This window comes from Vigna umbellata, chromosome 8, assembly GCF_029865625.1.
Source record: "Vigna umbellata cultivar VRB3 chromosome 8, Vumbellata_1.0, whole genome shotgun sequence".
Lineage (NCBI taxonomy): Eukaryota > Viridiplantae > Streptophyta > Magnoliopsida > Fabales > Fabaceae > Vigna > Vigna umbellata.
The window spans coordinates 11,309,424-11,369,988 of record NC_142172.1 but is presented as its reverse complement, the minus strand read 5'-3'; the positions used below and the strand labels follow the sequence as shown (position 1 = coordinate 11,369,988).

At 32.6% G+C, this 60,565-nt stretch overlaps 3 protein-coding genes and 1 pseudogene across 5 annotated transcripts; 3 read left to right on the top strand and 1 right to left on the bottom strand.

Annotated features, from left to right (window-relative positions):
* The first annotated feature begins 5,861 nt into the window (after window positions 1–5,861).
* Window positions 5,862–18,345, top strand: LOC124849215 (pentatricopeptide (PPR) repeat-containing protein). The gene is made up of 10 exons (XM_047327117.2): window positions 5,862–6,721; window positions 8,650–8,777; window positions 9,587–9,727; window positions 10,759–10,845; window positions 11,533–11,686; window positions 13,472–13,531; window positions 14,642–15,070; window positions 16,583–16,878; window positions 17,094–17,223; window positions 17,552–18,345. The coding sequence occupies exons 1-10, from the start codon at window positions 5,924–5,926 to the stop codon at window positions 18,095–18,097; spliced, it is 2,769 nt and encodes a 922-aa protein (XP_047183073.1). The 5' UTR covers window positions 5,862–5,923; the 3' UTR covers window positions 18,098–18,345.
* A 5,132-nt stretch (window positions 18,346–23,477) lies between these two features.
* Window positions 23,478–28,784, top strand: NSN1 (GTP-binding family protein). The gene is made up of 9 exons (XM_047327112.2): window positions 23,478–23,630; window positions 23,722–23,966; window positions 24,551–24,653; window positions 24,756–24,929; window positions 25,020–25,240; window positions 26,487–26,751; window positions 27,608–27,793; window positions 27,912–28,123; window positions 28,258–28,784. The coding sequence occupies exons 1-9, from the start codon at window positions 23,612–23,614 to the stop codon at window positions 28,621–28,623; spliced, it is 1,791 nt and encodes a 596-aa protein (XP_047183068.2). The 5' UTR covers window positions 23,478–23,611; the 3' UTR covers window positions 28,624–28,784.
* Window positions 28,785–29,059: 275 nt separating this feature from the next.
* LOC124849212 (putative carboxylesterase 17) lies at window positions 29,060–35,611 on the bottom strand. Its single transcript, XM_047327114.2, has 2 exons — window positions 35,396–35,611; window positions 29,060–29,876 (listed from the first exon to the last, which is right to left on the bottom strand). The coding sequence occupies exons 1-2, from the start codon at window positions 35,609–35,611 to the stop codon at window positions 29,175–29,177; spliced, it is 918 nt and encodes a 305-aa protein (XP_047183070.2). The 3' UTR covers window positions 29,060–29,174.
* Window positions 35,612–55,879: 20,268 nt separating this feature from the next.
* Window positions 55,880–56,933, top strand: LOC124849213 (nuclear transcription factor Y subunit B-1 pseudogene; annotated as a pseudogene). Of its 2 annotated transcripts, none has more exons than XR_015781610.1 (2): window positions 55,880–55,986; window positions 56,116–56,933. The product of XR_015781610.1 is annotated as a nuclear transcription factor Y subunit B-1 pseudogene, transcript variant X1 (transcript). The 2 variants fall into 2 exon arrangements; XR_015781611.1 differs by lacking the exon at window positions 55,880–55,986 and adding an exon at window positions 56,005–56,023.
* Window positions 56,934–60,565: the final 3,632 nt, after the last annotated feature.

The window sequence follows — 60,565 nt, the reverse complement described above, 5'->3', positions numbered from 1 at the left end:
GTGAAACTCGGTTATTTTAATATTAAATAATTTAGTTATAAATAGTTTTGTTATAAAAGAATTTTATTATTTTAAAACGCATAATCTCTTTAGAAATCACTTTTCTAGAGTTCTCTACTTTTTTCTAAATGTTCTTGCTCTTGAGTCATATGTTTGACGATCAGGAGGTGCCTATATGATCATGGCATCAACGCTTTCAAATCTAACTGATCAATTTATGTTTTAGAGCAAGTTCGTCTAGAAATTTCTTGCGTTTCAAGCGACTGGCGGAACGTTTCTTTGGGTTGAGCTGTTATTTTGAGGTAAGAGAAGCTAAACTTTGTTTAATTGTGTTTGTAGTGTAAATTTAGTAATTATATAAATTATAGACGTTTAGTAAAAAAATTAGTGTGTTTGGGTAAATTTATCGTATGTTAAATTAGTGTTTTGATGATGTAGTGTTATTGTAATTTGCATGATGATATGATTGATGTTGTATACTATTTTAATTGTGTGTGATGAGTATATTTTATTGTTTGAAACAGAATTCAATAAGTTCTGAGAGTAAGGATCAAGTTGCTTAGATTTTAAGCTTAAAAAGGAGAGATTTTGGGTAGTGAAATTTAGAAATAGGTATGGAAATGTTATGGGAACTGTTTTAGTACCGTCATGAGATAATTTAGAACTTGTTAGGAGGGTTAGATGGTTAACAAAACTGTATGTAATAAAATGGGTAGTATATAGGGGTTGTTTTCAAGTGTTTTTGGTATAAAAAGAGGGTGTTGAGTAGTGAAATGTTAAGGTAAGTGGTATGCACTGTTTTAGAAAGTTAGAAGTATGTTATCACACCTATTAGGACTTGTCTAGGTGCTAAAACCAGTAAAATTTGTGTTGTAATTGTAAATGACTTCATAGGTTGAGTTTTTGGTCCAATTTAGAGGGTTTAAGGGTTGGAAATGGAAAGTAGGATAGCTGGGAGTATTTTGTGATTTTGGAGTGTAGTAGCTAGTGTATTTTGACTTGTTTATGTAGGTTGTAAATTGCTTTGACGGTTTAAAAGTGTAGAAATGATATTGGGTAGATTGTAGGAGTGAAAATGGGTTTTCAAGTGTCAAATTGAGTTACAACAGGGTTCTCTAAGTTTTCTCAAATTCTGGAGGGTCTTAGGGGTCTTTAGAAGTTGAGGGTAGGGTCCCCAAAGTCCAATTCAAAGTGGTTTTTGGTTGTTGTCCTATCGCTGGGTAGCATAGTGGGGAGGCCGCCAAGCGGCAACTGCCTGGTTGGATGTTGTTGGGCGGCACGGTGTGGTGCCACTAGGCGCCACTCTAGAGGTTCAAATAAATAGGTTTTTAAGTACTTTCCAATGACTGGTTTAGTTGTTTGATGTCTTTTGAAGTATGTTTAAATGTTATATATGTTGATATACAAGGTGAAAGTAAAGGAATGTATGTTCATGGTTTCAAAGGTTGTTAAAGTGGTGAATTTAGTTCCAAGGTAGAACTCTCTGGTGTGATTCAAGTGTTGCTAGAATGAATGCAGGGAGCTCAATATTGAGGGTTTTCCTGGCACTCTAATGATCATACATTCTCTAATAGAGAAGTTTGACACATGTGGTGAGAGTAGCAGGAGGTCTTAGTCTTGAGTGCTTCTAGTATGATCCAAGGCGTGGAACATACTAACCTTGTGAGTGTGGTAGGGGGAAACCCATTGGCAATGACTTTGCAAAGAAGTAGAAGCCACCACAAGTGCATAACCCGTCATAGCTCGACATTCATTCTAAGTCCGGACAATCTAGTCAAAATATGATTATGCATAAAGTGTTTAGTTGGTTATCATGTGTATAATATTTAAATATTTATATATATATATATATATATATATATATATATATATATATATATCATTAATTTTTTGTATTTTATCTTACCCTTGTTTTTTTGTTGTCTGTCTTTGTGTATGTTTTATCTTTTGCGATGATCACCTTAATGGTGTGAACTTAGGGAGACATTCTTTACGGTTGCTCCAGTGAGAGGTGAGGGTGAAACAGTTGGAAGGTCAGATGATTCTACATGTGTAGACTTTGTCTTTCGTAAGTTTTGTTTTCTTATGGTAGTTTCAATATCATATATGTTATATTCATTTTAGTAGTATTTTACTATTAAAAATGAGATGTTACATTAATTGTATCAGAGTAGTTCGTCCTTAGGATGACTTATAAGTTGTGGGTTTGTCCTGCCTTTCTTGTAGAAAGTTGAGTCTAAATGGTATGGTTTACCATGTTCTCCAAGTATAGATAGTAGAGTTGTGTATCTAACTGGAAGTATTAAGAACAAAAACCAACTTGATAAAAGTAGTGAGGGTGCACACTAATGACCATATCAAAGATGATTTTCCGTTCATAATTCTAAAGGTTTGGGGAAACAAAGGGTTGTGATTCCACTGTTGTTGGCTATAGTGATTCTTGGCTTATTCTTGCCTTTGTAGTAGTGTATTGTACTATATAATGATAGATAAACGAATGCAGATTCAAGGAAAACTTAACATGCATACTTTCATTAGAATTGGTTAAAGCCTTTGAGAAAAAAATTCTTGCCTCGATGATTAGGAGTTAGAAGACCAGAGCTTTTGAGTTCTGAAGGATGAATTAAGATGTTGGAAGGTAGAAGCATCAGTTTGGTAAGGGAGTTTTCAAGAACATATTCAAGTGATCATATATCATACGTTTCACAAAAAGAATTGAGTTTAAAAGTCAGAATAAAAGGAGTTTTGGGTAAGCATCAGTGTAGCGAGGTTTAAAAAATCAGTTTGGTTCTGTTTGTCAGTAATGTCAGAGGTCAAAAGTGGTGGAAGGTTTGAAGCTTAAGTTAATAAAGGAATAAGAATTCGAAAGTGGACCAAGGGGTTGATGAGTAGCTGTGTAAGGCCAAGTTTCTAAGTTGAAAGGAAATGAAGTCTTTTAGAAGAATGAAGTGTTGTAAGGGTAGAAAGCTAAGTAGATATTTAGAAGAAGATGCTTAGGTCTTATACACAAGTGGGTGCTATAGTGTCAAGTTTGGAGTAAAGTTCAAGATCAGTGGTTTGCATAGAAGAAATGTTTGACCTCGGTTTGAGATGAAAAACGTCAGTTGTTAAAGAAAAGGTAAGGTTAGAGAACTAAGAGGAGAAGAGAAGTAAGGTCTTGAAATAGATGAAAAAGGGTGTCTACAGTATAATCGACTAAAGTGGTTATCGAGTATGAGCGAAGAATTTGGATTGGTTAAACATTCAAGGATATGAAGTTGCAGTCCATGTTAAAGTTAGATTCATTAGGGTGGTTTTCTGGTGGTGTTGATAGATCGACTAAGTTTGATTAAGAGAGAAGTAAATGTTGGATGTTGGACTACAAAAGACAATGTGTTTGTGAGTTCAGATTAGGTCAAAGGGTTGGTGTTGTGGGTAGAGAGCTGTCAAAATGGGTTACAACCGCGGGCCAACCCGGCCCACCATGGGTTCATCTCAGGTTGGATTTGAAAAAAAATGTAATTTTTTTATGCGGGTCAATTTTCAATCCGACTAATTTAAAGCTGGCTCATCTGTGTTGAACCCGTGGTGAGCCGGATTGGCTCACCAACCCACCTAATTTTATTTTATTAATTTATTATCTTATGAAACCCCAAAAAATACCATTCAGCTCATTATACGTGGATTGTATTGTACCTTTTTTTATTATTTTGAATTGTCTTGAGTATAACATCATTTTGAGAGTGAAATTTATTTAGATTTGAGTTATAAAAATTTTGTAATTTCTTTTATTTAAAAAAAATTGTAATTAAGTGAACTAGTGAGCCAATCGGTTTAACCCACCAATCCGTGGTGGGTTGAGTTGGGTTCGAATTTTTCTGCCTCGCTAATAAATGAGTTGGGTTGGATTGACTCACTAAGTGACCAACCTGTGATGGGCCGGGCCAGGTTGGGTTGGGTGACTCGTTTTGACAGCACTAGTTGTGGGCTAAGAGTATTATGAGGTTTATAGGTTTAAAGGCAGGGTTGTGTTACTAAAGATTTTGAGTTGAAGGGGGTGATTCTTGAAGAAGGTTTTAAGTTAAGCTGGTAATGATAAGTACATGAAGATGGCTAACTGATGTGGTGTTTGTGGAGCCGGTCATAGGGTTTAGGTTTGAAGTTTATATAAAGTGGTTTCTTAGCAAGTTTAGAGCATAATCTTATAAGGGATTTGATCGCCTTGTTTAAGTATATTTTTGGTCTTCCAAGGGTGTTCCTCGTTTTGAGAAAAGGAAAAGCAGTGGTGGTGCATCATCAAGTTTGGATTAAGCAATAGATACAAATCAATGTTAAGTGAATCAGGGATGTCTGACAAACACAACTGAAGACGGGATGATGTTGTTCCTTCATCAGTTTTGGGGTGTGAACACAAGGGTGACTTAGTTGTTTTCAAATCGTTCTCTGATGGTTTGTGGTCTTCAAGAGAAGTTTCGTGTTTCAAGAAGGTAGGTCAGTGGTTATACATCTATCATTTTTTTGAAGAAAACTTTTTTCAAATAAATTTAATAAATTCAAATTTTTTAAAGAGGAATAAACCGATTTGTAAAAAAAAGACGCTATAAAGATTCCCCAAAAAGTGAGACTCACAGAAAAAGTTGCGTTTGTTAAAAATTCATAATAATTAAAAAAATTTTTTGAATCTTTATGTAAAAGGTCTATAAACGGAATTAACAATTTTGATAAAATATCCAAATGTATTCCTTCTTGGCTGAAAGAGATTCCTATGGCACCAACGAATAAAGTAAAGAGCACTAAAACAAGCATAGAAAATCGCATAGTATTGTTAGATTCATTAGGATATAAAAAAGCAGTTTTTTTAGTTCCAAAATGAATAATACCAAAAAGTGAAGAAAAAGGGATTGTGAGAATCAAAAGAGGTTAACATGATTATGTGAAGAAGAGAAGATCAAGTCTTTATGGTGTAAGGGTTTTTGGAAAGTGTTTGAATTAGAGCTAATGGTAGCAGTTTCTTATGAATAATTCCAATGAAGGGTATAGAGTACAAGAGGCATGTGATAGTTTGGTGGAAAAAATAGTAGTTTGGGCTCAATGCAATCTTCGGAAGAACTTCAAGTTTGATGAATCTCATAAAAGAAGTAGAGAACATGTTGAAACATCCCAATATAACTCTTGATTTTTCAAATAAAAAATTATACGAATTAACTCTGGTAAAATTTCACAATTAAATTTAAAACTATTAAAATCAATATAATTAAAAATACCAAATACTATCTAACCAAACTTCATTAAAATCAATATAATTAAAAAATTAACAATTTTACCATAGTTGAAAAGACGCACTAAAAATTCTTTGGTTTGATTGTAATTTTATTATATATGTTCTTTTACATATATGATTTTGTAATTTTAATTTTATTAATTTATTTTTTGGTTATTCGTAATTTTGATAATTTAGTTATCCGTAGCCTGATTTAATTTTTTTCAGTTTTTTAAAATTATTACCATCTCCGACTTTGTCCGTTGTTAATAAGGTTTTCAATTTTATAAAAAAAATTAGTAATATAATTCATTTTCCCAAATTTAAATATGGCATCTTGACTGTAACAAGAAAAAAAAAAGGATAATTGAAGTAAACGTTAAACAAAATTATAAAGATTAAAATTGCGAAGAAAAAAATTTAAACATCGATATCATGGATAATTAGAAATTAAAAGACTAAAATTGTTGAAAAGACAGAAACCATTTTTTTAGACATAAATAATAAAATTACAAATAACCAACAAATATTTATAGTTTTAACCCATATATTATATTATTTATATAATTATTTTTACCTTCTAAAAAATATAATAAATATCTTACGTATTACCACTGCAGTGGAGAGTTGCGAGGTTCTATGGTTGAGGTACTCAGTACAACAAACAAACCTTAAACGATAACAATGGAACCCTTCTCTTTCAGCACCTCACACTTATCCGTACCCACCAACACCACCATTTTCTCCCCCAAACACCACCCTCCCACCGCCACCGTCACCACCACCACCATCTCCTTCTCTCTCAAACCTCCCTCAGACTCCAGTAACTCCGCCACCCCTCGCCGCCCCTCCAAATCCCTCAAAACCACTCCAACCTCAAACCCCCTCGCCAACAAGCTATGGCTCACAAGCAAACTCTCCCCACCCCCTCCTCCGCCTCCGCCGCCGCCACCACCGCCGCCCGTGAATGAAGCTGAAACCGTCGCGGAAGATAGCGGCTGCGACGAGGGCTCGACTTCCGATTCCCAAACCGATTTCCGGCAGCCGGGGAAGATCTTCGTGGGGAACCTTCCGGCGTGGGTGAAGAAGCCTCAGGTGGCGGAGTTCTTCCGGCAGTTCGGGGCGATACGTAGCGTCATTTTGATCAAGGGGCACCACGAGACGGCGCGGAACGCGGGCTTCGCGTTCGTCATTTATGACGGCGAGGACGAGGCGGCGGACAAGGCGGCGATGCGAGCTGTGGAGTTTGACGGTGTAGAGTTTCACGGGAGAGTGCTAACGGTGAAGCTGGACGACGGTAAGAGGATGAGGGAGAAGAGTCAAGAGCGGGCGCGGTGGTTGGAAGGGAATGGCGACAAGGGAGAGTATCCATCCACGTGGCATGAGGAGAGGGACGGATCAAGGAAGGGGTTCCAGAAGGTCCTGGAAACCCAGCCCGAGAATTGGCAGGCCGTTGTGACAGCCTTCGAGAAAATTAAGAAGGTTTATCATCTTCTTCTATACACGCACACATAATTTATACTTGTATCTATATAAACTTTCTATATAAATAGTTCCTAAAGGGGTTTGTTTCAAGTTATGCTGCTGCATTATGATAAATTACATTCTCAAGGTTGTTATATATGTCTAAAAATGTGTTTTGATAGGATTTAAGGATGCTAGGAATACATTTTGTATTTTAAAATACTTAAAAATGGAAAATTAAAAATAGATGTCGTAGTGGGGTTAGTTGGTAACTTTTACATTTCCATGGAAATATAACTTTCCTATCCTTTTAGTATAGGAATTCTTAGAATGTTGATTTAGACCTACATAACTATGAAGATAGAGCTGTCTCTTACTTATGTTTTCCTCCACTAGGTTCTAATATCATCTTAGAATGGGAGTTTAGAGTTAATCTTACAAAATTGGCTTAGAAGACGAAGTTGTCCTCTATATTGTGTAACAGGTTCTTTTGACAGGAAAAAAATGTGTGAAGACATGAGAATCCAGTTTTTCTGCAAATAAAAGATATCCAAAAATCGTTTTTTATAATCTTCTAGCTAGCATGGGATAAATATTCTCCCTATCACATTCAGAGGAATATCCATAAATGTAGTCTTCTCCCCCATACTCACCTACAACATCATAAATACTTAACACTTTTACCAGAGATCAATCCTTTCAAATACATATAAGAAAATAATTAGAGAGGACTTTGAGACACATTACAATAAAAATACAAGAAAGTGTATATTTTTCGAACCTCCATGTTCTAATTTGAAGAGGTTCTTTATAATTTTTTTATTTAAAGGATTATGCAAGAGAGAGTAATACTTTTGTGATGAAATGGATGATTTATTCATCGGTTACTTCTCTAGGTTTTTTCAGTAAAGTGGATAAGTAGTTACTTGCAGAAGACACTTATGACTGTACAACTATTTCACTTTGAGGAAACTTTTTCCTTTTTCAATTACATCTTAAAAGTAGAACTTGTTATGATTTATAATTTCTTGGCATTACAAGGATAAGGCATAAGTTAAATTGGTTGATTTTTAAGTTGCTACCTTGACTGACATTTTTACATTACATGAACCTTTATGAAGCAGTGAAAACAGTAAATGAAAGTAGAAAATCATGAAAAGTTGTTTGGTGTTACTTTACATGCCTCTCAAAGTAGGAAATAAAGTAAAAACAGAATGTTTTCTGAAAACAAACTTCTCACAATTGTAATTCGCAAGGTTCATCCATGAATTATGTGTCTTGTGTACATAAATAATAACACAAGTGCCATTGGTAAAAGTGATATTAAAACAAGGTGGCTTGAATATGATGGTTTAGAAATTAAAGAGAAAATTTGATATTAGACTCAAATGAATATGGAATTATAGGTGCAATTTTGAAGACATGGATATTTTGTGGCATCTAGTTTCAATTTCTGAATGGCAAATGCTAAGACATTTTATTTTGTATTTTTCTTGTTGAATAGGTGGGACTCTTGAGGGTAGCTAGAGAGGATAGATAATAGGTATCTTGATTTTCTTCAGTTATGCCAGCCTGTTCTGTTTGATTTTTTGCACACTAATGTATGCAGCAATATGTGTCTAAAGTCTCAGTTAATGATAAACATAAAATCACTGAGACATTATGGTAATGCTACTTTTTTTTTGTTATGGGTTAAAAATTATAGTTTACCTTAATTATTAAGTTTGTCTATTTCTTGTGTGAAATTAAAGAAAAAAAAAATGAATGTTTTAGGTCAAAGCCAATACTTTTAGATTTGTAACATGCTTCCTTTTATTTTTAGAAAAGGTAGTAACATTTTTTTGTGCATACCTATAAAGGTTGGAAGGAAAATTTTAGTGTGCCCCTTCTGTAATTTGAATTATAAGTATTTGTTCTTGGATTCATTTCTGTCATTAATTTTTCAGCCTGCTAGAAAAGAATATGGTTTAATGGTTAAATATTATGCACGACGAGGGGACATGCATCATGCACGGCAAACATTTGAGAGTATGAGAGCAAGGGGAATAGAGCCTTCTTCTCATGTGTATAGTAGGTAAATTCTTTAAATATTTTGCTCTAGATTTGGGTATAATTAAATATCATCATCAGCAAAAATTGTTTTTAGCTTTTAAGCTATAACCACATTATGATTTTGAAGTGTTATCTTTTTAGAGATGAGCATGTGAATGAATTGACTTTTCTTTTCAAAGTTGAATATTATTGAACATTGATTGGGGAAAAAGAATATTTAACTGTTGAATCTCTGATATTTCTAATTTTCATCCTTCAAGCAGTTTTCTTGGTTGAGATTTCGCATCAACTAAAGATATAGCCAAATTATAATATATAAATGAGTGCAAATCTCACTTTACAAATACTTTTGTGAGGATGAGTCAGAGAAAGTCCACTTTTTATGATGTATCAAAGCCTATTTTAATGAAATTTATTGGGTCTATCATGTCACCAAGTATTAGGTTGCTATTGAACTACCCTCAAATATTAAGTTTCATGCTTGAGATGGTGTTTGAAATTCCACATTGTTTCTCTTATAACTTTGTTTCTTTTCTTTCTCTGTATGAAGAGTGCCCTTGTTATCAAAGAAGTAACTTTTCATCAATACAAATTACCTTTACGGTTTCTCTTTTGTTCTCTCGCTCTCTCTCTAGAACTCTAATACTTCTTTAGGGGTTTTATTTGGAATTCTGTATTTATTATGTTTTTCCATTTTTATTTTGTTCTTTGGTTTAAGGAGAGTATATCCCTATTTTTTTCACTCTTTCTTTTCTTCAAAGTTAAATTAACAAGCACAACATTTGCTGTTTCTTCTGACCTTAATTATTAATGCATGTTAAATGTTTGCAGTCTGATTCATGCTTATGCAGTTGGTAGAGACATGGAAGAAGCTTTACATTGTGTTAGAAAGATGAAGGAGGAGGGCATTGAAATGACTATAGTAACATACAGTATAATTGTGGGAGGATTTGCTAGAATGGGCAATGCTGAGTAAGTAAACCAGATAAATTTCTCCCATTATTGTATCTTTTTGTTGAAGTAGTGTTTCTACTTTTTAGTTATTTCTTTCTTTCTCTTGGTCATGTACCCATTATCCTTATAGATTAAGCTATTAGGTGAAGTTATATATGGTGTTTTCTTTTCTCTAAATTGCCCCATTACCTTGGGCTTGCTGTATGGTTAGTATGCATGCCAACTTTAAATGTGCTGAATTTTTAAATTTTATCATAAATTTATGAACAATGTAGCCAGCAAGGATTGAATTGCAGCTCTTATACCATGCCAAAGGGAAAAAAAAATGAAAGGTGCCAAGGATGATTCTTGTGCATCTCGTGTGACTAGTCCAAAACTATCATTTTGGTCAGTTCAGTGCACTGGGATGAATCTTGAAAGGATAGTTTCTATACCATTTTTTTTTCTTTTAGTGGAAAAGCATTGTATTTATTGTGTAATGGAGAAACTGAATCCAAACAATAAAAAATGAACTTTGAAAACTTACAGTCAACTAATTCCTTAATGGAACGTAGCAGCTGATTGCCAATGGACCTTAGAAATACAATTCCTATTTTTGCCAGTTTTTAAGGAAGTCATAGATCTGTATAAACTTTATTGTAAAAGTTGTTTTTATAGGTTAGATGGCATCAGTAACTCCGTCATTTGTTTGGCCCTTCTACTTTTTCCCCATAAAAGCCTGGTAAACTTTAACGTTGCAACGCTTGTTGAGCTCCCTTGGTCTTCTCATCCCCAACCACCAAAGTGTGAAGATTGAAGTGTACTGCTATGGTTGGGTTGTTGTTTTTCTCTGATGTCTAAGTGATTGGATATTTTGGGTTATCTTTGAATTTTCTGGTTTCTGTTTTTTCATACTTAAATAACCTCACTCTCACATTTCCTGGTGCTTGTGTGAAAGTTTTGATTAGTTCTATATGGGGAAAAAATTTGATGGCCTGTTGATGAATGAGTTCAGATCAATGCTTCAGTTTGTATCTCACGGAGATAACTAGTTGATGTTGTTTTGGAAGTGCTGCAGATCATTGGTTTAAGGAGGCAAAAGAGAAGCTGCCATCTTTAAACGCTGTCATTTACGGGAGCATAATTTATGCGCATTGGTAATCATTCATATTTCTTTCAAGGTTTCATTTTTATTTGCATGATATGCGTTGTAGGTATTGGGTAGAACCTTGCTAAATGGAGAATTGTCCTCCAAATTTACTTGTCATTTCCATATTTTTATTGTGAAACCTTTAGCTGGGAAATAAATATTAATAGGTTTAATTAAATTTTTAGTCCTTAAATCTGGGGTGAACACTGTTGTGGTTCCCCAAATAAAGTTGATTTTTATGTCTCAAGTTTGAAAAACAAAATGGTTTTAGTACTAAATAATAAATTTGAGGGACTGAAAGCAGTTCTAAAAAAATCATTTTAGTCCCTCCAATTTAGTGTTTAGGGAATATAACCATATTCGTTTTATGTTTGAGAGACTAAACTGATTTCTTTTAAATGGGAACCAATATCAGATTTATCCTAAATTTTGAAGGACTATAAACATAATGTTAGTATCAATATTTGCCATAACAAAAATTGCTGATCAAGCTGTTAATTAATTCAATGTTAGGTAAAAATTTGAACAAAACCATCAATTATTCACTAGTGTGTTTAATGTTTCTATCTATTATTATTACATTTCTGTTTCTGTAAATTTCCAATTTGTGTTCATTTTCAAATGATTGCCATTTCTATTCAATTTTCTTCCTTCGTTTTTCTCATTGTTTTTGATATTCTGATGCCTTTTACAGTCAAACATGTAATATGGATAGAGCTGAAGCCTTGGTGAGGGAGATGGAAGAACAAGGGATAGATGCTCCTATTGACATATATCATACCATGATGGATGGTTATACGATGATTGGTAATGAAGAAAAATGCTTGATTGTGTTTGGCAGACTAAAGGTATAAGCTCCTTTGTAGTTTATCATTTTCATCACCGTTACTGTAGTCTTTCTAGTTTCTACTTCTGGCATGTTATGTGTTTATTTTTCTGTCATCATTTGTATCTTTAAAAGAAAATGTCTCACACCATAAGAATGTTGAATACTATAGGATGACCTAAGCATAAAACTTCCAGATTGTGTAGGATTCTCTTCAAAAGAGGGTAAATACCGTCTTGTGTTTTTTCTGTATGCTAGCTTTTCTCCTACCCACTGCTCACGTCTACCTTTCAGGGTAACGTTAGTTCTTTAGTGATTTTATAACTTTCGTTCATATCCACAACATGATATTATTCCCACAGCAGCTATCATCTCTGTTTCTCAACACTTACAGTATTGAATCAATGATATTTTTGGACGTGAAATCTCACAAAGAATCTCCCAGCCAGCCATGCTTTTTCCACTCTCCAGCTCTGGGTTTTCACATCAGAGCAAGTCATGGAGAATCTTCACTCACTGTTGGTGGAAACCATTGTCAATTAGCTCTCTCCCCATGTTAGGCTAGGTCAAGCCTAGCCCGGATCAAGATGATTGGGACTTGGTCAAGCTCGAGTCAAGCTTGGTCAGGTCGGGCCGAACTCAAGTGGGATCGATGTCAGGCTGAGTCGTGTCAAACACATATGAGGTTGGGTTTAAGTCAAGAAAGGTCTGGTTGGATTAGGTCCAAGCCATGTGAGGTCGAGTCAAAATGATTTGAGCATGATATAGGTTGGGCCCCAACCTTAAAATTAAGTTGCAAATAATGAATAATAAGGACCAATTTACAAGTAATGTGAAATATTTGGGGATCCATTTGCAATTTGAAATATTTAAAGGACTTATGCAATTACAACAATATGCAGGAGTTAATTGAAGTCTTATTTTAATGTTATAGGGGTCAAACCCACTTTGGCCTTGATCCTAACTTATTGCGGAGGGGGGGGGGGTTGGGTCTTTTTCAACCCACTCATTAAGAGGTCTTATTTTAGGAGTGGGTTGGATTTGATCTATGGGCAATGAGTCAAATTGACAACAACTTCACTGTTGAATATGACTATTCAACCTGTTTTCAAATCTCTTAGAAGGTGTGTTTTTCACAAAACTAGCATGTAAGATATGGTTTTAACTCACTTATATATTATAATTTAGCATATTGGTAATGTATACAATATCTCCAATACACTCCCTCAAGCCAAGAATTAGACATATTGAGCATGAGAGGGGGTATTTCTGGGTAGTCCATTAACATGTTGATACTGAGTGACAAGATATATTAACAAACCTTGTTATGATAAATTTTGATCCCATCTTAGAATATGAGTTATAGGCCTAACTCATTACTAAACCAGCTTGTAAAGTGAGATTTACACTTAATGATATACTATAGTTGATCATGTCTATAGTTGATGTAAGATTTCAAACATAAATTCATTATAGATTTTTTATTTTTTTTTACATTTTCCAGCTTGTTTCTCAATGAATTTATCTGTCACTATTCAGATATTAATAGTTTTTCTTATTATGTCTGTAGTTTTTGAAAGAAAAAGGTGGTAAACAATTTCTAGAGTTATTGCATCAAATATACATGTATCTTTAAGTTTTGTTTACACAAGTGTCTCTAGCTTTTTAAAAATTGTACCCTTTAATTTAGCATGTGTTATATTACTCACATAATCACTGATTTATTTTAGATTTTGTATGTAAAACTGCTATGCATGGTTGCACTCTTCATTAAATGACGTCAAACTATTTCTTTGTTTTGATGAAGGAATGTGGTTTCTCTCCTTCAGTTGTCAGTTATGGCTGTCTTATTAATCTTTACACCAAGGTAAGACATAACATTCTACATTAATTGGATCATTTATATATTCAGTAGTTACTACCTGATTTTGTTGCACACATTTTATTGAAGTTCCTATAGATTTTATTTTTAATAAAATGGTAGTGCTAAAGTATCACAATTTGCCATCCCAACTATGGTGACAACACAATTAACAATAATCCACTGCGCCCCAATCCATAAAATAAAGGATATCAAAACAATAGTGGGGGTATAATAAGGAAGTTAATATCTATCTATGAAAAGAATCTGAATTTAGAAATTGGCAGGCAAGAGTGGGGGTATAACAAAAGAAAGTATATTATCCCACCAAGCATAGCTCTTGGAACCAAGACCAAAATTGGCTAAGCTTATTCGCTGAATAGTTCCCTAAAGATATGAGTGCCCAAAACCTCATGTTTTTGTCTTATCATGTGGATCATACCAATAAAATTCACATTATTTAAGGCACCCTTCATATTAAGATTAGTATAAATTTCAAATATATGGAAATATCAATTATTTAATGATTTTCTAGGGAATAAAAAAATACAAGGAAATAAGTAAACTAGGAATGGGAAGCAGTGAGAGTTTGGATGTTTGACAAGAGCTCTTAGGTTTGAACATCAAGCGTCAATCTACCAATTTGAACAAAAGTTGTTCACTCTCATGAAGAAAAATAATCTCCCCCTGCAATTATTAAATCCATTTATTTATCTGTTAAGTAAGTCTCTTTTATCAATTATTAATCCTCACTTTGATCCTTGCACTCCGTTATAATTAGTTTTCATTGTCATGAATTCTCTTTTGAAAATTATGAATGTTCTGAGAAGTTAAACATTTTTTTCTTTTAATTTTGTCAGAACAGCTTTTAAGACTGTCATACTATATTTGAAATACCATGATCCAATATCAATGTTTTCAATTCTTAATCAAATCCCTTGCAAAGCACATGAAATCAATACTTGATAGACAATTCATTTCCAGCTAATAAACTGTCCATCATGTCCAATCTGTTTATATTTGATACCCAATTTTGGTCAAGTAAGCAAATGTATATGCCATTAGTAGTTCTAGCTTGTTGATGCCAATCTGTTTTATCTTTTTTTTTTTTTTCAGATAGGAAAAGTTTCTAAAGCATTGGAGATAAGCAAAACGATGAAAATGAGTGGCATAGAACATAACATGAAGACATACTCTATGTTGATCAATGGATTCTTGAAGTTAAAAGATTGGGCTAATGCATTCTCCATTTTTGAAGATTTTACTAAGGATGGTTTGAAGCCCGATGTAGTTCTCTACAATAACATTGTGACAGCCTTTTGTGGAATGGGTAATATGGATCGTGCTATTCGAATGGTGAAGCAAATGCAGAAGGAGAGACATAGACCAACTACACGCACATTTTTGCCCATTATACATGGTTTTGCAAGAGCTGGAGAGATGAGGAGAGCCCTGGAGGTATTTGATCTGATGAGGAGGAGTGGTTGCATTCCCACAGTCCACACATATAATGCTCTGATTCTTGGCCTTGTTGAGAAGCGCCAGGTAACCTGTGGTTGATAAACAATTGTTTATTATAATAAACAAATAACATGACTTGGTCTTTACTTTTCCTTATAAAATATGTTTATTTATTCGATTTTCAAAAAATAAATAAAAAGACAAGGAGGTAACTGTGGTATACTAAGTAGTTATAATGATCTTTCTAGAAAGGATTTAGCCTGAATTTGTTCAGTATTAGTTCTTTCTTGAAGTTATGATAGCTGGAAACTTTTTTAATTCAATTGATTGCTATGAATTTAAAATTGGCAGAGCATTTGCGTGCACTGGCTTCCATTGCTTATTACTGTTATAAGATTTCAACAATTCTGCATACTTGAAAGAATTGGGGAAACACTAAAATAAAGGCTAACCATTGACGATAAAAAGTGCTATCTCTTATTCATACTGAAGATAGCAGGTCCAAGAACTTATTCACATGGGCCATTTCTTACACAGATGTTCTTTAACAGTAAGTCACTTCTGGTTTTTCTGCGTATTTTATTATTGCCACTCTTGGCTACAAAACAAAGTTGTCTGAAAGATTATAAGGAAAATTCTTTTATGAGAGGATATGACCTAAGGACGCTGTTTGTTGAGAGAATACATTTCACAAAGTGAAGGGTTTACAAAGAAATGTCACTCTGTCTATTGCCTATTAGATTGTCTATATATCAGGATTTAAATGATTTGGCAACAAAAAAGGCACAACACATTGATTTTTTACGCAAGATCATTGGTTTTTTTACATGGAGAAATTTCTATTTATAAGTATCTTGAAAAAGACAGTTGAAGCTTGCATGTTGATTTTATCCTTTGTCAGTACTTTAGCAGAGGTTGATACCATTTTCGTTGATATCTTCTTTTGTTGCACTCAACTTAATATGCAAGGACTACTTTTCTTTTGAACATCTTTCTGTCTTACTATCAACAAATTAATCACACAAACATAGGAAAGGTTGATTTACTGTTTCAGAATCACTGGGAATTTGCAACCTGCATTTGATCAAGATTGAGCAAATAAAATTTGAATCTTGTGTTGTACACGTGTGAATAGCTTCTATTGATTTTATATTAACATTCTGATAGTCATCGTCTAATTGTTGTACATATGTGTGGTTTCAATGTCTATTGCTTTCATGTTGACTTTCTCTGATGGTCATCATTTAATCATTGTATTGGACATACTCTTCACGATGTTGCTTTAACTGATCAAATCACTTTTAATCATAGGAACATTTTTTTCCTTGGTTGTGTTACTATGAATAGCTTATCAAAATGTATTATTATTTATCATCCAAACCATGGGTTGTCTAGATGAAACTATATTAATCGATGAGGATTATACTCTTCACGAAAGGTTGTCTATTCACTTATCAAAGTGTCTCTGTCTTAACAAGTTCCTGCTTAGTATGATTGGATTACAATAGATATACTGGGATGTTTCTGTTAGGTTTCTTGTTTTTGTGGCCATACATTATGTAACACTTTCTGTAAATAATGTTACATTTCTTGCAGATGGCCAAGGCAGTAGCAATATTGGATGAAATGAATCTGGCTGGCATTAGACCGAATGAACACACATATACAACTCTTATGCAAGGTTATGCTTCACTGGGTGACACTGAAAAGGCCTTTCAGTACTTTACCACGTTGAGGAATGAGGGTTTGGAGATTGATGTCTATACCTATGAGGCATTGTTGAAGGCATGTTGCAAGGCAGGCAGAATGCAGAGTGCCCTTGCAGTCACAAAAGAAATGAGTGCAAAAAAGATTCCAAGGAACACTTTTGTCTACAACATACTAATTGATGGGTATGAATAAATTGCATCTGACGATGAAAATTGAAGTTTTCATTTTGTCTAACATTTATTTATGTGTTTGTATGTGTTTTTGTGTGTGTATTCTTGAATTATCATTTTATGTTGATATACTTTTCGATGTGTACGTGCTTGGAATATTTAATATTTTATCCATTAGCGGCTTCACAACTTGCGCTGTATTTTAGTAACCTTGTTGACTTTTTTAGTTGGGCTCGGAGAGGTGATGTCTGGGAGGCTGCAGACTTGATGCAGCAAATGAAAAAAGAAGGAGTTCGACCAGACATCCATACCTACACGTCTTTTATAAATGCTTGTTGTAAAGCTGGAGATATGCAGGTATGATGAATTTAACTCATTAAGTTTGTGATTACTTAAAAGGGATTAAAAGTAAAGAACAAGTGTTTCATTCCTTGCATCTTCATTGATGTGTTTGGATGAACTTCTTCATAAACAAGTTTGGAAGAAGAAAATAAGAAAAAGAAGTTAAAATTAGCTTTTCCAAAAGTTTGTTTTTAGCTTATGAAATTTTAGCTTTAGAAAAAATTTCGTTTTTATTTTATTTTCTGTTTATTGCCAAGTTTATCCCTAACCACCTTAGGGCATGGTTTTGGATGGTAATTTATTTATATCACCTGTTAGTCAGTTTTTATTTTCTTCCTGCCAGAAAGCAACTGAGATTATCCAAGAAATGGAAGCATCTGATATAAAACCAAACCTTAAAACCTACACCACTCTAATAAATGGTTGGGCACGAGCCTCTATGCCTGAGAAAGCTTTGAGTTGCTTTGAAGAGATGAAACTAGCTGGATTGAAACCAGACAAAGCAGTGTACCATTGTCTTGTGACATCTTTGCTATCAAGGGCAACCTTTGCTCAATCATACGCATACAGTGGCCTGTTGTCTATATGTAGAGAGATGGTAGAGTCTGAGATGACTGTTGACATGGGAACTGCGGTTCATTGGTCAAGATATTTACGCAAGATTGAAAGAACCGGAGGGGAGCTTACAGAAGCCCTACAAAAGACCTTTCCTCCTGATTGGACCTCTCATAATATTCTTGATGTCACTAGTCAAACAGGAACTGCAGATCTTGAGATTGATGATGAAGATGAAGATGAAGATGAAGAAGAAGATGAAGATTATAGTGCCAATGGAATCAATAAAGATGATGACACTGATGATGAAGATTATGATAATGTTATTTCATAGTCATACAGTTGATAGTTTTGAATTATGTATCGTAAAGGGAATCGGGAGAATGCCAAGATTGGTGCTAATCTTTTAGGTATTGAATTCTTTTTTTTTTTCTTTGATAGAAATAGGAAAAATAGTAATTTTGCTGAACCCCTTTCCCAGCATCCAGAAATTACTGTGGATTTTAACTAATTTTGTATTCAATCAAAATCAAAAGATCTTGTAAGATTTATGCTGATTGTAAATAAATGTATAGTTGGTAATTTTATCTGTATAAAGACCTTATTTTTCTTTCATTTAAATTTTATCTGTAAAATTAATTTAAACAACATATAATTTCAGTATGTGACAGGTTTGAAAGTAGGTTTAATTAGTTTATTTTTCTCAATTTGGTAGAAAAACTTGAAGTTGGAAAAAAATATAGAAAAAAAAAGTTAAAAAGTTACCTTATTCTATTTTTAAAAGCTACATATAATGTTGAATACCATTTTTTTAATTAATTAAAAGTTATATGTAAATTATAATTTTAAAACTAATTCATGTAAAATTCTATATTAATTTTTTTAATTACTTGTTCTCGTAACATTTAGGGATGATACTAAAATAATATAATCTCATACTTATAGTAAAATTATAAAAAAAAATAAACTATGATACCACTAGTTCAGAAAACACATTTATTCACCAGGTACTAAAAAAAATATTTTATGGTTATAAAAATATAAAATTGTCAAACTAACAATGAAAAAGAAAATTCTTTGAAAAAGTATTAAGACAATAGGAATTCAACTGTTCAATACACCATCACAGAATGGTAATTCTAATTATAAATCCCAAAAAGATAGATATTCAAAGTGAAAATATGAATTATAATGCAAGGTCAATAAATTTAATTGATAGAAACTAAACGCACAACCGAGTGGTGAATGTAAACTTCCGTCAATTAAATCAAGAATGGTAGAAAAAGGTTTTTACCACTATCATCTCTATTATGCATCTTTTTCCATACTTGTATCATTTACTTTCATATAAAAAAAATATCATTACTGATAAAAATTACAACACCAAAATAGAAGGATAGACTAACATAAATTATAGTTATCATGAGAGTAATTTTTATCACATTATAAGTTTGAAAATATTTTTCAATAAAAGTCATAAACTCAAATAACAATCATATAAATACATGGGTAGACTCCACCATAAGGATCTCAATTTTAATGGTGTCAAACCAATCAGGCCAGTCTGCCAACCTTCCAAGAAAGACATGCTAACTCATTAAAAAATATACGTTTTTATATTATCCTTACTATTTATAATATATAAGTTTATATTATATATTTTTATAAAATTTACATATAATATAATATATAACATATACGTTTATATATTATATATTATCTTTATTATATTGTATATAAATATTATTTTAACTATACATATCATTAAAATATTCTATTATCTCTTATTACAATCTAATAAACCTTTGAAATTATAATTAATAAATATTTTATCTTTTACTTTAGATATTTAACTTTATGTTTATATTTTTCTAATTATTATAATGTTTAGGATGCCACATTCTCCTCACACACAAAAAATTCCGTCTTCGAAAATGTACTTACATGTAAAAAGATATGATTTCTTCTTCATATGTCTTTCTCTAATATCACTTAGGCTTTGTTTACTTGACTGAATTTGGGAGAGAGTGATTGAGGGGATTTGAGAGGATTTGAAGATAATTTTTGTTGTTGTTTACTTAAGTAGATTTGGAGGTAAGTAAAAATGAATTTCGAAATAAAATTTGTGAGAATTAGTGTAGGATTTAATTGATGTGACAGATTAAAAAAATTTACTTCTAAATCTATTCTCACTTACCTCCAAATCCACTCAAATAAATAACAATAAAAATTATCTTCAAATCCTATCAAATCCCCTCAATCACTCTCCCCCAAATCCATTCAAATGAACAAAGCCTTAAAGAGAAATACTAAAAAAAAGTCAGTTAAATAAACACAAACCCTAAAAGACCATGCATAGTAGAAATAGAACAAACCCATTTCCCACAACTCCCTAAACACATATAACTAGACTCCACAATAAAAACATAGTAAAAATATTATCCAGAACCACAAAAAGACACATGACCTAGGGTGATACTTAAGGCTGTTATGAAGTAATTTAAGACTTGTTAGAGGTGTTAGTGGATTAAAATTTGTTATAGAAGAAAAGGGTAGTGATTTGTTGAAGTTTTAAGGTGTTTTTATTGTAAAAATGGGGTTTTGAGTAGTAAGATTTTGAAGTAATGAGTGTAAACAGTTTTGGGCAGTTGGGAGGATGATATGAGACCTATTAGGACTTGTCTAAGTTGTTAAGTGAGAAAAATCTGGTGTAGAACAGTTTGTGTCATCTTGGGGTGAGTTCTTGAGTGATTTTGGTATAAATTGATGTTTTACATGGTGATATTTTGAAATAGAATGACTGTGAGTATTTTGAGGTGTAGGAGTATGCTAACAAGTGTATTTAGACTTGGTCATGCAGTTTGTAAACTGATACGGAGGTTAGAAAGTGTAGAATTGAGTTTAGGTAGCTTATAGGAGAGAAATTAGGTTTTAATGAGTCATTTTAAGTTACAACAATGTTTTCAGAGTTTTCACAAGGTTTGGAAGGTCTAGAGGCCTTTAGAAGTTGGGGGTAAAGTATTCAGAGTGAGAAAATTGAGTCTTGATTTTACTAATAGCGTTGAGCGCTCAAACAGGACCCTAAGCGCTCATTTCTAGTGGCCAAGGTGCTGAGTGCCAGCCCTGGGCACCCGAGTGCCAGCCCTGGGCGCCCGAGCGCGAGCCCTGGGCGCCCGAGCGCCAAGCCTAGGTGCCCGAGTGCCACTGGGTGCAGTTGAGCATCATTGCACCTGTTTCGGGGGGTTTTCAAGGTTTTGGATGTCAGTTTTAGACGTTTTTAGGTCATTTTGGGGGTTTGGGACCCATTTGGAGCTGTCGATAAGGGTTTCAAAGCTGTTTTTCTTACCTAAATATGAGAATCAAGATGCCATGAAAAAATTGTATTATTATGTGACTTTTGATGCCTTGTATGGGTGTTTCTGGTTGTTTAATGTATAATCCGAGGTTTCATGTGATAATATGTAATGTTTGTGTGAAGTATATGTATGTGTGTGTGTATATATATGTATATATATATATATATATATATATATATATATATATATATATATATATATATATATATATATATGATTATGAGACAGATATGTTGATGATGAATATGTGGTTGATTAAGTAAATGATTAATGGACGTAATTTCATGATTCTCGTGGAGAGGATACATGGTGGTGCCTTGTGTTGTTGTTGTATGAATGTATGGAGCTTTGTATTGGTGGTTTATCCTGACACTCTCAATAACCCCAATTCAAGTAGAGATGGATGATTATGTCGTGGAGAGTAGCAGGAGGTCTTAGCCTGATGGACCTTTCTCCAATTGGTAAATGGGCGTTTGAGGACTAACCTTGTGAGTGGTAGGGTGAAACCTATTGGCAATGGCTCTATAAAGCAGTAGATGTCATCACAAGTGCAGGAACCACCATAGTTCGACATTCATACTGTATCCGAATGGTCAAGTCTAAGTCTGTGGCATGTTTAGGATGAATGTTTATTATGTGTGTAATATAATGTATAATGAAATGTTTATTGTGTTATGATGATATGTTATACCACTATATTATCATTGCTTTGTGTTGTTTGGTATGTGTTGTTTTTCTCTTTGCAATAATCATCTTAATAGTGTGTGCTTAAGAACAGTGTGTGCTTAAGAACAGTCTTTTTGATTGTTTGAGTAAGATGTGAGAGAAAGTAGATGGGAGACTAGATGATTCTAGAGGTGTATATATTGAAGGTTTGTTATCTTATAAGATTTTATTATCATATATATAATATTTTATTTTAATAATATTTTACATCTTACATCATATATTAGTCTCAAATCTATACATTTATATATTATACATTATCGATTATATTTATGTTTATATATTATGTATTATATTATATATTATCTATAGTATATTATATATAAATATCATTCTAATAATATTTTAACTATAAATATTGTTAAAATATTTCATTATCTCTTATCAAAGTTTAATAAATTTTTTAAATTATAATTAACAAACTGATTATTTTTTTACCTAAAATATTTTATGCAGTTTATATGTTTTTATAATTGTTATAATTTATAAGATCTTATTATTCTAATTTTTATTATTCTCTTATTCTTTCATAAACCGTATTTTATGAATACAAAAAAGTTCTTCTATATACTAGTGAATTAATATTGATTATATCAGTTACATAGCTTTCATGAGAATATTTTGGATGAATAATGATAACGTAAATAAATATTTTTTATACACAAAATCTGAATTAAAATATTAGTTTTTAAGGAACATAAAATTATAATCATGATTATTTCACGTACATAAATCTTTTAGATATTATTCTTTCTTATTTTTTATTTATTTCTTTTTTAAAAAGATATAAAAATTTATATTTTTATAATTATTTTACTTTTATATTAGATATCAAATAGATATAAAAGTGGATAATTATTGTATATTTACTCTTATAGTTATCCTATCTTATAATTTTTTGTTCATTTTATTTTATTTAAGTTTATGACTGTTAAAAGAGATTTGTTTATTTTATTTTATAAACAATTAAAGACTAATATAGTTCTATAACGATGAGTATAAATAAGTAGAAGGGTTAGAATTGTGTTTTCATTAGTATAAAGAATTCACATATATAATAAATATATAAATTATTCATTAATAGAATTTTAAAATATAATGATATTTACACAACACACACACGCATATATATATATATATATATATATATATATATATATATATATATATATATATATATATATATATATATATATATATATATATATAAATTTATATTTTAATAAAATTCAATTGTGGAAGCTAAATATGTACTACATTATAATAATAATAAAATTATAATTTGTAATCTTACTGCTAATTAGTATTTATCAGAAACACGTGCGAAATTACTTAAGCACAAAATATTAATAGATTTGGCTTAAGTTAGTCTAAGAAAATCGCTTTTAAATTTTTTGTTACATTATATAGTTTTATTACAATATATTTAATTAAGTATATTTTCTTATTAAAAAAATCTAGGCATATTAAAATTCATGGTTTTAGTATATCAAAAGATAAGCATATAAAAGATTATCTCATATCACTATTTGATAAATAATAATAAAATCAAAAGAACAAATTTTATTGAATTTCAAATTTAATATAGTTTTACATTTTAAATTTTAAATAACAATAAACCCGGCCCAAAACCCTAATTATACAATACACTCCTTCACCCTCTTCTCTATTCTCTCCACCGCCCCCTTCAAATCTTTTGGCTTCTTCTCTCGATTTTTCTTCTGACGTGATTATCATTTTTATCCTGTGACGGTAGAAAACACAAAATGGTGAAGAAGAGCAAAAGTAAGAAAACCCTAATCCTGTTCTTTGATTCCAGTAGTGTGCAATGATGTAATTGTTTTTTTATTATTGTGGTGAAACTGTTGCGTTGCAGAGAGTAAGAGTAAGAGGGTTTCGTTGAAGAAGAAGTACAAGGTGATCCGGAAAGTGAAGGAGCACAACAAAAAAAAGGCGAAGGAAGCTAAGAAGCTTCGGCTGAGTGGAAAAAAGAAGGTTGAGAAGGATCCTGGTATTCCCAACGATTGGCCCTTTAAGGAACAGGAACTCAAAGCCCTTGAAGCTCGAAGAGCCAAGGCCATTGAGGAATTGGAGCAAAAGAAAGCTGAACGCAAGGAAAGGGTAATTGCTTTATATTTATTAAACTCCACATTTCGTGCATTTTTTTTTATTATCGATTATGATTTGTGTTAGGATATTTATCCTATTTTATCATCATTATAGTGTATCATTATAGTGTGTTTAGGATTACCCTATTTATCTTGATTATAGTGTGTCTAGGATTAACCTGGATTTGTGTATTAATTTATTCTTATAAATATAAGATTGTGAGAGGATCAATTAAGCCCCCAAAAATTATTTCTTTTGAATTAAGTATTTGTTATGTTACCTCATAAGTTAAATAAATATATAAACCTTGTTTTTGTAGAAAGTGATTCATGGACAGTTGGGTTTTGATTGTTCCTAGTGAGAGAAGTGTAGGAATGATTGGTGGTGTAATGTAATAGGAGAAAGAGAGAGATGATAATGAGGGTGTTTTGATTATTGGTACATTGAAGTGTTTTTTTTTTGTATTATTATATCAGTGCTGATTGATGTCTAATTCAAACTGGGATGGGAAAGAGAAGACTTCTACGAAGAAATTAGTCATTTGTGATTTCTGTTTCTCTTGCAGTTAGGAACTTACTATTCATTACTTGTTTCAGGCTCGTAAAAGGAAATTGGGCTTGCTAGAGGAGGAAGGTGATACTTTGCCAGAGGATTCTAGAAGAAATAGTAATGATTTTGGTACTGCCGTGAGGACCAGAGGTGTGTATTTATTTGTAATTTCCTGACAGTTTGGTTGAACTATCAAATGCTTTCTTGCCTATGTTCTTACAATTGTTATTTTTGGTTTTTTTTATTGCATAGATAGCTCAGATAGAGCCTTTTACAAGGATCTTGTTAAGGTTATTGAAGCCTCTGATGTCTTACTGGAGGTCCTTGATGCCCGGGATCCTCTGGGGACTCGCTGTCCTGAGATAGAAAACATGGTGATGAAATCGGGGCCTGATAAACGTCTCGTGTTGCTTTTAAATAAAATCGGTAGTTTACTGATCACATTTCATTTTGTCTCCTTTCTCCATTTTGGAATATTTATTTTTGCATTGGCTAATCATTTGATCCTTATAATAGATCTTGTGCCTAAAGAAGCTTTAGAAAAGTGGCTCAAGTACCTTAGAGAAGAATTACCTACTGTGGCCTTCAAGTGTAGCACACAACAACAAAGATCAAACTTAGGGTGGATATCTTCTAAGAAAGTCAAAGCCAAATCAAGTGATGTTTTGCAACTAAGTGATTGTCTTGGAGCTGATACTCTACTCAAATTGTTGAAGAATTACTCAAGAAGTCATGAGGTAACAGATTTAATGGTGATGACTGTTTGTAAAATTGCAATTTCATAATGAAAGTTTTGTGTTGAATTAGTTGTATGTGAATCATTTGACAGTTACAATTTTTATTCCCGTGTTGTGCTTCCCTCTATGAAATTATTATCTGATATATGATTGAGAAACCCTCATGTATTTGCTGCTGTCTTTTTTTGTCCGGTGTGTATGGTTGTGTATGTGTTTCCATGCATTCTTGCTAATGTGCATTGGATACACTAGCTCAACATGAAAATTACACAGTAAAGGATGCCTTTACTGGAAAAACAAACTTGAATGTTGACAAATTGGCAAACTTAAATGTTGAACCAAATATAAAATCGGAAGGTTTTGCAAATAAATTTATAGTATAAATATAGGGAGAAGTGAAGAGCCTAAGTGGGTTGGTTTTCATTTTTTATGTCACTTACTTTTGGATTCAATTTGAAGAAATGCTTGCAGGTGGATGTGTATTGTGCACCAGCTCAAAAAGAAAAATAAAGTGGTAGATCACACTTTTTTTTTTCACATATTAGTAGAAATTAAATTATTACTAAAGTCTATGTCTATCGTACTTGCTCCTAAAATGATATCACCTCTAGTTGGGACTTGAGAATTGTTGGCATTGATGTTCACTATATTGCTGATGCCTTTTTCTGAATCATCACTTCTAGTGTAAGATAAGTATCAATCTTTTTAAATAGGGATGTTTTTCATACCATTGTGGTGTTGGTGCTATTTTCTGTTGAAAATGATTTTGTTATCCAAATATATATTCTTTTTAGAATCAGGATAATAGATATGTCGGTTTAGGTCTAATTTAAATGTACACAAAAGAGTGAAGTTTGCACCTAGTTAAAAGCATGCACAACACACATGCATGTATACATGCATACAGACATATATACGTTTTATTTAGTCATGTAGGTGACATTGATCTCTGACATCCATTTGTTTGCTTGTGCATGAATGTGTCGACTTTTCGCCAATCACACTGCAAAACTAAATATAAAGATTTCAAGTTGGAAGAGTATGCTTTAGTGTGCATCTTCACGGGTTATCATTCCTATCTTTTGGGAATTTTGCATTTGACTGATTTTTTATTTTCCCTGGTGTAGTTTCTTTTTCTAGTATATGATGTCTATTGCTTATCCATTAATTGTTTTGTTTTTTATGCTTTTGTCCTTTGATTTTAGATCATTCATTTTTTGGTTGTTTTGCTTCCTTGCCTTGACAGATCAAAAAGTCAATCACTGTGGGTTTGATTGGCTTGCCCAATGTGGGTAAGAGTAGCCTTATTAATAGTTTAAAAAGGTGTCATGTTGTCAATGTTGGCTCTACTCCGGGGTTAACAAGATCAATGCAAGAGGTGCAATTGGACAAAAATGTTAAGTTGCTAGATTGCCCTGGTGTTGTTATGCTGAAGTCTCAAGAAAATGATGCTTCCATTGCCTTAAAAAATTGCAAGAGGATTGAGAAGTTAGAGGATCCAATTAGCCCAGGTATACTAAGTCATTTCCCTCCTTATTATCTGGTTATTCATGTGTTTATTTGCATTTAGTTGAAATGAATGGTAGAAGATTTATAGGAATTTTACATGAAAAAATAGTAAAAGAAAATGAGCTCGTGACATTGAAGAAATACTAATCAATTTTACAACAATTTGTAGATTTTGCTATTTTTTGGTGCATTTGGTTTGACGAGTGACTGCATATATAAGGGTCGCACTTTGTCCTTAAACATGTTATGTTTTTTTTCAACAGAAGTGCTATTGGCCCATTGTACATTTTTATTTAATATCTGGTTTTGTGTAAATTTCTTATCCTCTATTCATCCATTTTCTCTAATAGAATGACTTTCAGTTATAAATTCAATTATTTGAAATATTTTCAAACTTGCGTTTACTTGTGTTAACAATGATAGTGTGAATGAGGGTAGTCATTGGGCGCTGTATATAATATTATGGTTTTGTGTGGTTTGATCTACCAGAGTCAGGATGTCGGTGATAAAATCACCCTTTCATTAAATCTTGTAACCTTATCCTGGTTATAAAACAGACTTCTGTTCGGTTTTAATAATGCAACTGATAGGTGGTGTAGTGGAACGTTCGGTTATTTTATGCACAGGCTGTTGGATTATGTTTCCTATTGTCTTGTTTTAAAACTCTGGTTGTTTTACATTTTATTTAGATATAAATTAATGTTTGATTTAGTAATGAGAATTCTAATTTCCTAAACGCTTAGAAGTTTGCATGATACAATTATGTTATTTATGGAAAATCCTGATTTAAGCTGTACTTGCTCTTGTTAAGTAAATTTGAAAGACTTATTCCTTTTCTTTTTAACTTGGACAACGCAGTGAAGGAAATTCTAAAGCTCTGTATGCCCGAGCAGCTTGTAACTCTGTACAAGATTCCCAGTTTCAATGTAGGTGATGTTGACGACTTTCTGCGGAAGGTAGCTACAGTCAGGGGCAAACTCAAAAAGGGTGGAATAGTTGACGTTGCTGCTGCTGCAAGAATCATTCTTCATGACTGGAACGAGGGTACGGATACATGGAATTTCTTAAATTATGATCAGAGAACTGATTACTTTTCTGAGTTGAAGTTAAAATTGAGGAAGAACTAAACACTGAAATTTCTCTTTCTGTTTGTATATTTCAGGTAAAATTCAGTATTATACCATGCCCCCAAATAGGGATCAAGGTGAACCTTCGGAGACGAAGATAGTTTCTGAATTTGCAAAAGAGTTTAACGTTGATGAAGTCTACAACAATGAATCTTCATTTATTGGGAGTCTTAAATCTGTTGATGACTTCAATGCTGTTGAAGTTCCTTCAAGTCACCCTCTCAATCTTACTGAAATGATGTTGGAGGTTTGTTTGTTGAATTGAAACCGTTTGGACTTAGGAGAAGATGCCTAGGGAGTTGACTATTGTTGATGTGAATTGTATGCGGGAAATTTTAGTGTTTTCACACTTACTAATTAAAGCATTATCTTCTCTTGTAGGATGAGACACAAACCAAGTCAGCTGACCAAGGCGAAGATCCCGGAAATGTGGCTGAGGTGGATGAATCCATGGAAGATGGTGGTGGGAAGAACAAGGATAACAGTGCTGCAAGTAGGCAAAATGAAAAATTATATGCTGCAGACGGTATGCTTAATACAAAACTGAGGCGCGCAGAGAAGAAGAAAAGAAAAAAGGATAAGAAAGCTTCCGCCTCTTCGGATCCCATGGATGGTGATTACGATTTCAAAACTGATTACTTCCAAAAGGAAGCCTCCATGGATTCTGAAGACAGCCAGAGTGAGGATGGTGATGATGAACCAGTCAACTCTGAAGTGCCTATGTCTGCTATCCAAATTGATGAATGATGAACAAGCCAGCATATTCATTATTTAAAGATGATATAAGGTTTTGCTTTTTCTCTGAGGTATCTGCAAGATCTGTATAATTTGAGTTATGAATTTTGATCTTTGTAAGAGTTTATATAAACCATTATTAAATTATATGCAATTTTAAGACAACTTTTGCACTTTGTTGTTAATTATTGCAATACTAGTCTTCACACATTTATTATCCGTCAAATTTCTATAATAATCCCCGAAAAATTTAATAATGATACCACTCTTAAAATACACTAAATTGAGAGTTAATATTGTTTGTTCAATGATTATAAACTACATTAAAAAATAGATATGAAATTCATATTTCATCAAACATCTAGTCATGGATTTTAACTATTATATGAAATGAAAATCCTATTTGAAATCACTTAAAGGTAAAGTGGAGATAAATAAATGTAAGGCTAAAATGCTTACTTCGTCCTCATGTTAAGAGGTGAATTTCTGTTTAGTACCCAGTTTTAAAAATGTATCTATTGAGTCCCAAAGTTGTAAAAAGTGTATAAATGAAGTCCCCTCCGTTAAATTGGCTTAAACAGAGTTAACTCCGTAATGACGTGGCTTCGTTTTTTTTCTCTCTCCTCTGATATTTCTACCCTCTTTTTCTCTTTCTGCTCCGTAATGACGTGGCTTCCAACGAAGTTTCTGATATGGGTTATCATTTCTTGGGTTCGGGAATGTGAAAGCTGGTAATTATGCAGCACTTGGAAGGCATGGCCTACGCCTTTGAAAAGAACTGTTTCAACCCTTTTTCCTGCTTTAGCCAAAGCTTTTGAGAACTCCAAGTTCCTATCTTTCAGTATATCCATTTCTGAAACGCACACCATAATGGAAGAAACCCTCAAATCTCTCAACTTGACCGTGCCATGTGCAAGAGGGTTGCAATATGGGTGGTCACGGGTGGCTCCAAGAGGAAGCGCCAAGCGCCAGTAAGTGTCGGAAACGGATAAAGTGAGCGCCGAATTGGGTGGCTGAAGGAAATGCTTCTCAGAGCTAGTTCTTTCTTCTCCTCCAAAGAAAGGTTGGATCAGTACGACACCCTTGAGAGATAATGGTGTCGTCGTGTTTGATGATGACGATGATGATGATCCCATGCGGGTGGCCACATTATAAGCTATGTTGGCGCCTGCACTATCACCGGCGAGGAAAACGGAAGACATGTCGCAGTGAGTCAGCCACCACTTTTGCGCATCGGAGATGTTCTGTGCTTCTCTTTTGAACCACTATCGCATGGCAGGAAGAGAGAGAAAAAGATGGCAGGAATAACAGAGGAGAGAGAAAAAAAAACGAAGCCACGTCATTACGGAGTTAACTCCGTTTAAGCCAATTTAACGGAGGGGACTTCATTTATACACTTTTTACAACTTTGAGACTCAATAGATACATTTTTAAAACTGGATACTAAACAGAAATTCACCTCTTAACATGGAACGAAGTAAACATTTAAGTCTAAATGTAAATGTGTGATACCTTGTACATGAAATTTAATGATTGTGTTGTGAGTAGGTGGAATGGCTGAAGAGACAGAGACAGATTAACTTAATCAACACTTAACATCTCTTTTATTTATTCTGCTCTCACTCTATTTTTATCTCTTTCCTATTTATTACACTCCTACTTTCACTCAGTGGAATTAACATCAATAATATACATAAAAACATCACTAAGAATTAATCCAACTAATTTTAGAGTAAAGCAACTAATCCTTTGGTAGGATGACTCAGAAATTCGAAACTAGAGAAGATTTGCAGAGAAGGTACAAATAGTGTTTTCAGAGGATAAAAAAACGAGTAAGGGTGATTGTGAAAAAAGAGAGACGAGAGAAATGAACTTTACTACTAGAAGTTATTGTAACCTCTGTTAATAAACTCCATTGAAACACAGAACTTATTATAATCTCTATTAATAAAACCCAGTTAAAACAGTTTTTATCTTGGAAATGATAAATTATAAATGGTATAAATAGTTTTATAATTAACTTCGGTTAAAAATAAAATTATATTAAAAAATTGAAAAAGAAATATGTTTTTTGTTATTCATTTTATATTTTTGTTATCAACTAATTAAACCTATACATTGCAAATTGTTTTGCCGATGTATTAACATTTTCATCAACCGATGAAATAGATGAAATTAACACAAATTAAATTTCTGACAATTCATATAGTATGATTACCATTAATAACTTAAAAGTAATTATAATTACTTTATGGAAATAAACCAGAGTTGTAAATAGGCCAATAAATCATTTTTAATAAATCAATACTAGATGTAAAATAGCGAAACAAATTAAAAATGATTGATGGAATTAGGTTTTAGGATTTTGATCGGGTACAATACCAAAATTATTTTGTCTTAGGCCCAACCTTGTCTAACTTTGCATGACTCAAGCCCAATCTTTTTCAACATTGCATAAGTTGGTTCAACCATCTTGGTCCTAACTTCCCTAAGTTTGATTTACTTAATTTTTTACATACCAAATTGACCTAACTTCATTTTCATAGTAAGTTTTTAAAGAGGGTTACTTCCTACACCACCCACACATTTCTTCCTGCACCACCACACTTTTTTTAAATTCCAAAACTATTCTTTATATTTTAAAATATCCTACACCTCTTTTTTTCTTCAACGGATGTATCCATGTCTCACATCCGTTTAGTTTTTTTTTAAAATTTTTAGTTTTTTTAAGTTTTTAAATTAACATATAAATATTATTTAATTTTTTTAAAAATTATTACTTAATTATTTATAAATTAATTTTATTTTATTTAACAAAATAATTATTATTAATTTAATTTATGTATTATTATTTTAAATAATAATTAAAATACTTTTTAAAAATTTATTAAAACTGATACGGATGTTATCCGTAACATCCGGTGAAATTTTTTTCTTTTTAAAATTTTTAGTTTTTATTTTACTATATTTTAAATTAATATATAAATATTATTTAATTTTTTTAAAATTATTATTTAATTAATTATAAATTAATTTTATTTTATTTAATAAAATAATTATTATTAATTTAATTTATGTATTATTATTTAAATAATAAAATAGTTTTTAAAAATTTATTAAAGTGGATGTGGTAACATTCATGAAGTTTTTTCTTTTTAAATTTTTAGTTTTTAATTTATTATATTTTAAATTAATATATAAATATTATTTAATTAATTTAAAATTATTACTTAATTATTTATGAATTAATTTTATTTTATTTTAACAAAATAATTATTATTAATTTATTTTGTATATTATTATTTAAATAATAAAAAAAAGTTTTGAAAATTTTATTAAAACGGATGTGGCAATCCGTTAACGGATGTCGCCACATTCGTTGAAGATTTTTTTTTCTTTTTAAATAAAAAAATAAATTAAAATATAAAATATATGAACGGACGGATGTCAACATCCGTTGAAGGTGAAACGGATGTTGACATCCGTTTTAGAGAAGGGCAAAATTGGTATGGGGTGGTGTAGGGAGCATTCGGTGGTGGTGGAGGGAGCAACTGTCGTTTTTAAAATGCAACAATTATCTAATCCAAATCCAGTTAGTTGGGTTGGACCTATATAAAAAGTTGTTGATTTCAACTAGATAAATCTATTAAAATAAATTCAAAACAATATGAATTTGATAATTATAAATTAAATTTAAAGATATCGATTTTTTCCCACCTTTATTGAAAGTTTAGTTCTACGAGACAACTCTTCAAAGAGAAGAGTTTCCAAAACCTTATGTTACAACAATTAAGACTATTGTGAGAATAGGAGAGGAAGTGAGGATAATGTTTACTGAACAATTTTAAAGTTGTTGATAGTTGTGTAAAGTTATCACATTTTGGGTACAATTCTTCCTAATTAAGAGAATAGTATAAATGAGTTTTTTCAACATTTTCTCAACATCGCATACCATGTCTTCTAAATGATCATTCATCGATTTATTAACATAATTTGTTCCTTGTGATATTGTAGGCTTGTATAATACTTTTTCATGTTAAGTCTAAACTGTATAACTCATCACTATACTAAAGATGAACACACATTATGCCCAAGTTCTGATGTATTTGATTAAGATAACGAACACAGGGGCAAAATTATGTCCCGTGTTCATTGAGATTTTGTGTTCTTGAACATATTGCAAGAATTTAAAAACTTCATTTTCATACTCTTTACTAATGTGACTTTTATTCATTTAATTTTGATTTATATTATGTTCATGAAAAACTCGATCAATCTCGAATTTTTAAGTTTAACAAGGTGATGTCCTACCCATTCAGGAATAATATTTATCATAATTTTCTAACACTTCTACAATAGAAATCAAACATCATAAATTTGACAAAATTTTAGTAACATTTCACACTGGTCTCTGAAGTACAAAAAATGAAAGTGATCACTCATGACCATAATCAAGTATGCATATGAAGAACAACAAAAAATGGTTTCAACTAAAATATAATCAAATTTAGGTGTAAACCTCAATGTACAAGTTATAAGGAATTATGATAAATATTTTTTACAAACTGTTTGATTGGAAAATTCAAGATTTAATACAAACGATTAAAAATTTAATCATTTGTACCAAATCTCAAACGAGAACTAATAGCTTAATGATTAACTAGAATTATAATAAATCTTAACAAATATAAAATTATTTAAATATACAACATCTAATAATAAGTCTAAATCTAATACTACAAATATTTTAAAAATTTAATTAAAACAAAAAAATGACAAAGAAAACCAATTTAAAAAATTGTCTAAGATAAAAACAATAATGACAAAGAAAAAAAAAATCTAATAATCAATATCACATACAAGGAAAAAGGGACAAAGTGCAACGGGAATTGTCATTCTTAGCGAAATCGAGAATGAAGTTGGATGGATGGTGGAATAGGCTTGTCGCCACCGTTGCAAAGCTTGCCTAGTATGCCATTGCCATCACTCTTTTCTCTTTCAAAATGAAAATGAAGATGAACGGGATGAAAAGGAAAATCAATTGGTTTTTTACACATAAATGAATCTATAAATGAAAGTACAAGAAGTTCAATGGTGGAAAAGGAAGAAAAACTTAACTATAAAGCTCGTTCTCGTCATTGCTAGGGATGAATGTTTGAAGGTGTCATGAAAGAACAATGATTAAAAAATACGCTAGGTTTGATTTAAAATGCAATTTTATGTCGAAGAATGCTTGCATCGATGTCCATTGACGTCTAATATGTAGTGGGTCGATGTCATTCTTTATTTTAATGTTGGGGATAAGGGGACCGATGTCAATTGATGTTAAACTTTGATTGAGTCAACTTAAACTTTGATATCTTATTTACAAAAACATCATCGGTCATGTCTTATGTTGGACTTCTAATGGATTGACCTAAATGAGTAACATTATATGACATTTTTGTGCTAGTGTCTCATCTATAATTCTTTGAATTTTAAGAAAGAACTCTTTCAATTGAATAATTAGGTCATTAATGTCATGCTTCAGAATATATGAAAAAATGTTGTTTCATCTTCAATGACAATTTTTCTTTTATCACTTTTAAAAAATAATCTATTATTTTATTCTTTATCAACATATCTATTTAAAAAAAAAGGTTTAATGTAAGAATCTAGAAAATAGAGTAATAGAGTAGATAGATGTATTAAAATAATGAGACGAGCATTTTACTTTAAAAATAATATTATAAAATAAATAGAACTTTCTAAAGCTCGGTTCATTATCTAAAACACTTCATCTCTCTAAGACACTATTCTCTACTCTTTCTCTGCCTTCTCTCTAGGATTTCTCTCAACTGAATTGTTTGATTGACGACCAAGAGGTGCCCAGACGTTCACGGCGTAGAGGGCTATACAATTGACCGATCAATTTCTTGATTCTAGCTGGTAAGCTGTTTTTCCCCTTTTCTTCGCATGTTTTTGAGTCTTGATCATGCAAACTGTGTTGTTGCATGTGTCTTGTAGCTTTCTTCTTCAATTCTCAGCTCAATTTAGGTTCTAAGAGCTGTTCTCTATCACTGATTGGTGATTTGTAGGTTTCTGTAAAGTTTCCTTGCAGTGCAAGGTACTGTTGAAGTAATCTTGTGAGCTGGGCAGCTTATCTCTGAGGTAAGGGGAGTTAAATATTTTCTTAAATTATTTGTATGACATCTGTATATGCTGAATTCTGCTGTTTGAAGCACAATTTGGATTTTTGGAGTGGATTGAATTGTATGTATGTGAATATCTAAATGTAAAACTGTGAATTGATTTGGATGAGATATACTGCTGTAATTGAGTTGTTAGAGATGTGAAATATGTTATGATAGTTATTAGGTAGGTGGTTAAGTGAATTATGGTGTTTTGGGGCATTTTAGAAGAAATGAGGTAGTGAATTTGAGAATTAGAGGTCAAGGGCTCATTTGGTCTATCGAGGCAATTTAGGTAAGTTATTTGTGACTTGTTTGAGTCATATAAATGGTCAAAAACATGTACAAAGTGGTAGAATTGAATTTGGGTCTTTAAGTTGAGAAATTTGATGTTCTAGACTAGGATTTGGTTCATAATCACTTTAGATTGGTGTTAGTAAGGTTTAGAATCACTTAGACAAGTCTAATTAGGTATATAATACAATCTAGGAGTGTTAGAAGTTGGGAAAAATATTTAGAATGGGTAATGGAGGTTTGAGTTGTATAATTCTGCAGATTTTAGTTATGCAGATTATGTAGACTCGCTATACGAATCTATTCGCATAGCGAGTCACCCTGCTGAGGTGCTCTCTGCCAGGGCATTTGCACAGCGAATAGACGCGCTGTGCCAATGGTTTGAGAGAGTTGCTATCTGTTTGACGATCTGTATGGCGAATTGGGGTGCTATGCGACTGGTTAGGGTCTGGGAATACTACCATTTTATTCGAATAGCGAAAAAGGGCGCACAGCGAGTGAGTTGGGATGATTGGTCTCTGTTTGAGCTTTCGCATAGCGACTTGGGACACTATGCGAGGGGTTGAGGTCTGGTACCTCTGCGAGTTAATTCGCACAGCGAGTTGTGTCGCTATGCGAGAAAATCCTGGTTTCGCTCTGCGAGTGGGGTGCGCTGAGCGAAAGGTGTGTATCTAGTTTGCTCTCCTTGTTCTTTGTCTTGATTTGAATTATGTGGAATGTTGTTTGAAATATGAAGTATGATTAAGTGTGTAACATGTAAATGACTAAGGATGTTGCCAAGTAAAAGTATGTGATTCAAAGTGGTAAAAGGGAAATTCTAAGGTAGAATCTCTTGGTGAGACTTAGTTGTTTTGAATGAATGCAGGAGCTCAGTCTTGGGGGTTATTCTGAAACTCCAATGATCTTTCATTCTCAAATAGAGAGGATTGAACCATGTTGGGAGGAGTAGTAGGAGGTCTTAGTCTTGGGAGCTTCCAGTATGCCTCAAGGCCCGGAATAGACTAACCTCGTGTGTGTGGTAGGCTGAAACCCATTGGCAATGACTTTGCAAAGTAGTAGAGGCCACCACGAGTGCACAAACCGTCATAGCTCGACAATTCATTCTAAGTCCGGACGAGTCAGGTCTAGAGTATAACATGTTAGGATGTGTGATTCAGTTTACTTTACTTGAATTAAAATTGTATGTTGTATGCTATTTTTAATGATATGATTTAGTATATCTAGCTCACCCTTCTGCTTGTGTTTGTATGTTTGTTGTGTGATGTTTTCTTTTGCCATGATCATCCTTTTGGATGTGAGTAAAGATAGATTTGGTGCCCCTGGAGCAGGTCTTAGGGGGTGATGATACGACTGTCTAGTTTAGTTAGGCTGTTTATTTTATTTTGTATAAGTTTTGAAATACTCCATTGTATATAAAGTTTTAAATTTTATAGCCATTTTGGATGACTATAAGATTAACTCTTTATCTGCAAGTCTTTAACTGTTCTATAATATTACAATGATGACTACTATTTTATATAATTTTTACTATATATTTTGGGATGTTACATTTAAGACTAAAGAATAATTTATCAAAATCTAATAAAAAAAATGAGAAAGTAATTATTAAAATAAAAATATATGATAATTAAGCCACAGTTAAAAACTCATTATTAAAAAAACACATAATAGATAACTTTCTTTTTATGTTTATAAAAAAATGACTATAAAAAAACTCATGAGATAAAAAGCATTATGAAATTAATATTTTACGATCAAATAAGGCAAAACAAATACATTTTTTCTTTAAAAGTGAATTAGAATTATGGATGACAATGGGTTGGGTTAGACACAGATAATGCCTACCTGCAACCCGACTCGTAAAACAAAAATCCAACCCGCAGCTCGTCCGCTACCTGCGCGAGTATCCGCTTAAAAATATCCACAGATATTTTAAAACCTGTAGGTACCCGCAAAAATTAAAAGAAATATATTTTATACATTTTTAAAATAAAATTACAAAATATATATAATATAATATAAATTAAATTAAAATTTAATTTTTTAATTAAATTTAACGTAACCTTCAATTGGAAGAACAAAATTGCATGCATAGAACCCCAACATCAGAAACGTAGAGAAAACCCCAAAATTACAAGACCAAGAATCCCAAAAATTCCCAAACCAGAAAAGAAGATAAAAAACTCCAAACTCAACAATATCTGGAAAAACCCCAATCGCCTGAACCCTAACCTTAAATTGTGAGAAACAACAACCTTAAATTCCCAATTTCAAAACTCTCAATTCTAGATAAGAACCCCAATATTTTGCCACCACATGCAGAGGAAAAACAAAGAAAATTCAATACCAAAATAGTGAGCCAAACATGAGAATTGGACCACTGTGTTGCGAAATTGCCGTAAAACATAGAAGCTCCCTCTCTCTACAAGACAAACTAGGAAAAGTGAAGCGAGAAGAAACCTCCCTCCTTGCGCAACAAACTAGCACGAAGGGAAGGAGAAGAACAAGAAGGGTCATGTGCCCTCGCGAGGCATCAAGGAAGATGATAACGTTGCCGAAGTCACACCACCACTGCACTGCCGTCTTTGCCACCACGAGACCACCTCCTTTGTGCGAGCTACAAATATTTTTTCCAAGCGGAGTTGTCCGCGCGAGAATAGAGATAGAGAAGAAGCTTGAAGCTTCTGGGTTTGGTCGCGAGAAATGTAAAAAAGAAGATATTAGGGAAAAAACTCTGAATAGAGTTTTTGAAAGAAACTAATTATTGAACAATTAGGATTTTTAATTAGGATTACGTAATTTTTAATTGAAAAACTTTCTTTCTTTTAAGAATAATAAAAAAAGTAACTTTAAAATATATAAATTATTATTATTATTTTTTGTGGGTAACGGATACCCGAAAGTCGAATAATATAATATTCGTACCAGACTCGTTTAGAAACATGTATTAAAATACATGCTACCGGTTACCCGTAAATAAATAATAAATATCCATAAATAATAACTATCCATCGCGGATTTATTCATAAACATCTTAGGCACGTTTTTTTTGCCATCCCTAATTAGAATATAAAAGATAGAAGAGCATAAATAATAAATTTCTATCGAACTTTATTTTTTCTTTGAAAAAAAACATGTAAAACTAAGAGAGAAATACAGTTGGGAAATAACTCAAAAGATAATAAAAAGAAAAATAAAACATATCTTAATAAATATTTTTATTGTACTTAATTTTATGTTTTATTATTTTTTAAAAATAAATGCTGTACTTATAAAAAAATGTTTTATTATCTAATTTAATTTTCATTATACACTACATAGAATATAAAAAAATTAAAAATGATTCCACATAGAATTTAAAAAAATGTAAAAATTTGAGGGGGACCATCCCCTTCCAACATAATCCACTGATGGTGGAATGGTTAGAGAGACGCAGACATTGTTGAGTGAGAAGTTGTGTGTGTTTGAGTGGAATAAGAAAACGATGAAAATGACAACGCTGTGAGCATTGGTGCTATTTCTCATTTTCCGTTTTAGAGAGCACAACAAGAATGTTCATTCGTTCACGCTCACACGCCATGATTAACCATTCAACCAACAACACTTTTGACGATGCACTTAATAAATGTCTCATTTACTTTCATGTCTTCTCTGTACCACCACTCAATGGCCTCAAAATCATTAAGAATTAAACCAATTAATTAAGCTTAGAGTAAAGTAACTGTGTTTAGGACTTTTTGATATTCCACCCAATCCTCTCGTTGGATCACTCCAAGAGAGAAATGGAGAGAAATAGAAAGCTAGGGCACGTGATTAACTGCGATTGGAAGCTGCGGTTGACTGCAATTCGAAGACAGATGAAGATTTGTACAGAGGCTAGGTCACGCCAGAGAAGATTTGCAGATAAGCGGTTTATGGTAGGATAAACTTAAATTATGGTGTTTTTGTAATTATATTAATTTCGTTTTGAGTGTATTTTTTTTTATTCTTGTTACTAGTTTTAGTTTTATATATTTAGTTCCTGTTATTATTTTTGACTCTACATATTTAGTTTTTTTTTTTACTCTTTTTTATACTTGCTCCATTATTAGGATTATTGTTTTTATTCCTAGTTCTATGACTGCGACATTTATCATTAAAGTATACAAAATTACAAGATACAATTATATAGTATGTGTTGTGTTTACATGACATCAAAACTTTATATTTTTGAGTGTATGAGTGAGAGAAGAAATAAAGAGAAAGTGAAATAGTGTGCTTGAGTGTTTAAGAGAAGGAGAGGGTGAGAGATATGACAAATCTAGTAAATAGTTTGTCCCAGCTACAATTGTCAAAGAAAGTCAATTATGATAATTGGAGTCTATATATGAAGGCTCTTCTTGGATCCTAAGTCGTATAGGATGTAATAGAGAATGAAAAGAAAGAACTAGCGAAAAATAAAGAGTAAGCAGTGGTCCAAATTGATTCATTGAGAAAGATGCGAGTGAAAGAAAAATCGGCCTACCTATTGTACAAAGCAATTGACGAATCAGACTTTAAGAAGATAGCAAAAGCTGCATCTTCAAGAGAAGGTGAGAGATCTTGAAAATTGCGTACAAAAGGAACAACTATGTTAGACAAGTCCAACCTCAAACTTTTAGGGGGAGTTTGAAAATTTGAAGATGAAAGACAAAGAACAAGTGTCTGAGTACATAACTTGGCAGGAATGGAGTATCATTGTCAGCCAGTTGGGTTGTGGAGAAAATTTTGAGATCATTAACAAATGATTTCGAAAGCATAATTTGTGCCTTGAGGAGTTAAAGGACTTGCCAGTGCTCTTAATTCAAGAACTTGTTGGGTCACTTGAGGCGCACGAGAAACGAGGAGGAAGAATAAGGAGTCCCTTGGTCAAACATTGCAAGCACAATTCGACTTGAAGGGACAAACACAACACTCGAGGCCGAGGTCCTAGAGGTAGAGGCTGAGGTGGCTGAGGAAGCGTAGCTCATGATCAAGATGACCATGAAAACAATGAAGAACAAATTGATCAGCAGAATTGGCGTGGCCAAGGACAAGGTAGAGCGTGAGTGTTAAGATAAAATCGTCTATAAGACTTATATATCTAAACACTCTCATATGTTTTGAAGTTAAACAAAACAACATTAAACGAAATAAGAACATGAAGATGTTATCGCTAGAATATAAAGATAGCGAAAACATAAGTGTTAAGATCAAAATCTCTAATAACTTAGTAACATAGGAAAGCCTTAGAAAAACACTTAGGCCTAAATTAGACGCAACACTAAACGATTCCCAAAATCAAAGCGTCAATGAGAGTTGTGCTAAATGCAAAAACTATACTGTACCAAAAAGTAAGCAGTCAAACTCTCAAATAGATAAGGATGTAAAAGTGTTGAGACAATGTTTTTGGTAAAGCCTTTAAGAGTGTCAATTAATATTCCAAAAACTTGTAGAAGACAAACTTGCCAAACGCTCTAGCTGAAGGAAGTGGAATATTAAAGCGTTTACAACATACTCTACGATACCATGAGCTAAACCCTTCACTTCATCCAACGATGAAGTCGTTAATCAACTATTGGTATTTTAGAGACAAACCTAAATGATAAAATGCTACCTGAACGGTAGAAAACGTAAAAAGAACTTTGTTTTTCTAAACAAACATTAAATGACATTAAATGGTCAACATTCAAAAACAAAAAAAGTGATAAGAGAAAAGACATATCTATTGCATGCATATCTACTCTACTTTGTACAGATTACCTACTACAAATATCCACCTACTCTATTCAAAATATATCAAAAGTGGACCTTAGAAACAAAGAAGACATTGATGAAATGTTCTCTCCATCAAAAGTCGTGCTAGAAAAAATAGTACAACTTACTTCAATCAAAGTACTGAAAAAGCAAACTTGCTCTGATAAGTTGATTTTAACCAATAGCTGTTTCACACGACAAGATAAAGAAGACACAAGACTCGGGCAAAAGCTCAGTGTAACGGATATCTTTTGAGAAACCATTAAATAGAAGATGATTCGAAGAAAGAATCAAGAGGATAATTTTTGAAGAGAATAACTTACAAAGAATACGTCCTACAAAGAAAAAAGAAAATATCATTGAGAGAAAAGAACAAAAGAGCACAAGATCAAAGAGAGAATATCTAAGAAGAAAAGGCCCAAGTCAAGAAACACTTTCAAACTTCACTATAATATTACCATACTATTTTTAAGTAGAGAGAAAAGAAAGAAAAACACTTATCGAGTTTGTAGACAATATTGTATAAAATATATATCCTCTCTATGAGAGTAATCCTCTAACAACTTATATGCAATCAGATTGATTGCAGATTTTGAAGAGAATTCAAACACTTTTGTTTAACTCAGGTGAGTTAAGGATTACTAGGTAACATATTAGATTGATACCAAGACTGTCTAGTGGAAACCAGGAGTGAGTGAAACTCAACTAGATGGTGTATCAGGTGGATACCATGAGCATTTAGGGATATCAGGAGTGCTGAAAAATATTGTGCAACCAGGAGTAAGCGAAACTCAACTAGGAAACGTATTAGGTTGATACCAAGATTGTCTAGGGATACCAGGAGTGGTGAGAATACTCAGTTGTAATCTTATTGAAGATTATAGTTGAACCCTCTAAGGTTAGAGGAGACTAGAAGTAGCTTAGTTGGAGTGAACTAGTATAAAAATATTTGTGCACTTATTATTTTATTCTCTCCTAATTCTTCTCTTATAAAAACCTGCAGCTCCATTTTCATTTCAAATAGAAAAGATTCCTATATTAAATAACTATTCATTGAAAAGGAAGTTTCATTAAAACACTACAGTAAACATTCTAAATAGTACTTGAAAAGAATTTATCGTTTGAACTAATCTCAAGGTCGAGCATTTAAACAACTTACGTAAAATCTTTATACTCGACGAAAGTGCTATATCAGATCGATTGCAAAAAAGTTTTCCAATAATGCTATTCAACCCCCCTTTTAGTGTTTTTAAGTACTTCATCGAGAAGGTTGGTTAGGAGTAGAATGCTTTAAATATGGTAAGCACGACCATTATGCAAATGAGTGCAGATGAATAAAATGTTATAACTGTGGTAAGGCTGACCACATTGCAAAGGATTACCGGGCTGAGACAAAGGGGGAGACAAAACTCCTTACTAAAGAAGCGGAGGAAGAGATAGGAATTTTGTTGATGACAAAGAGCTTAGACGCTGAATTAGATACCAGTTGCCGATTTCAACCCGAGTTTCGTGATGATGGGGAAACTAGATCCGGACCTGCGTCTGAGTTCTGTGATGGCAAGGATATCAGGGGTCGAGTACAAGGTGAACTGAACAAGTATGCATACCAACAAAGAGAGCTTGACAACATTGATCAACAAAAAGCAGAGCCTGACAATGACAACGAGTAGAAGGTAGAGCTCGATAAGTGTGTTGAATGATAAGAAGAAATTGACTACATTGTTGAGTAGCAAGGAGAGGTCGACTATATAGCCGAGTAACATGGACATGTGGCATTGTGCATGGAGATCTTAGAGCAGAGCTCGATGGAGAGTTTGGTGAAGAGCTTGACATAAAGCTTAGTGGGAAGTATAGGGAACTCGAAAAAATAGTTGGGTAGCAAGAGGAACTCGGCTAGACAACCGACTATCATGGAATGGTCGACCAAATGACTCAGAACCCAAAGAGGAGAAAAATAAGCTCGAACAATCCATGAAGGTCTCTTGATAGTAGAATGAAGATCTTAGTGGAGAGTTTTCTGGAGAACTTGGAAGAGTATGTAAAGAGCTCGACAATGAGCTTGGTAGAGAGCCAGGAAAGCCCAATAAAGCAAGTAGAAAACTCATGTTAGCTTGGTTTGATGACTACACGGCTCGTTGGAGAATGAAGAAAGCTCGAATGAGTCATTGGAGCAAGTGAAGAGTTCGGATAAATCAGTTAGACATCTGAATAGGCTGGTGATGCCTCTACAATGCTTGAAAGAGTATGTAGGGAGCTTGATAGGGTATGTGACAAGCTTGGCTAGCTTGATGGGATCCCTAAATAGCCTAGAAATTGTTGTAAAGAGCGTGGACATGAGGAGATGAAAATTGGACGAGGATAGCTCGATTAATTATGAGTTAAATGTTCTAGAGGAACTGAAGAGCTCGGAAGTGCTAGGGGACGTGTAGAGCTCGGTGATGGATGAGATAAGCTTGATCAATGATAAAGTTATTTCAGAGGATCCTAAGATTAGTTCAAAAGATGACTGAGGTTATGATGATGAGGGTAGCAAACTTCAAGATAACAATAACGAGGATAAAACACAATAATATATTAGAGATTGATGATTTCATCATGCAACACATTGAGAAAGTGTGGGTGAAGCTCTAGTAGTAGCAAAGAGTGAGGAAATTGGAATTGTTAGTGAAAGTGAAACAAGAGGTTTTGAAGAAGAAACTAAAAAAAAAAGATGAAGAAATTCAACATATAGGGAAACTCAACATATAGGGAGAACCAAATATGGAAGGAGTTAGCACAAAATAGTCTGGAAGAGGAGTTTAGTGAGAGAGTATTAGGCTAAATTCTTAAAAATTCACCCATTGAGTCAAGCACACACCTAACATGACATTGACCTAAACCATCTCAATCTCACCTAGGTTTGGATTAATCCAACGTGACTTGGATTTTGTTCAACCTAACTTGACTTGAGCTCATTTTAACTCAACATTGCATGACTTAGGCCTAACTGATCCAATCTTTCCTTACTTTGACGAAACCTAACATGTGTCTGGCATAACATGACCACCATGGCTCTACCCATCTAGGCTGAACTAGGTCCAATCATCTCAATTCAACCTATCTCAGTTTGACCTTAGGCTAACTTGTTATGCATCGCACACAAGAGCTCAAGGCAATAAATTTTTAGATGCAACTCTACCAACACTAGTACAAAAATGGGCTATGACGTTAGTGTTTTTCGGTCTTTAACGTCCAAAAAAACACCGATGTCATATTAGAAGACGTTAATTGACGTTGGAAATGTCCATTTTCAGACGTTAATTAAAGTTGGAAAATTACCATTTTTTACGTCAAATAGCCTCTGAAAATGCCCATTTTCGACGTCAATTAATGTCAGAAAATGTCCATTTCTGACATCAAATGAGTTAAATGACGTCCAAAAATGCACTTCTAGACGTTCGTCTTCTTTGTTTCTTTAATAAATGAATCATTTTGAGTTTTACGAAACCTAAGAAGTAGAAAACCAATAAATGTATCTCAATTTTGACATTTCATATATTCAGAACTCATTTTCAAATTTGTATGAACTAATATAAACTAAAGTATATATGTTACATATTTTTAAACGACCATAAATTTTGCTCCTATTAGTAGATTTAATAGTATTATATATCGATTTGGGGTAGAAAAGATTTTCGAATTACCTGACCAATTGTTCCTTCTAGATTTTCAAACAAAGGTTATTTTCTATTTTTCGTCAATTTATTTTGTGTTTTTAAACTTTGCAAAAATATTTCACATACTTAGACTTTGAATTTTCATCTAAAATTTTTTGTGGGGGCTTCTCGTGATTTTTTGGTGCTTTGAACAAATGCCACCGGTCATGTTTTTACGTTGACCTTTTCGTATTACGATGTTGAACGTGAGACTTGAAAGATTTTCTTTTTTTGGACTAGTGCAACCGAAGAAAGATAATTCAATATCGGTATATCTCCTTGATCTCAAGAAGTAGCTGATTCTCTTGCTGTCATAGGCTTTTCGATTACACCAAACGAACATATCAAGCATCTCTTGGATGGTGTCCCTTAAGAATATGACCCCTTCGTCATTTCCATCACTTCAAGACTCGATCTTTACACCGTTGACGAAATTGTGGCTTTGTTATTAGCTTAAGAAGAGCATATGGAGAAGCACAAATATACTTAAACCACAACTTTTGATGCAAATCTATCTTCAACCTCTTCCTTCTACAAGCAAGGATACTTTGGACAACAAACAAGGAGTGGTCGCTGATAAGTGTGATATTTACCTAATATTCACACTTATTTCAATCTCTTTTTCATGTGTTTTTGTAATAATTATCATGGAAAGATGTAAAAATTATGTTTAAAAGTTCTTAGATTAGTTTAATTGTCTTTGTGTGTTTATTTTGCAGAAAAATAAGGATTGGATAGGAAGAAATGGTCTCTACCTGCACCATTTACTCAAGCCACCTAAACAAATCCACTTGCTCAAGCCAACAAGAAAATGCACCCAAGCCGCCTAAACAAATGCACTCGCTCAAGCTAATGATGTGATTCACTCAAGCTAGCGAGTATTTTTAACTCACACGAATGATGCAATTCGCTCAAGCAAATTGACTTTTTCTGGGAACTTATTAATAGGCTCGAGAATGAAGATGGAGGGGAGTTTTGAGGAGGGAACACTGCCAAAGCTTAGGGACGAGGTGTGGAGGCACGACTTCACTTCAGGAGCTCATGAAGGCCGCTTGAGGCATGTAGAAACATCCTTTTCTCCTCCTTAGTTTTCGTTCTTCTTACATCATCCATGTTTGTAAGGTTGGGGTTTTCCATGGAAATGGAGAACTGAATCCATCTTGTTAAGAATAGATGTAGCTATTGACTTCTTGTGTATTTATTGAATGATTTGAATATATATATGTTTTTGCCATTAATTGCTAGTTTTCTTGTTTTCGATCTTAATGCTTGCATGTAATGGGGACGTTCATGACTTGATCTATGGTTCATTTGATATGGGGACATATCTTTTGTGACCTAGACTTGAAACAAGAGACCTAATGAGGACATGGATTCTAGGGATGAAACATGATCCATTTTTTGTCTTAGACCCTAGATCTTAATGCGGATTTGCTTGTTGAGTGATCAAGGGATTGGTGCTTAATAAGGAAATCTAGGCTCTTTCACCTAAGGGATTAGGGTTATAGTGTTTTTGTGGGTTGACATTAGTATTTCATGTAGAGGAGATGAAGTTTTGTGTGCATGAGAGTAAAGTGGTGAAACTTATCCTTAGCAAAGTCGATCCATATCATTTTTGACCTTTATACATTCTTAAGTGCCTTCACTTCCAAAATCCACCTTGTATATTTATCTTGTTTTGTAAATCTATGTATTGTTCTTAAGTCTAAATGGGTTGCTAATCGTACAATTCTTCAGTATTACACGAGTCTCTTGGGAAAACGATACTTGGACTTACCATTTATATTACTTGTACGATTTGGTGCACTTGCCGAAGATAACGCTCAATAGTCGCAACTCAAACAGTTACAAAAATTCACGTTCTTAAGGCTAACAATAGGCTAATCGATCTTAGACTTCTTCATCACCTTCTACACATCTTCAATGCCAAATTTGCAAAAAAATTGGTCATGTTGCCACAAAATGCTGGCATCAATATGATTAAGATTCACAAAGTGCTCATGCTAACGCTTTTATGTTTTCCTTTTTTTTCATAGAATGATTTTGAATCCTCGATTCGTAGAAGTCCAACTGCAAATAACGTTTGGTTTCCTGATAGTGGTGCATCACACCACATGGTGAATAATCCTTCTTCTTTCACTAATAAACAACAATACATAGACTCGAACAAGGTGCAACTTGGAAATGATGTAGGTTTAACCATATTGGTTCTGCAAAATATCTCATTTATCATCGAAAAACCTTTTAAGTGTCTCTAAATTTGCCCATGGTAATGATGCATATTTTGAGTTCTATTCTAACCATGTTATTGTCAAATCTCAAGCAAGTAGACAAATATTCCTTTGAGGAAAAGTTAGCAATGACATTTACATTTTTCCTCCTTTTTCTCCGAATCAAGTTCATGTAAATAACATTGTGCTTAATTCGTGTTTTTCTATTTGGCATACAAGATCAAGTCATGGTTATGGTTCTTTAGTCAAACGTGTTCTTCAAAATTGAAATATTACATGTAATACAAAATGTGACCTCTATGAACTATGTATACTTGCTAAGTCTCACCAATTACCTTTTGTTAAATCTGATACTGCGTATACTCACCCACTTTAACTTGTTTTCATTTATGTTTTAAGAAAGAATCTTCAAGTAGTGCGAATTTGAGGATAAATTTTCTTCAAGGAAGGTATGATAAAGGACTATCTTCTGAAACATATATGAGAAAAATTTGAGGATTTGCAATTAAAAGGATCTATGATAAGGTTCAAGATAGAAACATGTCTCCTTGAATATTATAATGTTCTATGAAAGAGAGAATTTAAAGAACATGAAGATCATGAGTGTAATTGAAAAATAATTTAGGAAATTAAATAATTAGTAATTTTATTTTTAATTTTACAAAATGTTATTTGTTGGACGAGGCAATTTGTGTTTGTTGAACGAGCAGACCTCGCTAGGGAAAAGACATATGTAATTTTTGTGTTATTTTTATGTGTTTTAGGCTTATTTTAGGGTTTCTAAGTTTTCTTAAACTTATGTGCCTACATATAGAGGTACCAAGAGCTGATGTAAACACTTTTGAGTCATAATGTTTGCATTTGCTTTTTTGAGAGAGGATTCTCTTGGTTCTTAGATTAGAACTTTGATTCTTATATAAAATTAACATCTTTGTGGAAAATCTTATCAATATGCTAGATTTTAACGTCTCCATATCTGTCTTATTCATTTTCTTCTCTGATTTATTTTTGTTGTGTCTCTTGAAGATTTAAATTAAAAAAAGATTGTATTATTTCTTAGAGAGGATCATATCGTGTTTGGGGTCCTTCCCCAATACCAACAACGATTGGAGCTTAATATTATATTTCTTTTATGAATACCTTTTCTAAATATACATGGTTATATCTGTGACATAACAAATCACAAGTATCTTTTGTTTTCATGCTCTTCAAAAGTGTTTCTGAAATGCAAATTGGATACAAACTCAAAAGCACTTAAATAGACAACAACAAGGAATTTCTATGTCTCAAACAAGTTATTCATTCTTATGCCATTTAACATTGTCTCATTTGTCCACACACATAAACAAAAAGGGTCTATCAAAAGAAAACATCATCACAGTGCAAGCACTTGTCTTACTTTTCTTGTAGGTTCATCTTTATCTATATCTTTTTAAGGTGAATCATTTTGTTTTTGTTGATTCCATAATAAACACACCCTACACCTGTTATTGATCATGATAATTCCTTTTATAAACTATTTCATAAGCAACCTGATTACAAGTTTTTTTTAAAGCTTTTGGGTGTGAATGTTACCGTTTTAACACGACTATATAACTCACATAAATTCTCTTTTTGTTCTAGAATGTGCCTTTTTTTTTTTGGATATCATTCTCAATATAAGGGATATATCCATTTATCTCCTTTAGTGAAGCGTAGGGATGACAAAATATCTACGCCCGCAGATATCTGCATATAAAATCTGCAATGGATAGTTAGTACTCGCGACTATTTACTATCAGTGGGTTGCGGGTAACGAGTATTTTAATTGTTGCTTATAAACGGGTCGGGTACGGATACTATACTACCCGACCCGCAATTACCCGTTACACGCTAAAAAATTAAAATTACATTTTTATCCTTAGATTTAAATTAGTTTTATTCTTTTATATTATTATGAATGTGAAGCAACATTTATAAACTTTTCAGTAATTGAATCCTATAAAAATGCACTCATGTTGATAATTGGAATCGTCTTGCTATGTACAACAATTAAAAGAGACCACATAAAAACTTATCTTGTAAAGCGTAATAATTTTTGATTCTTAAGTTGCAAAGCTCGCTTTTATTAAATTTGGCCTGACACTTCGTCTTCCAACCCATTTTTTCTTTTCCTGATAATTAGAATGATCTTGCTATGTACACCAATTAAAAGAGACCACATAAAAACTTATCTCGTAAAGTGTAATAGTTTTTGATTCTTATATTGCAAAGTTGGCTTTTATTAAATTTGACCTGACACTTCGTTTTCCAACCCCTTTTTTCTTTTCCTTTCAATTATTTATATTTTTTTTGTAATTTAATTTATATTTAATTTAAAAACTTATAAAATAATTTTTTTAAAATATTCACATATTGAAAACAGGTATCTGCGGGTTGAAAAATATCCGCGGATCTTTTTTAAGCGAGTATCCAGCAGGTAGGGGGTCGGGTAGCAGGTATAGTTTTGTCATTGGGTCGGGTTGCAGGTAGGCACTATCCGTACCTGACCGACCCGTTGCTATCCCTAGTTAAGCGTTATATATCATGACATGTCATATTCAATGAAGAGTTATCTCCTTATGCTTTAACAAATAAACCCTTTTCCAAATCATCTCCATCTTTCACTGCTTCCACAACATCTCCTACCGCTTTAATGTTGATTCCTCCTAATTCTTCGTCACAAAATCCTTCGTCTCCTCTATATGCTCCCACACAATCACCGATACCTTCCAAGACCTTATATATGGTATCTGTCTCTCCTCCTATGTTACTAATGAGTGCATATTTATGTCCACATTTATGCTTTAAAATTCAAAATTTTGATGAGATTATTTTGTTTAAATGGTTGACTTAAAGTGAATTTGTGACAATTGGATTTATCGGGTTTGGGAATTAAAGATGCTTAACATGTGCTTTTTAGATGCATAAATTATGTTAGATATTCTAATGTTTATTTGTACAGCTGAAGTTAGAATTTTATTCATTTAAAGTGTAATTAGAGAAAATTTTAGGGGTTTTTCTATAATTTTGGAAAATTAAGAAGGACATAAATGAAATTTCAGAGACAATTCAGTTGATATTTAAAGATAATTAATTTAATGTTTAATCATTTTCGAGGTTCCTATTTATGCAAAGAAAATGACATTTTATGGGTTGATTTAAAAGAAAAACAAAAGTATAACTACTGGCTATAATATACAACGTCCTTTTTTTGTTACGGTGGACGTCATATTAATTAAATCAATATTTAGTATTTATTTATTTTGTATTGGACATCATATGTTTCCTTGTGGACGTTATGTGATTACGACCATCACATCCAACCCCAACTCGAGCGACGTTCTATATTGGTTTAAACGTCGAGTCCATAAAGTAGGTAAAGTTTTGTTTGGTTTATAAGAGAAAAGAAATAAAGAATAAAAAAGGGATTCACTTGATGGCATATAAAACGTCGCATATTTGTCATGGTTGACGTCAAATATGGGTAGGAGTAATACTGACTGGAAGCAAACCACTATTTCAGTATTTTTTTATTTTGAATTGAACGTCAGATGTTTCTTAAGTTGACGTTATGTGATTCTAAGGTCATTGTTTTACGTCTATCTGGGCCTTGTTTGACGTTAATACCTTTTAGACGGCGAACTATTTTAGTAAATGACGTGGAGCGATTGAATTTATTTACGAAAATGCCACCGGTCATTTTTAAAGTTGGATATTGAGTGGTTGGACGTTAAACGCGTGACGTTATATGCAGTTTTTGCACTAGTGGTGGAATTAGCCTATTTCATTATAATTTGTTTTAAGTTTGTTCTACAATTAAACTCACAACAATTTTCAACATCAAATTCATTAGGATAGATTTTCATTCTTATTTTTAAGTATTGCATATTATTTATTAATCTTTCGAAGTCTCCATAAGAATCAATTATTGAAAACCAATTCCGTATTCGTGGGAAAATGACTCATGGTTACTTTAACCCTATCTATTTTGTTGACTACTAACTTGACAATACTAAACTTAGTTGTAAAGTATAATTAATTTGATAGCTTGGACGACAACGTATCATTACCATCTTCACCTAATAATCACCCTATGATCATTAGAGCTAAGTCAAGCATTTTTAAACTGAAAGTGTTTAACACTGTATTTTTATCTGCAATGAAAGTAGAGATCCAACACGGTATGATGTAATGAAAGACGAGATCCAACACAATATGATGCAATGAAAGACGATATCTAGCACTGTATGATGCAATGAAAGACGAATATAATGCTTTAACTAAAAATAAAACGTGGACTTTAATTGCTCCACCCGCTAATGCTAATATAATTGGTTACAAATGGATTTTTCGAACTGTATCGTATGGCCGACTGATCAATCAAAGACCAAACTATCAATCGTAGTTCAGATCATCAAGCGTATCACTAGCAAACTGGCCGACCACAAGGCAAATAGGTCGGTCATGAATCAAAGCACATTAACCTTAATGCTGATTAACTTAAAGGTAAATTATATGATTATCTTGTTGCAAAGATTTTGAGGAAGTCTGATCTAGCCAAACAGATGGTAAGTTGGTCAATTTACCTATCAGAGTTCAACCTCTGATACAAAATGCGTGGCTCAGTCCGAGCACAAAACCTAGTAGAGTTCACTACCAAGCTCCCAAGACTAGATAATTGTCTAGACCAAACATCGAAGTTGTACGTTGACAGATCATCTCACAAAAGGGGTGGATGAGCTAGTATTGTACTAGAAAGGTCGAATGGTACAGTAATACAACACTCATTATTATTAAAATTTAAAATTTCTAATAACCAGGTTGAGTATGAAAACTTAATTGCAAGTCTTATCTTGTCCAAAGACGTGGGAGCAGGCCGAGTGGATTGTTGAACAAACTCCCAACTCGTGGTCGGGCAAGTCAATGGAACAGTCTATATCTATGAAGATTAAATCCTTCACTACTTCCACAAAGCTACATAATTGAATAAGGGCTTTGTAGCCATGAACATAAGGTGCATCCCTCAAGCAGAAAATGCAAGGGCAAATATATTGTCCAGGCTAGCAAGTGATAAGGAGAACGACCAATTAGCCACCATGATAAGGCAATTGTTGAGGAATCTGACCGTGGAATGCATGTCCACATCCGTAGCTGAGTAGGAGGACTTGAGGGAGAACATCATGGTCTTGATGAGGAAACAATATGAGGGTGGAGTCATTAGCTTGATTGAAGCAATAAAGATTGCTCAATTCCTTTTTGTCGGAGAAGATCTATACAGAGGAGGGTTTTCCACCCCTTACTGAAATTCCTTTTAAAGGAAGACCAATATGTAATGAACGAGCTACACAATAGTGTATGTGATCTCCACATCGACGAAGGACACTTAAAATGAGAACCTTACGAGCCATATATTATTGGTCGACCATGTAGGAAGATTGCAAAGTATTTGTTAAAAAATGCAGAAATAGCCAAGAGCATGAAAACTATGTTAACGTTCTGTCATTAGAGCTGCTTAACATATCCTCCCTTTGTCTGTGCTCAATAGTGGATGGACATTGTCGGTCCCTTCAGGATCGGCCGGGCTTAAAAGATATTCATCTTGGTTTCCATTAACTACTTGACTAAATGGGTGGAGACAAAACTATTGGTAACTATCACAACTCAACAAGTGCAAAAGTTTATGTGGAAGATAATCTATGCTTTGGTTTACCCTACATGGTCATAATAGATAATGGTCAATAACTCATTGATAAGAAGTTGGTTGAGTTTTAAAACAACTTAGACGTTAAGCACGTCACCAACTCATTCGAGCATCCTCAAACGAATGGCCAAGCAAAAGTGGTCAAGAAAACTATAGTGGTTAAGATCAAGCGACGTTTGGATGAAGCAAAGGAAGCCTAGGTGGACGATCTACCTGAAGTCTTATGGGCTTACCGCTACTTATTGTTAGCACCATGGGGGAGATGCCCATCAATATAACATATGGTACTAATGTCATGATGCTTGTAAAGTCAGCGAACCTTCACTTAGAAGAAATGTACAAGATATGTCCTCAACAATGAAAAATGGTGATAGTACGAAGATATAACACCAAAGTTCAGCCAAGAATCTTTAACAAAGAAAGACTTGCGAAGCTCAAAACAAGCCAGTGCATTCAAAGCTCGCACCAAAGTTTGATGAGCCATTCAAAATTGTGGTAAACATGAAGAATGAGGCATATCGGCTAGATTCTCTGAGCGAGAAGGGAGTACCCAACACTTGAAACGCCTCATACTTGAAATTTTATTTTAGCTAAATAATTGTACCATATTTCGACGTAATATTTCTCCCAAAGAATGCAATAAAGTTATATTTAAGGAAGAGTTCACCCAAGTGAACCCCTACTGATCACACGTCGAGGTGGTTGAGGAAGAGTTTTGTAAAAGACCTATGCCCCTTAGTCCAAACAAAACTTGGTGAAGGAAGAATTCACCAAAGTGAACTTTTATCGATCACACGTTGAGGTGGTGAATGAGGAGACCTACAAAGAACCCCTGTCACTTAGTCCAAGTAATCAAATAACCGGTAGGTGAGGGAAAAGCTCACCTAAGTGAACCCTTACTATACCACTAAATTGGTGAAGGAAGATTTCAACCAAGTGAGCCATTGCTGATCACGGGCGGAGTTGTTGAAGGAAAAGTTATGCAAAGAACCCCTGTCATTCTGTACAAACAAAAATCGGTGAAGGAAGAGTTCACCTAAGTGAGCCCCTATCGATGACGCGTCAATTCGGTGAAGGAAGAGTTCTGTAAAGAACCTCTGTTGGTCGGTCCAAACAATCATAATTCGGTGAAGGAAGAGTTCACCTAAGTGAACCTCTGCCGATCAAGTCGCAAGCCAGTTAAAGAAAAGTTGATTTGTGACTCATGTCGCTCAATCCAACAAGCTCCAGGATGACTTAGACGAACAAGGCCGATGTATGTAGAGGCCAAAACAAGCGAGTACCAGGGCCAATAAAAGCTGAAAATTTGAGAGGCCGAATAAAGGTTGAAAGCTAAAGAGGCCAAATATGACCAAATACCGAGGAAGAGGAACACAACCAAAAGTTTGAGAGGATGAACAACGACGAAGATAAAACACAACCAAAAATTGAAGAGGCCAAACAAAGGCTGAAAGATGGAAAGGCCAAACAAGGTCGAAGACCAAACGCAATCAAAAGTTGGAGAGGCCAAACATGGTCGAAGAACAAACATGGCCAAAAGTTGTAGAAGTCGAATAAAGGTTGATAGCTGGAGAGGCCAAACAAGACCGAAGACCGAACACGATCAAAATTTGGAGAGGCCAAACATGGCCGAAGATCGAACATGGCCAAAAGTTGGAGAAATCGAATAAAGGTTGAAAGCTGGAGAGGCCAAACAAGGTTGAAAACCAAACACGACTAAAAGTTGGATAGGTCGAACAGAGGCTGAAAGCTGGAGAAGTCAAACAAGATCGAAGATCGAACACGACTAAAAGCTGGAGAGGCTCAAAGAACACTAAAAGTTGTAGAGGCTACACATGGCCGAAGACCGAACACGACCAAAGTTGAAAAGGCCGAACAAAGTATGAAAGTTTGGAGAGGCCAAACAAGGCCAAAGGCTAAACATGACCAAAAGTTGGAGAGGCCAAACAAGGTCGAGGACTGTCGAGTAAGCTCTATTGCACTAACATTAACATGACCATCTCACCAAAGGGGTTTCTTTTGCTCGTTATCTTACTTCTCTAAGGCGTCACGAAACTCTTTCTTCACAATTTATATCTCAATCCCAAGGTGGACGCCAATTGTACTTATGGAGTCGAGTATACCCTGTGAAGATTAACTTCACAAACTTCTTTAATATTCCCTGGAAAAACCATTCTTCCTTCCCTCCTCTCGGTACTCGTCATTTCATAGCTGAATGAAAGTGTGTCTGTAAAAGACACTTTGACGCTCAAGTTAGACGGATGTATCAGATAATAATTAATGTTGTCATAATAATAATAATGAATCTAGACAGTATAATAGCATGTAACACTTAAAAAAAATTATAAAACTCAAATTTTAGACTTATATGTAATTTTAAACTTTCTTTATTGGACCGCATTGTAAAAATGGAGAACATCTATTTGAAATATGAAAGTAAAACTTACTACTGAAAAAGCTAATAATTATTATAGAAATAGACAATAGCCACGTAAGATCGATTCCTTAAAATGTGTGCCATTGTCATATTTTCTTTCAACCGTATCTGCGAAACTCTAGCACGAGGGCGCACATTAGAATCTTTATTTCATAAATGTATTTTTTATTTTATTAATATTCATTCTATATCTCAGTAAATTTAATGATGGTTTAAATAAAAACTTAACAAAGCAACATCTTCTCGTATAAAGAATGTGGTTACGAGCTTTTTGATTTCACTGTCAAAACACCTGTCTAAAAAAAGTAAAAAATGTTTTAATGATCTTTTCTTATAATTTCCATTCATAACATTTGCATAAACATGAAAATTAACATTTTTTATATTGAGTAAAAATAAAAAGTTCTCATAAATATTAATTTGTAAATAAATAAGAGTAAAACTTTCTTAAAATTATGTAGGTTAAAGACAAACTCTCAAATGAAAGACCAAATCATGGTAAATTGAGAGTGGAACTAGTGGGGAAAGAAAATGGACCAAGTATAAATATGTAATCATGGTTAAAAGGATCTAACCTTAAATGTCTTGAAGTTTGGCTCTTTAACAGGTAATGATAACAGTAATCATCGAGTTGTTCACTCCAAATATCTTTGCTTTGAAAATGTAAAAATGAATTTCATGATCCACAATAGGTAATCTATATGAAAATGAATTAGTAATAATTAATATATATTAAAATAAAATTTAAACTATCATTAATACGTTTGAGATTTTCAAGACTAATAAATGTTTTCCCTGTTACGAATTCACATGACTTCTTAGGCGTAATAAAATATTAAATAATTGTTTCGCTTCATTGGCGAGTAAAATTCACAATAAATGGTACCTTCTTCCATAAATCTTTTGTCATTATGTAACAGTTTCTTCTGATGAATAAATCCACTCGCATGCTTATCTGGCACTCCATCGTCCACATTATTGTTACACTGTTCAAGAAAAACACATGCATCTCTTTCAATAAATAGACCCTTTTACACCGATTTAGGTTATAAAAATACCAGAGGAAAGAGAAGTAAGTGAACATACTTTTTCTTTTCTTTCATCTTCATGTAACTATTATCTATTTTTCCATCGCATGCATATCTATCTTTCTATGATGTTTTTTTAAGGATGTTCCTTTAATTAGCTTTTGTAATTTCAGGTGCCATGGCTGGAGCGAGGGAACAAGATCAGTACATGCCAATAGCAAATGTGTTAAGGATCATGCGAAAGATCTTACCATCGCATGCAAAGATCTCCGATGAAGCGAAGGAGACCATCCAAGAATGTGTGTCGGAGTACATTAGTTTCATCACTGCTGAAGCAAATGACCGATGTCAGCGCGAACAACGTAAGACTGTAACTGCTGAAGATGTTTTGTGGGCTATGGGAAAACTTGGTTTTGATGACTATGCTCAATCTCTTTCTATTTACCTTAATCGTTATCGCCAAAGTGAAGGAGACCGTATGTCTGTGAGACGTGCTCCTACTTCTGTTCCTCCAATGGAGATGATGAACCCACCTTATCAACCTTATCCTCCTCATGGTTTTGGAATGTTTGACTATGATCCATCACACTCCATAGCTTCTTCTTCAAGATCAGGTGGACTTGTTCCAAACATTGATCCTTATGTTAATCCAAAACCTAATGATGATTTTGATCCTTTTCTTAATCCAAAACCTGCTGATGATAATCATATGTGAATGTGTTTCTGCATGCAGCTACATTCACAAGATCAATGGTCCTGGTATGAAACTAATACATGCAGAGAGACGTCATGATGATGCAAGTGTTTAATGTTTTGTTTTCCCTTCTACAGTTGTTTTCAGTTCGAGACAGTGTCTCATAGTTTATGTTTAATGTTTTTCTTTTATGTTTCAAGAAGTTAGTGTTCACTGTAGTATCTTACTACACTGTGTTGAACACTTTTGTATCGTGAACTACTAAATCATAAATAAAGAAGGTGTGTTATGTTATTATTTTACCATTTTATTTAATAATAAAATAAATGCACTGCATAACCTAAAGTTTTCTACTTTATAATTTATTATAAACAGTTCATGTTTTCAATATATTATATATATATTTTATTAAAATTAATTATGTTAATTATATTTTCTTTTATGTGAATGTTGTAATTTATTAAGTATTTTTGTATAATTATTTAGATTTTAAAATGGCAAACCCAAGGAAACAATTAACTTTGACATATAAATAATAAAAGGTTCCAGTTTAGTTTTATAAGACATAATAATGCGAATGTTGTGAGTATTTCACATTAGTATGATTCATATGAAGCAAGAAAAGCCATTTTTATAGAGATATTTTGATATAAAAATATATGAAAGTATATACTCAATCAATAAAAATGATTTAAAATTTGTAAATTTTGAATATTTACTCGTTTATAATTAACTGTATATTAATTTGGCTCTTCAACACAATTAAATTTATTTTACTTGTTTTATATAATATTTAAAAGAAATAACATCAGACAATTATTTTTCAACAAGTACATGTTATTAGGTTTATAATTTGTTAAAATAAAATAGTAGTATACATTATACCATACCTATCATAATAACGTTTAGTTGTATTAAGAAGTTGATCGATGTGGGTTTCCCTTATTATTATTTTTTAATTTTAAAGTTTAAGTAAAATAAATGATTTATAATGAATTTAATTTTTTTAATAATTTTTTATATTATTAATAAATATAATTTATATTTTTCATCAATAATAAATTATTGTTATTAATAAAACATACTAAATGAACTTTAAATATTTATTGAGAGAAAATTAATAATTTTATTAAATCATTAATTATGTACATGTTGGTCCAAACAAACAATAAATCGACATGGACCAAGGAAGTCTGCCACATAACAACAATCCAAGAAAACTCATAAGGAAAATACACAAAACGTTAAAATGGTAACTGTACTCTCAATATTTATACTTTCAATATTTATACTTGGTCCATTTTCTTTTACCATTAATTGCACTCTCAATTTACCATGATTTGGTCTTTCATTACTCACCTTTAAATAATTTTAAGAAAGTTTTACTCTCTTTTTTATTTTTACTTAATATAAAAAATGCTAATTTTCATGTTTACAGTTTATGTAAATGTTAGGAATGGAAATTATAATAAAAGATCATTAAAACAGGTTTTTACCTTTTTTTTTAGAGAGGTGTTTTGGCAATGAAATCAATTAGCTCGTAACCACATTCTTTATACTAGGAAAGAAGATGTTGCTTTGTTAAGTTTTTATTTAAACTATCATTAAATTTACTGAGATATAGAATGAATATTAATAAAATAAAAAATACATTCTATGAAATAAAGATTCTAATGTGCCCTCCTGTTAGAGTTTCGCAGATACAGTTGAAAGAAAAAATGACAATGGCACACATTTTAAAGTATCGAACTTACGTGGCTATTGTCTATTTCTATAGTAATTATTAGTTTTTTTTAATAATAAGTTATATTTTTATATTTCAGACAGATGTCTTCATTTTTTTCAAAAAAACAATTTTGACACAAAAATGTTTTCCTTGACAACATTCTAATACTGATATTTTTTTCAAGATTCATTATTCATTTGATATTATATTGCCCTAGTCTAAATTCATGAGGAAATGACACCTGTGAAAAAAATCTATATTAACATATTATTGTCTCACACAATATTAATTATAGTTTAAAATTTATTTAATACGAAAACTTTGACAACATTTTGATACAAATGTATTATTTTCTTATTAAATTTAAAATATATCAATAATAATAAACAGAATTATTAAAAATTTGACATGTGTTATGTCAAAATTTATCAAAAGAATCCGTCAAAATATCTTTTCCTATTATGTGACATGTAACATTATAAAAATTCAAAATTCAAAATTTGAATTTTATGGAATTTTTTTTGTTAATGGTAAAACAGTATGAACTTTTTTAAAATTAATTATTTTAAACAAATTATGTAATCAAAATTAACCTAAATATATGCAATATTAAAAATTATGTTAATTATTATGTGATTTAAAAAGTTTATTTATACATTTTAATACCTAAAATAAGAAATGAAAAAATCAAGACATTTTATATCGGTTGATATAGAAACTGGATGTAGAAAATACTTTTTACGATAATTATTGCACTCACAAACTAAAAATGTCTCATTTTTTAAAATAAGTTAATTTTTTTAATCAATTCAAAACCTGTGATGTAATAAATAATTTTCAACCGTTTAATTTAAACTACAAATAATTATAATAAAACAAACTATATAATGTTAAAGAATGTACAAACACTAACAAAATTGTGTCATTATTTGGGAACTGCATGTATATAAACCTATTAACTATGGTAGATATTTAAAATAGGCTATAGAAATCTTCATGAATTACAAATTTATTAAGAGACACAATATTTAATTAATGAAGTGTTGTCGCGAACGAAACAAATTATTTATTTATTATTTTTTTAAATTTTGTCGGACTTGCGGACTTCATAAAATATATTTAAGTAATTGATTAAATTTCATAAACATTATTTATGAAAAATATATTAAATGAAGTGTTAAATGAATACTCGAACGAGTTTTATCCAGATTGTTATGAGATTATGTAACAATAAATGTATACTATACTCCTTTGAAATGTAGAAATATTTATTGTTCGATCTTTATTTAAATGCAATTTTGATAAATTTTACTCCATCCACACCAATACCATCTCCCTAATTGTTTTTTTTAAAGAGAAACATTGAATCCCTCAATTTTAATAAATATATACGGTATTAGTTTTGCATATTTTTATTTATTTATTTTAATTTAATTGAACGGTAGACTTAACATATCCATTTTAGCTTACTAATTATAAAAATATTTGACTTAATTAAAAGGCAAGAAAAACAAGAAATAAATGTAGAGGGTATCCCTATGAATAATAGTCAGAAGTTACATGTAATAATGATCATCAGAAAGATAATTAGGAGTAATAGTAGTGCGAATAGACTTGTGAGGGTATCCCTATGAAAACAGCAGCAGCAGCAGTCGGACTAAACTTAAAAAATCCTGTAAACAGAATAATATGAAATTTTATCAAACAATAGAGATTATTCCCTAAAATAGGATTAGGAGTACGATTCATAATGAAAACAACAGTCTTAACATAATCACCCCAACATATAAGAGGAACATTTAATTGAAACATCAAAGAAATAAAAACATTAAAAATATGAAGATGTTTGTGTTCAACTATGATATTTTGTTGACGTCTTTCCACGTAAGAACATTGATGCAACACACCTTTAAGGGAGAAATTTTTTTTAAAGGATAAATCTTTAGCATTGTCAAAGCTAAATACTTTAATTTTAGTGTTAAATTGAGTTTCACAAGAAAAATAAAAATAAAAATAAGATGGAAACAATTATTTTTGTGTTTGGACACGGTAAAACGACTTTTATAATCAACAAGAGTGTGAAAATAATGATAATTACCATAATTAACAGTTTTAAAAGGGTCCATGTATAGATCAAAACAATTAGTACTAAACTCTTTTTAAAAATAAAAAGGTAATTGTTTCGGGTGTAGGATCTCCACAA

Coding starts and splice junctions, on each gene's coding strand:
- LOC124849215 (XM_047327117.2), top strand. CDS start 5,924: ATGGAACCCTTCTCTTTCAGCACCTCACACTTATCCGTACCCACCAAC. Junction 11,687..13,471: donor TTGTGTTTGGCAGACTAAAG/GTATAAGCTCCT, acceptor GTTTTGATGAAG/GAATGTGGTTTCTCTCCTTC. Junction 15,071..16,582: donor GCCTTGTTGAGAAGCGCCAG/GTAACCTGTGGT, acceptor CATTTCTTGCAG/ATGGCCAAGGCAGTAGCAAT.
- NSN1 (XM_047327112.2), top strand. Junction 24,930..25,019: donor GTTGCTTTTAAATAAAATCG/GTAGTTTACTGA, acceptor TCCTTATAATAG/ATCTTGTGCCTAAAGAAGCT. Junction 27,794..27,911: donor TCTTCATGACTGGAACGAGG/GTACGGATACAT, acceptor TGTATATTTCAG/GTAAAATTCAGTATTATACC.
- LOC124849212 (XM_047327114.2), bottom strand. CDS start 35,611: ATGCGAAAGCTCAAACAGAGACCAATCATCCCAACTCACTCGCTGTGC. Junction 29,877..35,395: donor GCAGAGAGCACCTCAGCAGG/GTGACTCGCTAT, acceptor GCCATGCGATAG/TGGTTCAAAAGAGAAGCACA.